The following is a 72,089-nucleotide window of genomic DNA, read 5'->3' on the forward strand; positions in this document are numbered from 1 at the left end:
CTATCTTTTAAGATTACAAAGGTCCTGGAACTCATTTCTGTCCATACTTTTGGTTTCTGCTGGGAGATAGAGAATAAATGGAAAATAGTTGCCCTCCATCTCTGCTACAATATTAGCCAGAGTCAATTTTATAAATTTTGTGACTTAAGACTGTAATACACTGGAGAGAATCTTTGAAATCTTTACCTAACTCCTTTGAATAAAGGGTGTAAACTGAGAGTTGACACCATAAAAAGCTATGGACTAGTGGCTAGATTCATAGGGAACTAGTGTACTGAGTACATTTATAAGTTCTCCCTGCCTTTTTTTGGTAATTCCTATTTTCTTCATCAGTGAAAGTGGTGAAATATCAGTGAAATAGGTAATTCCTATTTTCTTCATCATTTGTTAGTTAACTTGCTTCTGTAAAATAACTTGTTTTCCTACATTAGGAATTGAGCTGAGGATTAAATTTAAAAATTAAGTTTATGTAGTCACATAGTACAAGCTCCCCAAAATGCAGGCTATCATCATCATCATCATCATCATCATCATCACCATCATCAAGTATTAACATTAACCTGGTGTTATAAAGTATTTGAAGTGGCTTTCAGCAAAAGACACAAATACACAAATGCTATTAAAATAGAAATAATGATTTTTTAAGTATTACATTTTATTCTGAGATTTTAGGCAGCCTAGGCAAAAATTTATGCATAATTACTTATATAATAATTATTAACTGATAAAAGGAAACATACAAGTTATTCAAAAAGATGGATTTATTTTCTTGATATTGAAGTATAAATGCCATTTCTTATAAGATACAGTTTATCAACAACACTAAATCATGCAGTTGACAATGTAACTCATCAATTATTTTATAGTAAATCCAAGGCTTTCTTTGTTAATTTAATAAAAAATAAAGGGCATATCATTATGCTATCACTTAGTCAAAATATTTACAAGTGAATTGCTTAACTTCTAGTTGTAGAACCAAAAACTAGGATGTAAGTTAGATTTTCTAGAAAAAGTATCTCAAGTCAATAGCTCCCCAAACTGATTATATACCAAAATTATTCAAGAGACTTTAAAAAAATTCTGGGACCTTACCCCAGATCTACTGAAACTGAAACTGGTTTTCTTTGGGTAGGATTCAGGCATATATTAAAAAAAAATTAGTTCTGATGATCATCCAGATATAGGAATCACCACCTTAAGCTGTCTTCTTATCCACCACTTATTCTAAGTGATTAAAATAAATAGAAATTTCAATAAACATTATTTAAAAATTTTTTTAGTGTTTACTTTTGAGAGAGAGACATAGTGTGAGTGGTGGAATGACAGAGAGAGACAGAGACAGAATCCAAAGCAGGTTCCAGGCTCTGAGCTGTCAGCACAGAGCCCAACGTGGTGCTTGAACTCACGAACTGAGATCATGAGCTGAGTTGAAGTTGGATGCTTAACTGACAGCCACCCAGGCACACCAAAATAAAGAGAAATTTTAAATTATGAATCATTTCAAACAAAATATAAGACACCTATTACCATGAAATATAATAAAAATCAACATTTTTGATATACTTGCTTAGACTATTTTTAAAATTTTCTTTTAAGAAATAGGTGTTTTAAAAACAGCCTAACCCTGGAGTGCTGGGGTGGCTCAGTTGGTTAAGTGTCTGACTACAGTTCAGATCATGGTCTCATAGTTCGGGAGTTGGAGCCCCACATCAGGGTCTGTGCTGACAGCTCAGAGCCTGGAGCCTGCTTCAGCTTCTGTGTCTCACTTTCTCTCTGCCCTTCCCCTCTTGTGCTCTGTCTCTGTCTCTCTCTCTCAAAAATAAATAGACATTAAAAAAAAAAAACAGCTTAACCCTGATTCTATCCCTTCCTTTTCAGAAATAAACATGATTCTGAAGTTTGTATGCATTGTTTCACGCACATTTTTGTGATATTATTACACATGAAGATACTATAAATAATACATCATTATTTAGTATTAGTTTAGTATTGGGGTTTAAAAACATAAACATGGATATAGATATAGGTAGATACAGATAAACTTACTGTATATAAATTTTGCAAATTGGTTTTTTACTCAATATTGTTTTTAGATTTGTCCATAATAATGCAAGTAAATCCAGTTTATTCATGTTAATGGCTGAATGTTTTATTGATAATTAAACCATTTATTTATCCATTTGGCATTATTTCCCAAGAGATGAATAATTAACCTATTTCCATTTTTTTCAAAATTGCAAATAGTAACAACACAGACATCCTTCTATATGGTTAAACTTGGCTTCTTCAGTTAAGTTTCTTTCTGTCCTAAGAAACAGAAATTTGGGGGGCCTTACCCACCATCCCCTCATGTTCATACGCTCATATGATGTAGCGTATTCCTACAGCTTTGCACACACCAGAGGTTTCCTCTTCCAAGCTTCTGCATCTCTCTGCCTGGGGGCTTTTTTTGGTCCCTAGAGAAGCTCTGCAGTGCCATAAACTGGCTAATAGTGCCGAGAAATTTACATGCCCAGGAGTAACTTTCAATGAACATGAAATGGGAATTGGTAGAAAATACCTGGTAGGACATTTCTGAGATGTGTTCTAACAATTCTCTCAGAGGACTCCCACCCAGCAGGATGCTCCTCTCAGGGACCTTGAGAATCCTTTGTCTGCTAGTAAAGGCGACCCAAGCATTGTTGAGAAGATCAAGATGACTGTTCTTGGTAGGCCAGGGTTAAGAGGAGCAGATGCTGCTCTAGAACTCCATTCCTGATTTCAAAGAGATGACAGCAGTCTGTAACTGGAGGCCAAGTGGTGGCACTGAACTGTTAGAGGCAAGCAGGCATAATTACTGTAACAGGCAGTGAAGCTAAAGAGGCAACTAAGATGCTTAGACCCTCTGGGATTTGTTGGCAATGGCTAACACGTTGTTCCCAGGGGCAAGATAGATGGCCACACACGATGAGAGGATAGCTTAATTTATATAAGCTAAAAAATAAAAAAATAATAAATAAAAAGATGATGGGTAGAAAGTTAATGTCAGTCACTATAATGGAAAATTATGATCTTTCATATAGCATCTAACCTGATACTGATACCATGGGACCCAAAATGTCATCATGGTGTTGCTGATAGAATAGGGCTGATACAGAAACTAGGTGATAAATGGAATCCTGGCCCAAGTCCACTTCATGTTGGTCCACTGGGTCCATGGACACATCCTGTGATCATTTTCTTAGTCACCAAGTGCATTATAGGGACATAAGATTATATATATATCAGAACCCTCACATAATTCCCTCACTAATCTTTCTCCACTGCTATTAGTCAAGATGATAAACTAGAAAATAAATTAGAAGTAATATCACATCCTGTGTGTAATAGCAGAGCTTAATACAATCCTAAAAAAACATAAATGATGTAAGGGGTGATTTCCACAATTTCCTCATTTTCTTCATCAGTATGACTCCTGCAAAAACCCAATGAATCACTGTAGATTAAAATATACTGCCATGAACTTAATGAAGAATAGCCACAATCATAGCTGCTGTGCCAGAGATGGTATCCCTACTAGTGGATCAGTCCAGGCTCTGAAACTTTGTATAACACTAGTGATCTGGTAAATTGGTAATTTTTAAAGCCCATCAAAAAGGAGGATCAAAAGTAGTTTTCTTTCTTCTGGGAAAGACAACAATACATATTCATAGTCTTGACTAAGCATTACATTAACTATGTTGCTCATTCACAATGTAGTCCTAAGGGACCTTAGTCATCTTGACATTACATAGAATATCACACTGGTCCACTGCATTGATGACATGATGCTAATCGAACCTGTTTTCAATTTCCAGAGAAGAACCTGAGACACAGTTTCAAGTACTATTAGTTCCTTTGGGGAGTGTTCCTAGAAAGATCATAGTAGAAATGAGAAATGAGACAGAAGAGGAAAAGCAAACAATAAGCATTGTGGATAGAGTTTAATCTCTTTGGGAGATATTGCATTATAGCATCTCAGAATTATCTCACCCAATGAATGAAAGTGCTGGGGGCTTGTAAATAAACTCCCATCAGTCACCAGTCTGGGTTCAAATCCTAAACGTATTTTATCACAGATTGTTGCTGTCTCTGCCTGAAATTATGTCTTTGTGGATCTGGCAATGCCCAGCTCATTATGGACAGCTACAGTTGCATACAGTTGGTATCAGTATCTACTGGGGCCCAGTAATTTACCAGGAAAAGCTTTACAAAGAGTGACTAGTTCTGTGCACTAAGGCTTTCTTATTGAGGCTTTCTGGAAACTGAACAAAGCATCCTTATCTATCACAGATATGTCTAACATCTTAGGATGTCCTGGCATTATGGCCTGAGTGCCAAGGCAGTTTATACCATAGTTTGCACCTGCTGCAAAGTATTGTCCTGGGCTCTCCTCAAAACTAGGAGCCTTTCGAGTCAACTAAAAACTTGGTGAGAGCAGTGTTCTCAAGTATAAGATTTACTGTCTCCAAAATTCAAATAGGCTTACTAAGTATTATGCTTTTTCTTTCTTTCTTTCCTTTTTTAGTGGTCAGAGATAAAAATACAATGCCTAGTATTTAATTGTAGAAAGTGTGCACTAACATGCTTAAGACCACTGGCTCCCTAAAAGTAGTACTGCAAAACAAGCCCCTAAGTCTTTGTAGAGCTTATCTTTTGCCCCCTGGACTATGTGTCTTTGTAGGACATCCAAAGAACTGGCCACTTCTTGGTTACCAGGTATAGCAGACAGAGTTGGTATACTACACATATCTTTTTGGGTTACTGTTGACTCTTGTTGCATATACTCTTTGAATTCCAACTGTCATAATCTGCATGTTTTTGGCTATCTTATTTATCTGTGGTGGCTGCTTTACCCACATGCATGGCAAATCAGAAATGTCAGTGAATTATTACCCCCACCCCAGGACTACTCAATCAATGAGCAGCATTGAGATATAGCAAGGAGGCACTCAGCAAAATTTAAGAAGGTGCTCACTATCAGGTACCTACCCTGTATGATCCTGAGAGCTACTGCCTCTTTAGGTATAAAATGTACACCAGATTTCAAAGACTTGGCACAAAAAAGAGTGTAAAATATCTTATTATTTATATATTGATTACATTTTGAAATAATGGTATCTTGGATATATTAAGTTAAATAAAATATTAAATTTAATTTCACCCATTTCTTTTATATTTTAATATAGGTGTCATAATGTTTAAGAGTATATATATATATATATATATATATATATATATATATGACTTGTACTCCAATGTTTATAGCAGTGCTATCAACAATAGCCAAAGTATGGAAAGAGTCCAAATATCCATCAACTGATGAATGGATAAAAAAAAAATGTGGTTTATATATACAATGGAATACTACTTGGCAATGAGAAAGAATGAAATCTTGTCATTTGCAACAATGTGGATGGAGCTGGAGGGCATTATGCTAAGTGAAATAAGTCAGAGAAAGACAGATATCATATGTTTTCACTCATATGTGGATCTTGAGAAACTTAACAGAAGTCCATGGGGGAAGGAAGGAAAAAATAGTTTCAAAAAGAGAGGGAGGGAGGAAAACCACAAGAGACTCTTAAATACAGAGAACAAACTGAGGGTTGATGGGGGTGGGGGTTGGAGGGTAGGGAAAATGGGTGATGGGCATTGAGGAAGGCACTGGTTCGAATGAGCACTTGTTGTATGTAAGTGATGAATCATGGGAATCTACTCCTGAAGCCAAGAGCACATTGTATTCACTGTATGTTAGCTAACTTGACAATAGATTATATTAAAAAAAATAAATGAAAGTGTTAATTTTAGTTCCACAAAAATGAATGAATGAATAAATGGAATTGTACGATAAAAGAAAAAAAAAGATTGTATATATGACTCACACTTGTGGTCCAATAGTATTTCTGTTGAACAGTACTCAGATCAGGTATCGTCAAACTATGGCCCATTGGCTAACTGCTTATTTTTGTTAAAAAAATATTGGAAAACAACCATAACCATTAATTTCTATACTGTCTATGACTGTTTTCAGGCTACAATCACAGAGTTGAGTAGTTGATGGAGATTCTATGGCTTGCAAAACCTATTTACTCTTAGGTCTTAAAAGAAAATGTTTGCTGACCCCTGGTTTATGCCATTTAAAATTATTAATTTTATTTTTTTAATTTACATCCAAATTAGTTAGCATATAGTGCAACAATGATTTCAGGAGTAGATTCCTTAATGCCCCTTACCCACTTAGCCTATCCCCCCCCTCCCTCAACCCCTCCAGTAACCCTCTATTTGTTCTCCATATTTAAGAGTCTCTGATATTTTGTCCCCCTCCCTGTTTTTATATTATATAACATTTAAAATTAATATTATTATGAATAAAACAATTTTAAATCTGCACTTTTGCTATTTGTTTTGTTGTTGTTGTTCCATATGATCTGTGTTCCTTTTCTTTCCTTCTACTTACTTGCTCAGTTGAGTATAGTTTCAGTATTCCATTCTATCTCCACTATTGTCATATTGACAATGGCTCTGCTTTCCTCCCACCACAGTAGCTGTTCTTTGGTTGTTCTTTAACTTGCCACAATCTATCTTCAACTACTCTTATGCCACTATAAGTTAAGAACCCTAAAACAGTGAAGGTTTATTTCCTCTTTTTGATATTCTGTACTGTTGTCATACATTTTACTTCTCTATATATTATAAACTCCATAATAAATTGCTATTTTTGTGCTTTAATGATTATCTTTTAAGGAATATAGAAAAAAGTATTGTATATAAATTTATATTAACCATTTTCAGTGATTTTTATTGCTATGTGTAATTTTGAGTTTCCAATGACTATTATTCTTCAGGCTCAGTGCAAGTCTGATAGCAATGAATTCTATCAGATTTTGTTTGCCTAAAAAGAGTGTTTTACCTTCATTTTAATGAAGATAGTTTGTTGGAGATAGAATTTTGATTTGAAAGATTTTTACTTCCTTTCACTCCTTTAAAGGCATCATTGGATTATCCCTCAGCTTGCCTTGTTTCTGACATGAAGTCACGGTATTTCTTATGTTTAATATCCTACATTTTACTATGTTTTTTTCTCTGACTGCTTTTAAGACTTTTTTTAAGTTGTACCTTAGGTGGTTTTTTGGGAAGGGTTATCCTGCTTGTTGTTTTCTGAGCTTCTTAGATATGCCTCTGCCCCTTTTCTCAACTCCAATTGCACATATGTTAAATCAACAATCACTGACCTATAGGGTAAATATCTACTTTTTTTTATTCTTACAGCAGTTTCTGAATTTTAATTTATACACTTGAATTAGAAAGTCTGAGGTTAATTAATAGCTTTATCCTCCTCCCAATCAATACAAGAATCTTAGGATGCTTTAGCTCCATCACAGCCATAATGTATAATAATCCTATTTTTGGAATCTTAGACTACATTATCCACCAGGAATTTAGCTCTGAGTGACATCAGCAAGATGGCCAAATAAAATGTCCCTCACTCATATCTCTTTCTCAACAACAGTCTCTTAAATAAATGGTATTAGGAAAAGTGAATAATCACATACAGAAAAATGAAATTGGACCCCTCTCTTACATCACTTATATAAAAATTAACTTGAAATGGATTAATGACTTAAACATTAGACTTGAAACAAAAAAAAAACTCTTATAACTTAGAAGAAAACAGAGGGAAAGTTCCTTGGCGTTAGTCTTGGCAATGATTTTTGGATATGACACAAAAATCACAAGAAACAAAAGCAAAAACAAAGCTACATCAAACTGAAGGGCTTTTTAACAGCAAAAGGAACAATGAACAATACAGCATCCATTCTTGATAAAAAAATACCTCAACAAAGTAGGGATAGATAGAACATACATTGACATTATAAAGGCCATATATGAAAGATCCATAGCCCATAGCTAATATCATCATCAATGGGGAAAAGTTGAGCACTTTTCCTCTATGGCCAGGAACAACACAGAGATGTCCATTCTCACCATTGTTATTTAGCATAGTATTGGAAAACTTAGCCTCAGTAATCAGGCAACAAAGATAAATAAGAGGCATACAAATTGGCAAGGAAGAAGTCAAACTTTCACTATTTGCAGACAACATAATACACTATGTAGAAAACATGAAAGACTACACCAAAAAATTACTAGAACTCATACATGAATTCAACGAAGTCACGGTTATAAAATCAACATACAGAATTCTGTTGCATTTCTATATATCAATAATGAAGCAGCCAAAAGAGAAATCAAGGAACCTATCCCATTTACAATTACAGCAAAACCCATAAGATACCTAGGAATAAATCTAACCGAAGAAGGAAAGCATCTGTACTCTGAAATCTATAGAACACTTATGAAAAAAATTTAAGAAGATACAGAGAAAGGGAACAACAATCCATGCTCATGGCTTTGAAGAATAAACATTGATAAAATGTCTATACTGCCCAAAGAAAATTATACATTTAATGCAATCCCTATCAAAATACCAGCATTTTTCACAGAACTATAACAAACAATCCTAAAAATTGTATGGAATCACAAAAGACCCTGAATATCCAAAGCACTCCTGAAAAATAAAAGCAAACCTGGAGGCATCACAATTCCAGACTTCAAACTATATTACAAAGCTGTAGACATCAAGACAGTATGGTACTGGCACAAAAACAGACACATAGATCAGTGGAACAGAATAGAAAGCAAGAATTGGACCAATAACTCTATGGTCAACAAGTCTTTGACAGAGCAGGAAAGAATATCCAATGGAAGAAAGTGTATTCAACAAATGGTGTTAGGAAAACTGGACAGCAACATGCAGAAGAATGAAACTGGACCACTTTCTTGCATCATACACAAAAATAACTTCAAAATGGAAGAAAGACCTAAAAGTGAGACAGGAAACCATCAAATTTCTAAAGGAGAACATAGACAACAACCTCTTTGACCTCAGCTGCAGCAATTTCTTACTAGACACATTACTGGAGGCAAGGGAAACAAAAGCAAAAATGAACTATTAGGACTTCATCAAAATAAAAAGTTTCTACACAGAGAAGGAAATAGTTAACAAAACTAAAAGGAAACCTATGGAATAAACTTGTAAATGACATATCTGATAAAGGGTTAGTATCCAAAATCTATAAAGAACTTATCAAACTCAACACCCAAAAAACAAATAATCCAGTTAAGAAATGAGCAGAAGACATGAACAGGCACTTTTCCAAAGAAGACATCCAGATGACTAACAGACACATGAAAAGATGCTTAACATCACTCATAATCAGGGAAATATAAATCAAAACCACAATGAGATACCTCACCTGTCAGAATGGCTAAAATTAACAACACAAGAAATAACAAGTGTTGGCGAAGATGCAGAGAAAGAGGAACCTTCTTGCACTGTTGGTGGGAATGAAAACTGGTGCAACCACTCTGGAAAACTTTTGTTTCCTCAAAAAGTTAAAAATAGAACTACTCTACAATCCATTGCACATTGCACTACTTGGTATTTACCCAAAGGATACAAAAATACAGATTCAAAGGGATACATGTACCCTAATATTTATAGTAGCATTATCACCAATAGCCAAACTATAGAAAGAGCCCAAATGTACATTGATGAATGGATAAAGAAGTTGTGGTATATGTATGTGTATGTGTGTGTGTGTGTGTGTGTGTGTGTGTGTGTGTGCATATATATATGTGTGTGTGCATATATATATGTGTGTGTGTGTGTGTGTGTGTGTGTGTGCATATATATATATATATATGTGTGTGTGCATATATATATATATATATATATATATATATATATTTTATATATATTATCCAAAATACATAAGAAACTCAAATAACTCAGTAGCAAAAAAAAAATCAATTAAAAATGGCCAAAGAACCCAAATAGACATTTTTCTCACAAAAAGACATACAAGTGGCCAATAGATACATAAGATGGTCAACATCACATAAAAAGATGGTCAACATCACTAATCATCAGAGAAATGCAAATCAGTACTGTAATGAGGTATCACCCCATATCTGTTAGAATGGTTATTATGAAAAATGACAAGAGATAAGAAATACTGATGAGAATGTGTAGTAAAGGAACTCTTACCAAAATGATGCAGATGTTAGAGTTGAAGTGAGGGCACACCTGGAGCCAATATTGGAAAGAAGGAGAAGGAAGAGGTCAAGGGAGTATGGGCAGAGCATTGGCAGTGTCTTGGACAGAAGGGAATGTTTGTTGTACTTCTTTTCTTTAGTCATCATGATTGCTGAATCTGAACTTTATATGGCATTTAGGGAAAGTCTCCATTATTTTTTTTTTCTTTTTGAAGTGTCCTGCTACCATTTTCTTTAATCTGTCTCAGTATTTCTATTAGGTACCTTTTATTTTACCTTAATTTATTCTTCATCTCTCTTAACATTTTGCAATTTCTACCTTTTATGTATCTGTGCATATTTTGCATAAGATCTTCAGGTTTGTTTTTGATTTTAGTAATTTTTTGATGTAGCCAATCTACTTTGTAATATGCCCATTAAGTTTTTAATTTCAGTAACTATATATTCTTTCTTTTTAAAAAAAATTTAAATGTTTATTTATCTGAGAGAGAGAGAGAGCACAAGTGGGGGCAGAGAACAAGGGAGACACAGATTCTGAAGCAGGCTCCATGCTCTGAGCTGTCAGCACAGAGCCCGATGTGGGGCTTGAACCCACAACTGTGAGATCATGACCTAAGCCAAAGTCAGACACTTAACTCACTGAGCCGCCCAGGTTCCCCAATTATTTCTTGACGTTAGTGGTTCTTTTGCCTTTTTGATAGTGTCATTCTTGCCTTACAGTTTCTGTTCTTTTTGTTTTCATGTTAAGCATATTAATTTTTATACATTTTTTTCAGATTTTTTTGGAATCTCAAACTTGACGATTATGTGTATTTAATCTTTCTAATAAGGGACCGTTTCTTTGTGTTTAAAAAACAACTTCTATTGTAAAGTCATCAGCATTAGGCATTGTGTGTGTATATGTGTGTCTGCATGTGTGTGTGTGTGTGTGTGTGTGAGAGAGAGAGAGAGAGAGAGAGAGAGAGAGAGACCTAAATGGGCTTTAGTCATGGAAGTATTTCTCCAAAAGAGTTTTGAATTTGCATTTGCTTATGGAAGGTTCCTGGCATCAGTTTTTTTTCCTGCATATTTCTTGGTTTCTTAATTCTTGGATCCCTTGCCAAAATGTGCAAATAAAGCCCAATTTGCTCATGGCTCATGGTATCAATTTTCTATGGTGGTATAATTTTTTAGTTCTTGACCCATATCTTCAGGTAGAAGCAAGGTTCCCTGTCATTTTCCTGGCCCAATATGGTGTGTGTGTGTGTGTGTGTGTGTGTGTGTGTGTGTGTGTGTTTCCAGTATCTCTTTTCACAGAGGAAGAAGCCATTGATGGCTCTAAGTTATTGGGGTCTCATTTCTACTTTCCTACTCAAATATGCTCAAAGCTTCATTTATTGTTTTCTAAGTTTCTAAAATTGTTTTTTATTTTGAGAGAGAGAGAGTGCAAGCAGGGGAAGGGCAAAGAGAGAGGGACAAGGATCTGAAGCAACCTCTGTTCTGACAGCAGAGGGCCTGACGCAGGGCTTGAACTGATGAACTGTGAGATCATGACCTGAGCCAAAGTTGGAAACTTAACCAACTGAGCCACCCAGGTACCACAAAACTTCATTTCTTTTTGTGCTATTATATTTTGAATGCAAGCTTCTAGCTACTAGAGCTCATTTCCAGATCACTACAATATCTTCTAAGACACGTGGGTGCTGGATTTCAGGTCCATTTTTACTTCAGCATCTGAGTATTTGTCTTTCTTTACTGTGAGTACATCATTGTATTTTCTTCCTTTAATGCCATAAGAAAATTCATTTATTTTCTTAGGTTAATAATGTGGAATGCAGTGAAGTTCCCAAATATCATGGGAAGATTAAGAAGTACTCTGGAATAACTTAGTGCATCATGCAGCTAGGATGGGCTCATTTTGAAAGGAAATGGCAACTGGCAATCCAAAGTATTTTGTCTCAAAGAATGGGAGTGCTGTTTTGTTGTGTTACTAATCAAAAAATATCCCTAGACTTAGGTAAGGAGGTATGTAAAATCTTTACTATTATCTTTTACCTAATCTTCTTGGACTTATGTTTTCATGATGTTAAGCAAACATGCACAATAATCACACATGGTACTCTTTACTCCCAAGAATATATATAAATTTTTATTTGATTTGACTTTCCAAAAATTTGAGTATAGCTACTTGGAAATATCAGGAGGTCTGTTTTCCTGTATAAAACTTGGTACTGGTATCTATAAGTAGTTGGTTTATTGGGTCCAAATTAATACAGGCATATGCTTTTAAAGGAATATAAAATATTGTCCCAGAGTCTTTTGTTTTCCTCACTAAATGTGATATTGGTTATATTAGTAGGAAATACTATCTCAAATCCTGAGTGTTCAAATTTAAACACTGAGAAGAATACTGACTTTTGTTGAATGCTTACATGAGTGTTCCAGGCTAACATTTATTATCTCATTTTATTCTTATCTCAACTATGCATTTAAGTATTATTGCTAATTTTATAAGATGAGGAAGCTGAGGTTTAGATAAGTTCATAAATTTATCTAAAGTGACATAACTAATAATGATTGTGTATGACTCTAACCCATTTGTTCTTTGCACTATGACGCTGACTGTGAAGCAAGAAATTTTTAAAAAGTTGTAAAGACAAACTATCAATCGGGTTGAATTTGCAGTTCAAAAATTACTTTTTTCAAATCAGAACATGTTTTGATACAGGGAATGAGAAGCTTACAACTATTGGAAGTGCTAGAAGAGCAAGCTCTGGGTCAGAACCCCAAGAACAACTCCCAGAGGAATAACCTAGAACTGGCCCAGCAGGAGAAGCACAATTTAGAAAGATAAGAAACCAGGAAGCCACCTCTTATAAGCTCCCGGACCACACTTTTTAGGTGTGATTCACTTTAGGGCACTGCATTCACACTTGTTCACTTCAGTAGATCTTTCCTCAACAAACAATTACTATCCTTCACCCTGACATTTGACACACAGACATCTGCTAACACTACTACAGCAAACCTCAGTATTCCCAGGACTGTGCTTGCCCACAGTTAATAGAATGGTAAAATAGTGGCCTTTGCCTCACTTACACTTTCCAAATCTTTCACAGATGTATCTGCTGGCACCGACTTAAAGCACTTCTGGAACCCTAGCTGCAAGGGAGTCTAGGAAATGTGCTTTTTAACTTTGTGGCCTCTTCAGCAGAAAAAGACACACTAGAAGAAGGATGGACTAAATATTGAGTACCAATTCACTGTATTCCCTTTTCTGGGAAAATCATGGAAAGATTCATGAGGATATTCCTTCAGAGATCTGGATCTAGAGACATTGGGAAAGTGAATCCACCTATGACAACAAGGAAAATATCCTAGGAAAGAGTTTGAAAAAATTATCTTCCTAAGAAATACATCATAGAGAATTTCACTGGGGTGCCTGTGTGATGTATCTACCCAGAACTACACCAGAAATACACATTTCAAACTACATTTTTCTCCGTGATTTGTGATCCTTAAAATGTTTATTATTTTTGTGAGTTGAAGTCAAATTTACTTGATAATAGTTTTTCTAATTAAAAATAAAATACACTAAGCCTCTATAAATAAGTGGCAATATTATTGTTAATAATATGAGTTAGTCTATGTATAATACCTGCAGAGAAAATACAAAAATTTTGTAAGAATCATAGTCAAAAAATGATTTTATTTCCACTGTTTAACTTACAATAACATTCTCCCATATATTATGTTACCAAAATTTTATTCTCTTCAGGATTTCTACATCATTTCACTATATCCCATATTATTAGCCTAAGGAAATAAATGCATGTTCCTATAGGAGCAACTGAATTCTTTGCAGATATTTTCATGAGATCAAACCAAAATGGGAGGTAGGTTGTGAAGTTGTGTTAAGCCTGCTGCCTGATTCTCATTAGACTCATTCTACATTCTTTTAAGTCCTAGGCACATGTTCTTTAGTTATTTTCATGACTGCTGTAATGGAATTACCATTTCAAGTTTGTAGGATTTGCAGGAGAAACATGATAGGAATAGCAGAAAGGAATGGCTCACTCATAAACAATCTACCAAAATTTTGAATTGATTAGGTTTGAGTGGCTAAAAGAAGAGAGTGGGGAAATGTAGTCTTAGTTTTCTTTTCCTCCAGTTTCCTGTTGCATTATGTGGCTTCTTGAATGTTGCGTAATATAAATCATCTTATAAGCAGAAGACGAGTTTTAGCTTGCAAACTCAGCAGATTTACTTAATTTCATTTTTCCAGTTGGATATCTGCACCAATTCAGGCCAAGAGAGTATCTCATGTCACCTAATGCAACAAATAGGTCCTGGAGCATTTGCGGCAATATCCACAATGTTGGCAGACTAATGTTTCCTTTCCTCTGCCAAGCACCATCAACATTATTTTTGGGTGGATCTGAATCTGAACAGTCCAGAGTTTCCATTACATAGTCCTAATTGTTAAAAAGGGGACCTGCTATAATTCTTGAAAACTAGTCTGTTTAGTCGTAGTCGTTACCATAACATCAGATTGAAATATTGCTTCTCTCTGTTGGTTTGGCCACAGCATAGCAGCCAGCCTAGTAGCGTCAAGGCATTAGGAAGGCAAAGCAACCCACAGTCAACAGTATGAATGGAACAATTCACACTGTTGTACATAGATATAGAGGTTAAACCCAAACACATGAAAAAGTGATGCTGGAAGCACTTGGGAACAGCTGGGCCAGATGAATAACTCAATTGGATGCCATGAGGAACAAATTAAACAACTGACTGGAGACCAGGCTGCTCCTGTGACAGACACTTTAATCAGGAAGTCAAAAGCTGATTGACAAGATGAAAAGCTGGGTGACATGAAAAATGGAAACAGAAGGAACAACACAAGAAAAGGGCACCCCGGGTCAGCATGCTGACAAAAATAATCAAGTACGACAGGCCATAATCCAATCTTCGAATGTTTGGCATGGTGCTAGTTATGAGAATCTGCAGCCAAGAGGAAAGAAAACTATTATTAAGCAAAGAAATTATCTGGCTTTCTAGAACTCACTATTACATGTTCACTAGAGGATTTTCTTTTTCCTTTTTTTTGAACCAGTGTAATAGCTTTTGTTGAGTGTCAAAAGATCAATTAAAAGTACTAATATATCTGGATATAAGGCCCGAAAAGACAATTTATAACAGTGTTTTAAATTCATACTTAAATAGGTAATATACACATCAATTGCCTCAAATCACAAAGTATAGGACTTTCTCATGCTCTTCTATTCAAGACACAGAGGAAGAAGAGGTAGCAATTATTGAGAGGAGGTTTTTGTGGCCCACTTAATAACTCTTATACTGGATTCTTACTGCTGAATTACTGTTGGAATCTGCAGACCAGCTTCATGCCAGATAAGACATTTATCTGTGCTGCTTGAATTATTTCTGCTATGTCTCAGAATACCACCAAAGATACATTTGGAGATAAACTATCTGAAGATCGGGATAAGGATGGATTTTTTAAGAAAGACAGACAATATAAGAGTTTGTCATTCCTGGGATAAATATGTGCATTCAGGTTATGTGGCTTCGGCTCATGTAGTACTTTTATTTCAATAGCATGTAGTTGAGCGGAAGAAGGCCCAGAAGTATAAGCATGTTTGTGGAGTGCAGACAGTATAACATCCTGCCTTTTCAATAAACCCATCGGCCCTTTGGAAAAGCAGAAAATTTGCAGTAACAGCTAAAGACCAGTCGACACTGTCTCCTTTGTATTCCAACACTGGAGTTAAACCTCCATCTCAAGAGAAAAGGAGATATTTTAATTCATTGTCTTAGTCCACTGGTTTTCAAGCTGTGTTTCAAATCTCTGCGGGTTTTTGAAAGAAAAAGTATGGTCATGAAGGACATGTTTCATTTGTATCTACTCCATTACCTTGAGGCCCCACAGGCTTAGGAGTTCTGGGGCATAAAAAACACAGTGGAAAGGTTTTTTGGACTCAAAACTTTGTAAAAAAAGAAAAATATCACTTTGATGGTGCTACTCTTAGGTGAAGTCACTGTTATTTGACTACATTCAGCTCAAACTGGGGGACCAAGCTGGCATACTTCACATGGATAATGTAACTTATAGAAAGTCAAACCTAATGTCTTATATATGGAATTCTAGATGTGTCAGGGTCATCGTTGATGACCTTCCATTTTATAGACTATTCTTGAGTGTGTCATTGCAAATCTTAAAACTTGAATCATACTTCTGCCATGTAGGTAAATTCACTTGAGTCACAGATCTCTAAGAGCCTAAGCGACATCTTCCCACTGCCTTTATGGACATGTGTCTAAGCTGTCAAATAAATACCTGAGAAGGCCTTTAATTTTGCTATGAGCTCAGGGCTGACCTTTGAGGGTTACTAATGTAAAGGTATCTTAAAGGATAACACAAAAATTTTAGTTAAGTCCTCAAAGCTTAAAGTCACACAACATCAAGCATGGCAGGGGAAAGTGTATTTAGTGAATTTCTATTCTGGTTCACGTCGATCTTTTTTGAAGGTCTTACTTATGCTCCACCTATCTTCCAAAAAAGGGAGCTGCATATATTAATCTAAAATAACCTGGGCTGACTTTGCTTCCTATACCTGCTTTTTGCTTCCATCATGCTCCCACCTGCCTCTAAACTCCTAACTCTGTGGTCTCAGTGTTCCCCTACCTGCAGATGTCAGAACCCGGGCATTATATGTGCTTTCCCCAGACGTTGTATTTTCCCCAGGTCTTTGGCTTCATTGTTTGGCTTCAACTCTTGTCATCTCCGCACTCCAGGTCTTTCCTGATCCTGATCTTGTGGAACTAAATCGCTGCCCCCAGCTACTCGGTCTTTCCTGGCCTCATGGAGGGTTGGGGGCAGGTGGAGAAATGTGGAAGACTTAGATAATCGCTCATGGAAATACTTATTATTATTATTATTATTATTATTAAGCATTTTCATCAAAGACCCCATGATAAAATAGGATACAATGTTTAAAGTAGACTCAGTGCTAAAAATGTGAAGCATTCAGAGAAGATAAAACTTGACATGTAATGTATTGTAAGATAGAGCATGTAAAAATAAGTTTAAGTATTTAATTTATTTGACCTAGCATAGATGATTTGGGTGATGTGAAATATTTGTTTAATGGTAATTGCAGTGAGATCTTTGGCTTTTCCCTTGCCATCAATCTTTGCAATTTACCAGCAACCAAGATTTATCAGTTATTCTTCTTATGAAATGTGTTTCATATTTAGCCTCCATTTTATTTCTAGTAACACTATTCTAAGACTCAGATTTTATATGGTATGTGAAAGAAAGGCTGGATCAGAGACGTAAAATACTAAAAAGACTATAGTACCTTCTACACTATGAATTTTAAAATAAAACAACACAAAAAAATTAAAAATATATGTGTAAGAAAGTCTGACAAAGTTTTGGGGTTTTACTCGGTACCTATTTCATAGCCCTTTTTAAAATCATCAGATATTGAATATCACAATTTTCTAATTTTTGTTCAATGCCTTCATTTTTTAGGGTCTTAAACATATCTTTGGGGATTAATTGGATAATCCGTTGCTGGATGGGGATTATAGTAATTTACCTCTTCACAAACTCTGAAGTTATATGTATAATGCAAAATATAATACAATATACTATAACACAAAAGTTATACATAGCTGAGATTTTAATTTTCTAACCCCTCATATTTTTGTAACTTCTAGGTTTACAAGTATCAACAGCTGAGTGTTTGTAAATCCACAGCAGGAAGAAAGGAAGAAAACTGTCATTCAGTAACTAGGAACAGTGCTAGGAACTTTAACTCATTGTCTCATTGATTCCTACAAATCTGATGAACAGATATTTTAAATAATCTAAATAATCTGCACAAGGTCACATAATAAGTAAATGGTAAAGCCAAAATTCAAAACTAGATCTATTCATTTCTCCAGATCAGTCTAGAATATGACATAGAGAATAGCAGAGATAGGATATTTAAGGCTTGGTTATTGACAAGAATTAAGGAAGTGGGGAAAAAAGAATAAACATTAATTTGGGAAATCTTATACTGAGTCTGATATCAGAGCCCAGCAGTAACAATGCCATGGAGTTGGAGCCAGAGTCAAGAAGTAGAGATCAGGGACTAAGGTCATGTTCATACTCTTAATGAAAATTAAGTATTCACTCATTCAGTACATTTTAGTCTGGAGGATTTAGTTTTAATGGCCACAGATTCCTGCCATTCCAGAGTGCACATCCCTTTGCACTGTGACTGCCATTCTTCTGATTGAGAGATAGATCTGCTTCTTTACCTCCTTAAATCTGTACCAACCCTGTGAATCTCTAATCTATGGAATATGACAGAAGTGACATTGTACAAGTTCCAGATCCTGGACCTCATGATGTCTTAAAGTTTCTACACTTGCCCTCCTGGAATGAGGTCCTGAGATTTCATTTAAGAGAACCAGCCTGGCCTACTGTAAGATTAGAGACCACACAAAAAAGAACAAAGATTTCCCAACCATAGTTAGTACCAATCATCAGATATATCAGTGCAGGCCATTTTGAACCTCCAGCTCAGATAAAACTCTAGTGTGAACAAACACACGAAACGAGCAGAGGAACATTCCAGCAACCCACAGAACTATATGGGAAGTAAGAAATCATTGTTTAAGCCACTAGGTTTTAGAGTGGTTACACAGGAAAAGTTAACTAAAACAGAAATTAATATGTAGAGGTGGGATGCTATCATATCAAAAATCTAAAACATGTGACATTGGCTTTGGTAAGGGAGAAGATTGGTGTGTAGGAATGCAGTGAGGAGATCATTAGTAGGTGCTAGCTTAATAAGGAAATGGCTAGTGGAGGGTGGAGACAGGACCATCCTTATTATATATATGGTGTCTAAACAATTGGCAAAATGTTGCCTGCTATACTGGAAAGATAGGAAATTTTTATAATGAACTCATGGATCTGGCTAGGAGATTTCCAGGCAAAATGTTGCAAGTACGAACTGGCTTTTTTTTTAGATAGCTGTGTATAATAAAATGCAGTAGAAAGAGATTTGAAAAGTACTGTTCAGTTTGGAAGTAGAATTTAGATAAAATATAGAAGACCCAGGATGTACTAGGTTGGAAGAGATTATCAGAGAATTAAAATGTGGGTGAAAAACTAATTCCAGGCTACCTCAGAATAATCTGAAGTGATGTCTCATAGACTTCTCACTTGAACAAAAGATCTTCTATGAATTTGAGCATATCACCTAAATTTGGCACATTTCTATAATTAGAGAAAAGGCTGCTTGTCTTGGTAGGAATAGTGAGCCTGGCTGTGGTCTAACAGTAGATTTTAAGCTGATCCATAGAAATACCATGAAGAATTTTAAAGGAGCTGCATCAGGTTGGTAAAAGGGAAGGAGATGGTTTAAGCCTCTGGGCCATCATCTTCCTACAGGCACAGAGCAGACTGAAAGAGCTACTTAGATCAGGCATGGGCTATTTTTTATGGAAAGAAAAGAACTTCTCACAGGGTTGAGCAAACAGTCCAGGGTGTAGAGACAAAATGAAGTAGAGAATCACTCCAAAGTAGAGGAAATAGGCCCTAATCAGGGAATAATCCTTGTCCTTGGATATTTGCCTGTTTGGATCACACAGCTGCTGCAGACCAGGGACTGCTATGTGCTTTCTTTTTTTAAAAAAGGCATATTGGGGCGCCTGGGTGGCGCAGTCGGTTAAGCGTCCGACTTCGGCCAGGTCACGATCTCGCGGTCCGTAAGTTCGAGCCCCGCGTCAGGCTCTGGGCTGATGGCTTCGAGCCTGGAGCCTGTTTCCGATTCTGTGTCTCCCTCTCTCTCTGCCCCTCCCCTGTTCATGCTCTGTCTCTCTCTCTCCCAAAAATAAATAAACGTTGAAAAAAAAAATTTTAAAAAGGCATATTAACTGTGGCTATCTCTTCTTTGTTTCACCTTTGTATCATAGATATTTGGGTGGGAGAGGGCAGTTTTGGTTCATGGGTCTCTGGAAAGCTGAGGGCTCTACAGAGAAATCCCATTTGTAGGTGGACCAGAAGTGAATAATAAGCTAGATAATTTCAAGCCTGATACAATATCTGGGATAAAACTTTTGCAGGTACTTTTCCAAGCTTATTTTACATGTGGGAGCCTAGGGAGAAATTTGTGGCCAGAGAGCGGAAGGTGGCAAATTGTTTCACAGAAAAAAATGCCATGCATCCCAATATGCATGCCCCTTTGCTGGCCTTTTCATCCAGAGATAGGTTATATTTCTCTATTCCTTTCAATCTGGACTTTTCTGGTGACTTGCTTTGACCAATATAAAGTGTCAGAAGTGGCAAGGTGTGAGCTCTAAAGCTTGTGCCTCAAAAGGGCCTGGAAGCTTCTATTTTTGCTCTGCTGAAACCCTGAGATCTCCACAGAAAGAAGCCAATCTAGTCAGCCTCCAGCACCAACTACCAGATGTCTCTGTGTGGCCATCCTGGACCTTATAGCCCAGATGAAAGCGTGAATAAGTGAGCTCACGTGAAACCAGCTGAGATGCTGCCCAGCATCCTACAGGATTGTGAAAATAATATTTTGTTTGCCTTCTTCAGCAATTAGATTTGGGGATAGTGTATTATTAAGTAGCAATAATTAACTGAAACCCATTATTATGAAGCAGAAACCATGGTGACTAAAGTAGATATGGTCTTCACCTCATGGGAGGTGGGCTGTATAGTGGAGAGAATAGCAGTAGATAAAGAAACAAAAATGCAATGACAAATGAGATCAGTGCTGTGAAGAGAAAGAACAAGGTGCTGTGAGGGGCTCAGGAATCCCACAGAGCCAGGTTGGACCCCCTAAAGGTGCTGTTGGAATTACTTGGCCATACTAGGGCAGAGGTCTAAAGAAGATTCACTGATGATGATCATCAGTAACCAAGGGGACCAAGCATGTGTGGTTGGTATTTGTAGTCTGGTGCCAGGGCCTAGGCCCAGCTACACGTTACTAAGAGAAAATAAATCTAAACCTTTTAGCACAGGGTCTAGAATATAATAAGCACTTCGTATTAGCTTTTATTATTACTGTGTTTTTATATTATTGGAAGGTATGGAAATGTACAATTAAAAACCAGTTTAAGAACAGAAACACAACTCTATTTTTGGAGAAGGTTAGTAAAAATAATTACTATTAAATGCTTCTAAATCCAAAATAAGACTTTCAATGGGAGAAAAAGTAGAATATAGTCATACAATTCATTATGTGAAGCCCCCAAGGCCAGATAGGTGTCAGAATTTAAAAAGTTTAGGATTTTAATAATTTTTTTAAGTTTATTTATTTTTGAGAGAGACAGAGACAGCATGAGCAAGGAAGGGCAGAGAGAGGGAGAGAGAGAATCACAAGCAGGCTCCATGCTGCCAGCACAGAGCTTGATGTGGGGCTCGATCTCATGAAACAATGAGATCATGACCTGAGCCGAAACCAAAAGTCCAACACTTAATGTGAGATCATGACCTGAGCTGAAACCAAGAGTCTGATGCCTATCCAACTGAGCTTCCCAGGCACCCACAAAAGTTTAGGATTTTAGAAAGGTAGTTTGGTATATGTACCATAGTTTAAGCAACACCTCCAACAGTGTCTGTGATGTCACCCCATCATTAAAGTTCAGCAGCAAAATGTGTGAATAATCACAATAAATGAGACAAAAATTGGAAGTAGCTTTATGCCTGTTCAGTTATCAGATTTATAAAAAATTAAAAATGTGGATCTCCAGAAGATTCTGGACTTCAGAATTATGAATAGAATTGTGGACTTAGAGAAACATGGTGCACATGATTGGTCATTGACATCTTAATGAGCTCAATGGATCCCTGCTTGTCCAATGCAGCTGCAGAAATCTGTCTCAGCTTTACAAGTTGACAGAAATAAATCACACACTATATTTTCCATACTATGGTTTGTTTCACTGGCTCTGTGTTGGTACAGCTGGAGTGTAGCAGATTCAGGTCCTTGTGAACGCATGTGTAACCCTTGTTTCCCTGAACCATGCCAGCAGTTTGAATGAATACCCGTGAGTATGAAGGATAATAATTTTCTCTGAGTCTTCACCTATTATTGCATTGTTATTCCTGGATTTCTACCTTCTCCTTCCTCATCTCCATGTGCTCTCCCACCTTGGGGGTGCCAATGGCTCACAGTATACCTTGAAAATGTGTTATGTGATTGACTGCTGGCAAAGGCCCTGCTGGTGCCATGCCTCCTGGGTGTCATCATTTCTGTATGTCACTAAGTCATTCCTTAAGTCACTGCTGTTTTCATTCCCAACCATTTCTTCAGGTGCAGCCACTGCCACTGGTGCTGAGCAGGGTTCGAGGTAGAGTTGAGTTCCACTGTTCATCTCATTCCTTAGGTGTTTTAGTCTAAATAAAGTCTCTCTCTCTCTGTTTCTCTCTCTCTCTATCTCTCTATATATGTGTATGTACACACACACACATTCACACAGCCACACTTCTCTTAGGTTGCCATATTTTGAGTATACTCTCTTCTGTAGAAAATTGAATATATTCCCCAGGAATTGAGCCAGAGGATATTTACATGTCAACACCCACTATTATAGGGTCATCCCCTCATTCAATAAATATTTATTGAATGCCTAAGGGTGTCAGGCATTAGTCTAGGCAATGAGGGCCAGTGGACCAGATAGACCAAATTTCTGTCATGGACTTTACATTCTAGTCTCTGTCGATACTGTTTCTTCTGATGGACAGTCAGTCGGGTCACAGGCTGAGCCATATGACCAGAGGGCTTTTAGTTTATAGAAAGCTGACTTTTTGAAATGTGCCTTAACCCCAAAAGGCTGGGAAGAGACTTGGCCTTACCCTCTTTGCTCAAAGTAGTAATTTTGTGAGCTAAAGCCTGGTTGTTAGACCTAAATATTCTCTTTTATCCCAACAGGAGGCCTCATCACAAAAATCAGTTCTGTGGTCCTGCTCTGATATCCCAGAGTCTCTGTGTCTCCAAATAATTCTTGCCATTCAGAATATGAGTTCTGTTCAACAAAATGACAGGAAGAGAACTCAAGTATGGCCCAGTTGAGAAATAGCTGGTCTTTACCCTCTCTTCTCTTGGCCATTGTAATAGCCTTTGAGGTTGGTTTCCCATCTCCAGTGAGTCCTGCTGCCACCGCCACTTTCCTGTCTAACATTTTCAGGGGCTCTCTACTACCTAGAATGCCTACTCTTTAGCTTGGTATACCAGTGATCACAACCTTTCCCACCCCATGACAGGTATAGAAGATGAGTATATTTTCAGAGTGCATTTTGACAAATGGAAGAGACCATTCTTGGCTAGAGGTAATGGCCCCGGGATCTCTGACCACCCAGACTCTGCTGGCCGACCGAAGGAGGGTTTAAGAGACCAATATCTCTGCACATCTGTAACCCATCTACTTACCACACAAGGAGTAAAAAAAAACTGATATGCAATAGTCTTTACAATGAAGCACAAACCACATTTTGCTATCATCTTTTAAATTGCTCTATACCAACTGGTTCCAAAGAAATTTAAGTGACTTTTCTAATTCCATGCCCTTTCCCTTTCACCTTGAATGTCCTTTGCTAATTAGTTCTCCACATTCAATCCTCTTTCAGTCTTCCATGATTCTGCTATTCTCTCTTCCTGAAATGTCCAACTTTCTATGGAAGCTCCTGCTCATACATACTATAGGTCCCATTTCAAATGTCACTGAGGACATTCCCATCTCCTCCAGGCAAGTTTAGGTTGTTCTCTCCTCCGACTGTCAGAGCACCAATATATGTATTGCCATACTAACTACATTATTGCCTGCATTAATTGGGAGCAGAGGCTGTGTTTTCTATAATGTTGTACCCTTCCCTGGGCTCACCATAGTCCCTGCTAGCTCATAGCTCAATATGGTTTTTGCTTAATGGATGAATGATTACATCAATAAATGCTGAGCTGGAGAAATTGTTCATGCATTGGATTTGCATGAGACTTTGGATAAGATTTGGAATCTTATTGCTTCTTCTTATGCGTATGCTGAGATGACAACATTTGTCTTCTCTGAAATATAATACCTTAAAACTCAAAATATCAAGCTATTGGAGCTTTGTTGGTATTATGTCCATGGTCACCCTGCCATTAAACTTTGGCTGCCCTAGAAATGTATATTGAATCTATAAATTTAGACCTAGAAATCTTATCAACAGAATTTTGGCACATATTATGTTGTCAACTTCTCTCTAATAGCTGCTTATCTATTATAATAATCTAACCATACTAGAACTAAGAACAAAGTTGTGGAAACCACTCATTTTACAAGACTGTGAATGATTTTCTATATTTGTGTTAGGTAAAGAATCTTGTTATGAAAAGAGTGCCACCTAAGTGCTAACTTGAGGATGCTCTTCAGTCAAAAAGTTTGAGGAAATATGAGCTCAGCATCATGTGATAGTTGGCCCACCAACAATTTTACATTGTATAGTCCTTAAAATAGGCAAAAGTACCACAAATTATTAGAAGACCTTTGCATTGCATTTGTACTAGCCATTCCCCTCCCTGAACCCCCCAACTTCAGGTGGGTAATACAATTCTCATTTCATCAGAATTTCTGGCTTTTCCTCTTTCAAATGTTTTAGGAATTTGCCATTGCAGAGTTTATTGTAGCCCATAGCCTGTAGTCTATGGGTATGTGACAACATATGAATGCCCAGGAATGCTATATGTGAATTAGGCTGCCATGTTTGCATTTCTAAACAGGATGACTTTTAAAAAATCATTTAATCATACATGAAAAACTATCAGTAATGAGGGTCAAGGTATTTGATCTCTCTTCTCTGATATTCCTGGAGTGACACAAAAGGTTGAATTTTTCTCTGACTGTTATATCCAGGCATTCAAATAATTTCAGAGGTCAAACTAATAAAAGAACATGAAAAATCTGCATCATTTTTAATCTACAAGGAGACATTTTAATTATAATTATGGGTGGTATTTTTGGCCTGATAAATGTGTTTCTTATAAGGCTATGTACATTTATGAATACTGCATATTTTATATGGAGTATGTCTGTCTATCTATCTATCTATCTATCTATCTATCTATCTATCATCTAATCTATCTTTTCATCCATCCATCTATCCATTTTTCCTTCCATGTACATCTACAACACACACACACACATACATACATACACACATGTGTATATATTCAAAATATTACTAGAAGTAACTTTATTGTCATTTAGGCTGTGGATGCCTGGATGTTCTCTACAGGCATTTTTGTGTTTTTTTTTGAAGAAAGGAGATATGATGCCCCTGTATCAAAGGGATATTTAAGAGATGGATAGTAAACATACAAAACCTTTATTTCATTGGGAGGTGCCATCTTTTAAAAGTATCATCACTTAGGGGTGCCCAGGTGGCTCAGTAGGTTAAATGTCCAACTTCAGCTCAGGTCACGATCTTGGGGTTCATGAGTTCGAGCCCCTGCGTTGGGCTTGGTGCTGACAGCTAAGAACCTGGAGCCTGATTCAGATTCTGTGTCTCCCTCTCTCTTTGCCCCTCCCCCACCTGCACTCTGTTTCTGTCTCTGTCTCTCTCTCTCAAAAATAAACAAAACCTTAAAAAATTTTTAAAAAGTATCGTCACTCAAACATGTAGAAATGCAAACTTTTTATATAAAGATAGTGCAATGCTTCCTAGCAGTATATTACTCCTTTTGCCTAAGCTAACCTATTCCATTCAACATCCTATATATCTATAACTGATTGCTTGAATTAGTTTATTTTGAAATTAAATAAGAATTCCTATTTTGTACATATAGGTCATGTGGATGACAAATTGAAATTATACCAGTTAGTGATCTAACATGTACTTTTAAATACTCTCTGGGAGCACCAGTTCAAATTCTAGAAGCCCTTTTGAGAAACATAAATTGAATACCATGTTTATTCTGCAAAGGTCTTTCAGATGAAGCCTTAAAAACTGAAGTCTCCCTGAAATTTCTCTGAGGGCATGTCTGCATTAGCATTTCAATAATTCAACCTTCTGGTGGTTCCTTTGAAATTTCTTTAATCTCTGGCATTGAAACACCTAAAATGTATATCATGGGATTGTGAATCTTTGCACAGGAGTGTTGCTATTACACTGGGCAGATCTGAGGCAAGACTGGGGACCATTCCTGGCAATGATGACTACCAGTTTGCTATAAAAATTATCAGTTAAAGGCCACTTATAAGTGGGAAGCAACTTCATTTTTTCCCACAGGGAAACAAGAAATAGCTAATTACATATCTTTACTAAAAATACATTTAAAAATTGGGCAAGTAAGGCGCACCTGGGTGGCTCAGTTGATTAAGTGTCTGACTCTTGATCTTGGTTTAGGTCATGATCCTCACAGCTCGTGAGTTTGAGCCCTGCATCGGGCTCCACGCTGACAGTGCAGAGTCTGCTTGGGATTCTCTCTCTCCTTGCTCTCTGCCACTTCCCCACTTGTGTTCTCTCTCTCCTTTCTCTCTCAAAATAAATAAGTAAACCTTAAAAAATAGGCAAATAGTTGGTGTTTATTTTTAAAAAGTACAAAATGTGTAGCTAAGTAAAGAGAGGAAAAAGTTACTTAGTAATGTCATAACCTAGTAATAGTGACTATTAAAATTTTGTATATACCTTTTCCGGCTTTTTTATTTGGTATACGTAAGAAAAATATATAAATAAATTTGAATTTAAGTTAAGAAGGAAGAATATGCAAATATCATATCCTTATGTAACTTCAGTGTCCCTTGGATGTCACCAGTTTGTGCATTCCAGGAAGATCACCTCAAGAGTTTGTATTCCTAGGTGCACATGATCAACCATCCCATCTTCTAAATAGAGGATCTCTGTTATATTTCTTAAACAACATTTTCTCCCTTCTTCTTGAGACGGATCTGGTATTCAGGAAGTCTAAGAAAACCTACTGAATGCCTAGAGACCACATGGAGAGAGGTCCTGGAGATTGAGATGCCATCTGGGATGTCCCCAACCTCACCAAGCTCTGGGATGAATGCAGAGAACCGTTCAGCTGTGTCCCACTCAAATTCTTGATCTACAGAATCATGAGAAAGAATAAATTATGCTTGTCCACAACAGATAACTGAATCAAATATGAAACCCTGAAGCAAGATTAGGCTTGGTCTCATATTTTAGAAATTACCTTTTATGCATAAAACAGAAAAGACCACAACCAAACAAAATACTACTTCCATAACATCAAAGTGTGTCTCTTGTTCATATAACATAAATGTCAAAGTAAACAGTTCAATGGCTAGTGTGAAAGTTTTATTGTCACCAGACCTCAAAGTTGCTTCTTTCTGCTTCACTTTCTTAGCATATGGTTTTTATTCTGAATCACCTCATGACCTAATAAAGCTGCTAGAGCTCCAGCTATCAGCCACATTCCAGCTATCAGAAGGAATGATGAAGAAAGGGCAAAAGAGGCATACTGCTTGGTTCAGTCAGCTCCCTTTAAGGAGTCTTTCTGAAAGACTTATACAACACTACCATGTGGCCAGAATTTAGACACATGGTCATACCTCAGTGAAAAGGAGGCTGAGATATTTAGCCATTTGGTTAGGCACAACACCATTCCAAGAAAAATGGGTTTCATACTAAAGCAAAAGGAGATAATAGATATTGATTGGTAAGATAACAAGCCATCTCTGAAGCCAGCCTTGTCCTCCCAGTGCAGAAAGGCATCACAGATACCTGATTTAGAGTAAGTTCTATACAGTCTCATACTTTATAGAAGCTATGATTTTCCTTAGCATTCAGGTTCTACATTTAGATGATGGATTCATTCTACTTCTCTTTTGTTGGTTTTCTCTCAGAAGCTCCATTTTTCTCCTTGCAACATGGCTTCCATCAAGGCCCTCTGTTCATCAGACATGTCAATAGATTCAGTGTTCATCAATGGGTGGTTTATCTCCTTTCTCATGAGGTTCTGGAACTTAAAATTGGGGGATTACCCTTTCCCACAGTGGAATCTAAAAGCCTACATAGTACAGATGACCTTCAAGAAGTGTTGCCTAACTTCTAAATAGTACATACAGGTTGGAACGTGACCCTAATTATCTGAAACCTTGTGTTTTGTGCAATAATTAATAGAGAGATAGTAGCAATGAAGAGAATATGATAGAAAGTGCAATAATAAAGGGAAAATAGAAATAATGAAGGATAAGGAAAAAGAGAGAGAGGGAGAGAAGGAGAAGTGGGAGTGGGGGGAAACAGGAAGGCAGAGAGGCTCTGCTACTTAGTTTCTTGCATTTACCAACATCTTCTCTCCCCCCCACACACTGTCCCAGGACATTTGCACTTCCTATTTCCTGTGCTGGTATACCCTTGCCCACAAACCCCTTTATTAAGCTAGTTTCTGCAATCCTTTCTGTTTTAGCTGCAACGTCATTTCTTCAGAGACATTTTTCTTTAACCAATTTATCTCAAGTAGGTGTATCCTGAAGAACTCTGTCTTATTCGTCTCATTTCTTTTCCTTCATAGCACTTGTCATCATTTCTAATTCTGTACTCATTTATTTGGTCATGTGTTTAACATCTTCTTTCTCTCTGGACTATCAGCCTCATGAGACAGGTACCTCACTGTCTTTGCATCCCAAACACATGGTACAATATGGGCGTACCATAGATGCCCAGTGGCTATTTGCTGAATGAATAAAAAAAGAGGGGAATTCAGAGAAACCAAACTGTGAAGTGAGAAAGTGAGAGAGACTCATCTCATTGTGGGAAAAGCATTAGCTCAGAATTCTCTCTACTGCCCTTTCTTTCCCAGACATTTGGTCAAATCTTCACAGGACATGCAGAGGTAGGGCATAGTAAAAAGTCTCAAGGCCAGGTTTCCTGGAAGACAAGAGTTTTCTCACCCTGACTCAAGACAGATCTGTCCCTATGCCAGAATATAAGTAATGAGACCAAGGATTTTTAACATGAGAGCAGTTTTCCAGTTCTGGTGAATTTCCTGAAACAATACAAAAACAACAAATTTATCATCCAAACTGGTCAGAAACATATTTTAGATAAGAGTGATTTGTCAACTATTCTGCATTGGCATGGTGGAGGTTGGATGTTCTTCTGTCTTGAGATACATGAGTTATTTGAGGAATACCTGCCCACCCACTCAGCACGAGGTAGAATAAGTACCTTCTCAAACTGTACCAGTGTATAAAATAATCAAAACTGCCTGCGTGGTTGGGCATCTGCTGTAGGAAGTATAAGAAACAGGTTAATTAGAAAGGAATGGAGTAGTTCTGGGTGGGGGGTTTGGGGGGATGGAACAGGAAGTCAGAGATAATCTCAGGACCTGAAAAAAGGTCAGCAATGAAGTTACTACTTACTATGATTCACTGGTCCTCTGCTGGTCAATTCCTGTGACACCCACTGTGTGACAGCTTCCTTCTCAGGGTCCCTTCCTCTTGTCTTTCTCCCCAGACCTGCAAATACAGTCCTTTAGAAACTGTAACTTGAAAGTGATTAGAGCATTCAGGATAATGGACCTGAATGTTAGTTTGGATTGATAGCTGTTGGACTTAGTTTGTTCTTCCGATGCTGACGTGAGTTAATTCACTGTTTTCTGTCCACACATCCATTTTCTTGTCACCACATGATGGAGAACATTCTACACACTGCTGCCAGATTAACCTTCCCCAAACACTTCTTTGATCATGTCTCTCACTTTGTTCCAAAAACCTTAAATGGCCCTCTGTTATCACTTAGGGCTCAAATGCTTTAGTCTGGTCTTCAAGGCCTGCCACCATCTGACCCTATTGTGAATTGTTCCTGCTGTTGAATCCTGTTCTGTAAATAGGAAAGATTAAGGAAACAGACTCCTCAAAAGTTATCAATTTTCTAACTGGGCCTTCAATGATTTGGTGTAAAAATCATAATTCATGTCAATAACTGATCCTGTTAAACTTGCTACATATTAAATGTTCCATGCATTTAGAGCATCAATAATATTTCAGCTATAGGAATTATGCAGAAATACCTTCTATCTTGGCAAGTACATGCAGTAGTAAATCCCCTGGGCAGTTGAGACTACTTGGAAAATTTAGACATAGTACCATATCCAGAATAATATAGTGATCTCTCACCACACTGAATATGATCATCAGCAGCAATGATTTAGAAAATGAACATGATTTATATTTTTATTTTTGAGCAGTAAATCTTTTTTAAAATTTATGGAGGGATTTAGATTTATATAGTAGACTCTAGTTTCCATCATGTGGTAGTAATCTTAATGGCCACTTTCAAATTCCATTCATCTTTACACTAGCCACAAAGTATTTGGAGACTAAAATAAAGATTTAGATGGCGATTTTGCTAAAATGCCCAAAGTTTGAGTTCTAGCCTGCAAAATCAAACCCAGATGGTAGGAATTTTTGAGGTAGTAAAATTCACCTTTCAGGAGGCACGCACAATAATATTTCATTTAGCAGATCCGTCACATTAAGACATTGATGCCCTATCCTATTCTCTTAAATATAAAACTATAGATAGATTTTACAAATATGAAAATATAATGACTGCTTTGAAATATCTTGATTAGATCCACTCAAATTTATTGCAGGCATACTTTATTTTATTGTGCTTTGCCTTACTGCTCTCTGCAGATACTATGTATTTTACAAATTGAAGGTTTGTGGCCACCCTGTGTCAATTAAGTCTATGGGTATGGTTTTCCCAACATTTGCTTACTTACTGTCTCTGTGTCATATTCCAGTAATTCTAGCAATATTTCAAACTTTTTCACTATTCCATTTGTTACTGTGATCTGTGATCAGTGATCTTTGATGTTACTGTTGTAATTGCTTTGGAGCATCACGAACTGTGCCTATATGACAACAAACTTGATCAATAAATGTCATGTGTGTCCTGACTGCTCCACTGATCGGCCATTCCCCTGTCTCTCTCCCTCTCTTCAGACCTCCCCATTCCCTGCAACATAAAAATATTGAAATTAGTTCAGTTAATAACCCTACAGTGTCCTCTAAGTATTCACATGAAAGGAAGAGTCAGTGGATGCAGCAAACTTCATTATTGTCTTATTTTAGGAAATTGCCACAGCCACCCCACCCTTCAGCAACCACCACCCTGACCAGTCAGCAGCCATCAACATCCCAGAAAGACCCTCCACCAACAAAAGGATTATGACTCCCTAAAGGCTCAAAAAAATTAGCATTTTTTACCCGTAAGGTATTTTTTAAGAAAAAATTTTAGTTTATTTATTTATTTTTGAAAGAGAGAGAGCACAAGCAGGGGAGGGGCAGAAAGAGAGGGAGACACAGAATCTGAAGCAGGCTCCAGGCTCTGAGCTGTCAGCACAGTCTGACACGGGCTTGAACCCACGAACTGCGAGATCATGACCTGAGCCGAAGTCACACATTCAACCGACTGAGCCACTCAAGTTCCCCACCAATGAAGTATTTTTAATTAAGGTGTATAGGTTGTGGGTTTTTGGGTTTTTTTTACATATGCTGTTGCATACTTAATAAATTACAGTATAGTATAAACATGACTTTTTAAAAAAAATTTTTTCTTAACGTTTATTTATTATTGAGAGACAGAGAGAGACTGAGCGTGAGCAGGGGAGGAGCAGAGAGAGGGAGACACAGAATCTGAAGCAGGCTCCAGGCTCTGAGCTGTCAGCACAGAGCCCGACACGGGGCTTGAACTCAGAAACCGATAGATCATGACCTGAGCCGAAGTCAGACGCTCAACCGACTGAGCCACCCAGGCGCCCCTAAACATGACTTTTATATGCACTGGGACACCAAAAATGTCTTTTGACTCATTTTATTGCGATATTTGCTTTATTTTGGTGGTCTGGGACAGAACCTGTAATATCTTTGAAGTATGCTTGTATTACAGCCCTTTGTCTATCTCAACTTTCTTCCAGCAGAGTGTTTGAGATTATGAGTTCTGCTGTCATGGTACTTGGGTTCAAATTTCCAGCTTTCAGTTTTCATGATGTGTTAGAATGTGGTGTCTCAGTTTTCTCATCTATAAGATGGGGATGACAACAGGGGTGCTGTGAGGATTAAATGAATTAATGCATGTAAATTACCTCACACATAGAAGATCAACAATGTCAGCTCTTACTATTGAGTAAATTTCTTGTCTTTAGGAAGCATATAAAGTTGTGGTAGGGGTTGGGGATGTGTGTAAACTCAGATGCTTTCAGAGGCCAGACAGGTAATGAACTGTGTGAGTGACTTGGTGGTAGAGATTAGTGGAGTCTGCAGAAAACTATAAAGCATGTACCCCACTTAAAGTCTTAGAAACAAATAATTAAGAAAGCACAACTGTGTGTTAACCAGCCAAGACACATCTGTGGGCTAGGCTGGACCACGCCTGTGGACTGTCCACCAGTTTTGACCCCTGGGTAGCAAGAAGAGTGCCAAACCACAAGTCAGGAGGTACAGGTGTGGCCCTTCTCTGCCAAATTCCAGCTGTGTAAGCCTGGCCTGGCTCCTCACCTGGCTTGGCCTCCGTTTCCCTATTTGCAAAATGAGAAAACAGAGGCTCTTTTTATGTCAAATATTCTACTTAAATGGAGAAAATGGGGAATAACGATTTTTAAAACCCACTCATGTTTTTAAAAAAGGCATGTAAATAAAAAAGGGCCATTTACCATGCTTGAGAAATCTGAACAATATGTAGTGGTTCCTGAGGGTAGTATCCTAGTAGAAGCTGAAAGCGTTGCCTGGAGGAGAATTTGACCCCAAGTTCCAAATGCAGAAAGAGGCACAGGTTGAATGGGGGAGAGGAAAGCAACCTAGATCAGGGGGCCAGGCAGAGGCTGAGAGGCCAGCTCTGCACAGGAGACAGTGAGGCAGTGTGTTTTGTTGAAGTAGGGGTCTGGGTAATAGCAAATGATACTGTCTAGGGTGGGACTGTGGGAGGGTTTCAGAACCTGGTGATGTTAAGTGGCCTGGGCATGCTGGAGTTAACCTTTGGGCTACGGTCAGGTGGAGAAAAACCCGAGCAACGTGAGCAAGCCAGTATTTCAGTCTCTAGACATTCCTTTCTGTGTCCTGTTCTTATCGGGAAAACTGAATTCTTACTTGCTTTGATATTGTTCAGTTTTTCTTGGCCCCTGACCTTGCTGCCTAGTTTCGTTTAGGGTAAGTTGCTCTTTCTAAAGGTGGATGCCATCAATCTAGAGCTCCGATCCCATCTGCTCTACTTAACAATGTTACTGACGCCCCACCCACTGCGAGATGGGGTCTATGTTCACTTGCCTCGTATCTGGGTGGGGGCTTGTGACTGCCCCAACCCATAAAATGAGGTAGAAATGAGGCTAGGGGATATCTGAGGCTGTTCTGGAAAGGATGCAACCTTCACCTGTCTTTCTCCCTTGAGACACTTGGCCTTGGAGCCCAACTGCTATGCTGGGGAGACCAGGTGGAGAGATCTTATGGAAACAGAGATCCATGTCCAAGAAGTCCCAGCTGTTCCATTTCAGAAAGTCTCCCCAGGCTGCAGACCCATCAGTGAAGAAGCCTGTGCAAGGACCCCTTCCCTAGTTACTGTCTTACTGCAACCTCAGGAGAGATCCAAGCCAGAACTGACCAGTTAAGCCACTTTCATATTCCTGACCCACAGCAACTGTGAGAGATAAAAACTGATTGTTGTTGATTCAAGTCCTTAAGTGTTGGGGTAATTTGTCACCTAGCAATAGACCAATATGTTAATGCATTGCTGAATCTCCTTCCACTTAGATTTTGATCTTCATGTTTCTAGGCCCAATTAGTAAGCTAAACTGAATTTACCATGGCCTTTTCTCAAGAGTTCAATTTTTCACATTTCAGTCCTTGAATTTCATTCCTGATTCCAGCTAATTCATCTGTTTCTGTTTAATTTAATTTTTTTTCAACGTTTATTTATTTTTGGGACAGAGAGAGACACAGCATGAATGGGGGAGGGGCAGAGAGAGAGGGAGACACAGAATCGGAAACAGGCTCCAGGCTCTGAGCCATCAGCCCAGAGCCCGACTCGGGGCTCGAACTCACGGACCGCGAGATCGTGACCTGGCTGAAGTCGGACGCTTAACCGACTGCGCCACCCAGACGCCCCTCTGTTTAATTTAAAGACATTTCAAACAAATATGCCTACAAAGACCATGCAACAAATGCAAACAAGGGAAGTAGACTCAGGTAGAGAGACAAGGGAGCAAAAAGAATTGTAGTAAATTAGAGAGCCTATGCCACATTCAGTATCCAACTATGAGAGATAGATACAGGGGGACTGTGGCCTAATGATGCCAGATTATCAGTTTTTTTTTTTCAAAAGAAGCCAGACATCTATATTTTTGTAAGAGATCTTTTGATAAAAATAATTAAAGTTCTGCTCAAATTTGAACAATACCATGTTAATTAAACAAAATATATACACTGGCTGAACTTTGCCATGAGTTGACAAATTGCAACCTTTAATTTAATGGTTTTTAGCCACTGTACATGCTGGGAAGGCTTCAAACTCAGGATGAAGAGATTCCAAATTTCTTAGCTATGATAAAACTTCTGAAAAAGGTGACAGAATCAAAACAACACTTGAGGGAAGATAATTGTTACTAGCAGTTGAATGGGATTCAGTTCTCAGTCCACTGAAGTAATTGGGTAAGGCCATGTGATCATGGAGTGAGCCTTTGTGGCCAATATAAGGTAAGCAGATCCTTCCCTCTGGGCCAAGCATGGGCACCATGATCCTTTAGGGAGACTCAAAAGGATGTTGCCCTTAGAGTGAAATCCCATTGGCAGCCACCTGCTGCCCCATTAGATGTTTCTCAACTATCTCAGTGCTTCTCGGGAGCCTCATACACTCACAAAGCCCCCAGAAGGCATTCTCTTTCCATATCTCCTGGAAAATATCTACCAATTTTGATAGATTCTGATTCTCCACTCTCTGAGCCTCTCTTTTCCTTTGGTCAGTTCAGCTCTTTTTGAAAACAAAGCCTCTTATGTCTACCCTGGGGCACACAGAACTACAGACTGAGCAACCATCTGGGATAGGAGTGGAGGTCTGGAAGAGTGGCAGCAATACTTAATATTATTGAGTTTAAATCTCAATAAATTATCTCAGTAAATTACGCAATCAGAAAGATGAGCTCCTTGTCAATAAATACACACAACACCCAGCCTACAGACAAATGCATGCAGAGTTCACTCATACAACCCAATACCCATAAACTACCTCCATAAAGCAATGGAAAAGAGGAACTGAGATTAATGAAGTTCTTTCAGCCTAGCCCACATAGGCTGACATTAATCTGCATGGATATAACCCACAGCATTCATTGTACTAGAGTACACATTTTAGAAAAATGATTTTGCTTTTTTCTTATACCTGATAACCTGGAAAATATAGTCATCTGTACTCTGTCCTGCAGGCATTAGTGCAAATCAGTAAAGAGGTTCCATTGACGGCTCTTTTTCGGACTCTAACCACAATTGAACTCTCTGCTTTCCATCACCCGCTCACCCCGTTGTGTACAAAGAAGCAGATATGCAATATAGCAGGAGCCCCAAGAAAAGGTCTGGCTGTTCTGTCAAAACTATTTAGTTCAATATTGTTCTCAATGTGGCACCATAGCCCTGGACATGACACCCAGCACGTCCAAACAGACATGATTATATATGAGACAGAAAGGCACTTACATCACTGCGGGTTGTTATGCTTTAAAGGGCTTTTTCCCCCCTCTTCAAATTAAAAGTTTTCAAAAATGAAATAAAAATAAACCTTTGAAGAAACCAGATTGAGACTGAATTTGGAAGGCCCTCCTGCCTAGTGTATACTAAAGAAACATTTTCTGGGTTTGTCCCTGATGATTTTCCTTGTAGTTGAGAAACACAATCCACTGGGAGCTTTTGTGGCAGAACAAGAATTTTATGAACACGAACTTTACAAAGACTTCCCTAGGAGATTTAAGGTCTGGAAATCAATAGATCAATCAGCAGCTTTTATCAATCTATAATGGTTCTCTCTCTTTGGATGTTTGGATGAAAATGGGATCAACGTAAATTGAACACGGAATCACTTATTCTTACAAGTTAAATTTGTCAAACTGTAAGGCACATAAATGACATGAAATATAATCATTTTTGAATTTGGGACCCTTCAGGGTGCATGTTGATTGAAGAAAAAAGAACCAGATGTTTCTTCAGCAGGACTCATAGAGGCAATCTAAATATTCTTCAATCCCTGACACTTCTGACCATTTCCCAAGGAAACCAATTCATTAGCTAATTATTGGGTATACTTATCGTGTAATATATAATTGGCCCAGGGCAAATAGCCTTCAAAGAGGGCTGGCTGAGTCTATAGAATCAGTTTTTTGCCAAATTCTTCCCAAGAAAATAGGGGAGGATTAATGAGACCTACCTCATCTTACTTCCACTTTATTTTTAATGATAAAGGCCTGAGTGCCTGGAACCTTTCCTTCTTTATGAAGTTAGCTTGGCAGGTAGTTCATGGGCAGAAGAATTAGGAGGAAACAGGAAAATTATGTTGGGAAATAAGAGTTACTTACCCAGTTCTTCCTGAAAAAAAATATGGAGTTGTATTTATATTTCCATTTTTGAGATGTACAAAGGTAGCTTGAGCATAACATCTTTCATTCTAAAGTTTTCTTTTTTTTTTATTTAAAAAAAAATTTTTTTTCAACGTTTATTTATTTTTTGGGGGACAGAGAGAGACAGAGCATGAACGGGGGGGGGGGCAGAGAGAGAGGGAGACACAGAATCGGAAACAGGCTCCCGGCTCTGAGCCGTCAGCCCAGAGCCCGACGCGGGGCTCGAACTCACGGACCACGAGATCGTGACCTGGCTGAAGTCGGACGCTTAACCGACTGCGCCACCCAGGCGCCCCTAAAGTTTTCTTTTTAATCAAAACCAGAACCAGTCCTGAACATTCCCTCATATTTTGCTAGCTTACCATCATCCCAGTATAACAATAACAACAATCAATACATGTTGAGCATTTCCTATGTGCTTAACACATATTATCTCATTTAATCTTACAACAAATACCAATCATGCTCAGTATTGCTGTCTGTCATTATCCCTATTTTGTAGGTGAGAGAGTGGAGACACTGAGAAGTTAAGTCCCATATAAGGTTGCCAGATAAATTATAAGATGCCCAGTTAAATTTGAATTTCAGATAAACAATGGATACATTTTTAAGTATAAGTATGTCCCAGGAAATATACCAAATATACTACTATTGTTTATCTGAAATTCAAATTTAACTGAGCATCCAGAATTTTTATTTACTAAATTTGGCTAGTGCCTGGCAGAGCCAAGCAGATTTTTCTGATTCCCAAGCTAAAACTCTTAACCACTACACTAAACTGCCTCTTTCCATAAAAATAAAGTTTGAAAACTCCAAATTTAGCAAAGACTATTACTTATTTAGACAGACAAACTAGCAGTGAAAGTGGGACAAATTAAGCTACTTTATAGAAGTGGTGTGACAGGCATTCCTTTTGTCTTTGCAGTCCTGGAACAAGATGTGGGGAAGCAGGAATCAGCTGAATAGTCAAAGAGCAGGGCAAGGAGATGCTTGCCTCCCTGCTAAGAGGGATTGAGTACTTGGCATGAAGTCAACACGGTGATAGGACTACTGTGGCCGTCAGCACTTCCAGAGGAGTATCAAATGCAGGTTTGCTTTGAATCGAATGGTGAGTCCTGGGACCTCTTTTCCTGTCTCTACCTGTCTCTACCTGGAACAGTGCTTTCCATTTAATACCCTCGAATTTAGCTTCTGAGACACTACACAGAGGATTATGGCGACAGAGTTAAGAGTAAAGGCTCCCAGGTCTGACTGCTTGCTTTGATTTCCTAGCTCTCCCATTTCTGTGTGCCTCGATTTCCTTCTGCAAAAAAGTGAAAAATAGTAGCTATCTCTGTAGATTTTGTGAGTTTGCATGAGTAAATATGTGTGATCATTATAATAATAATAATCAGCAGTGTGTATTTTCTACATGCCAATCATTCGTCTAAGTGAATGGCATGGTCCTTAAGTAAATCCTTAAGCGAATTATTTCATCCTTACAACCACATTAGGAAATTGGTTTTATTATGATCACCTCCCTCTTTATGAATTAAGAAACTGAGGTATAGATTAAGTAACTTACCCAAGGTCATATAGTCAGCAAAAAAAGAAGGTTTGGAATTCACGGTCTGGATTCTACGTCAGTGTTCTCAACCCTTTTACTATATACATGGAATGCAAAAAGACCAGTGTCTGGCCCAGAGCTAGCCTACACTGCCTGTTAGCTGATACTATGAACTGTCAAGAGAGGTTTGGGCATTACTCTGATTATCCACTTGGGCCATAATACAGGTTAATACCTACCAACAAGTTCCCCCATGCTCTTCTTCATCCAAGGAAATTCCCAAGCTTCTGGGTGGTACCCTAGATTTCTCTGACTCTCTCAACCCCACATCCAGCCAGTTACCAGCTCCTACAGAAACCACAGATTCTGGAAGATTCTCTTCCCCAGCCCCATTGCCTCAACCTCTGTTCTAGCCTGAATCCCTTCTCTCTGGCACTTGTACAATGTATGCTTGAAGAATCTCCATTTCTAGTTGAACTATCCCAATCTTTCCTATACTCTATCACCAGGGACAGCTTTCTAAATTAGAAATCTGACTATATGCTCTCCTGCCTAAATCCTGTGATTCTCCAATGGGTGGAAGAAAACACTCAAGCTCCTTAGCCCCATAATGCAAATTCCATAACCTGCACACTCATCTCTAGCTATTTCCCATATGGATCCCATATCTTTCATTTCTACACTACTTTTTAATTTCCCTTAATATGGCATGGTTCCTCATTATTTCATGCCTTTATGATGCTATTTCTTCCTCTTGGAATGTCTTTCCCTTTTGTTCTGCTTGTTAAACCCCTATTCATCCATTCAGACACTAGCCAAGATCCATGCAGTCTGAGAAGCCTTCTCTGACATCCTCCGTTTCACTTGGAGGATGTGAGTTTCCTTGCTTCTTTTCCCATTAGTCATGAGTATCTTCAGGGCAAGGCCTTTATTTATCTTGGTATCTCCAGCTCTGAGCAGACAAGTTTGTTAAATAAAAAGTGAATGTTTTATTGACACAGGCTCAATAGCTATCTGTCCACAAAACAGAGCTAAATATAACAACACTCCATAGCAAGAAATGGAAGGGAGCTAGAAAATCACAAGATTAAACTATTGTCTTTCAATAAATAACACCCAGGAGGATAAGATCCTGCATCCTTTTCCTATGGTTAAAGAATGATCAAACTACCTAAAAATTGGTAAAGTCCTAGCACCAGAAATGCAGGACCTAAAACCGATATATCAAAGCACATAAATATTTGTAAGACTTCTGCAAAAAGTCAGAAACAGCTGGTTAATTCTGAGCCTTAAAAGCACAACTGTAAATATTTTTCACAAAGGAACTATATACAGGAGAAAGAATTCAGCCAACACTTGTTGATGAGTGAGGTCACTAACTAGCTTGGCTACTCTCTTTTGAGAGACATTTTAGTGTTTTGGGGGTATGGTCAATAAAAAGGGAACTTGACTAAGATCAGAAAGCTGGACAAGCACAGTTTCTTAAAGATGTTTCCCCTTTCTTTTTGGTGCCAACTATTTAGAGATGCATTGTAATTAAGTTATAATTGCTTATTTCCCCTGTCTAAACAAGGCAGGTGGTTCCTTAATATTGCATGTTAACTCTAATTCAATTTATTGCCTTACAAGTAAAATTTGGCCCTAATATTAAAATGGCAGGTAAAAATTTACTGTTGATCACTAATTTAAAAAATATATATATTGGCTTAATATTGTTAAAAATTAAATTTCAGAGTTATATGAAGTTTTCATTCTTAAATCCTAGCCTAGGTAACTGAAGCAAGTTTATAAAGAAAAGTGCATGAGAAATAGAGCTAGGGGTTAAAAATCTAATTTCAGTCTCTCATCTGGCTACAAATATGATTCCTTCTTACCTTCTCTTTATCCTACCTGTGGACCCTGTACACTTGAGGCTTTGAGGAATAGTTTTGTCCCATGTAGAAACCTCACTGTCAGTTCCTTTAACACTCTCCTGCTTGGATTCAGCCTGTTTCCACCTTGGTAACCTGCACAAGTTCACTGAGAAGGGAACCGAACCATAGGTGAATTGGGAACATTTTGCTTTGGGTAAACAAAGGGTACCGGGTATGAGGACTTTATAACTCCTTAAACTTTCCAGAGTTATTCATTTTTGTGATGGAATTTGAGGAAAAAGTCACAAATACCTTTCAAAATTGTACGGACACTTAGAAATGATGGGAAAAGATAGTACCAGACTAGTACGCGCTTGGGAAGTCCTATTATTAGGACAATGAGGAAGGCACTTACTGTTGGCTAGAATACTTAGCCTGATGTTTCCTCAGTGGCAGTGGTGGGTGGGGTAGGTAGAGAAGGAAGAGAATTAGCCGTAGGAAGGCTGACATAAGGGGCTCAAAAACTGTTCTTGAAGAAGTCAAATGGACTCAGGTCAGAAGATGTGGATGATACACTTTTGCTCTTTCTTTGATTGATGAACCAAAGGCTAACCTGGCCAGATAACTCACTATTCTGTAACATGGGTAGGTCATATGGTTCCTTGGATTGCTCTTCTTTGGTTCTTTTAATGGATCCAGATTACACATTAATTGCCATGTAAAGAAATAGGCTTTTCCTGAACTGTCTTCTCCCACCGCAAATCCTGATCCTTTACTTTTTCAGCACTTTTGCAAATTTGTAATTTCATGTGTCAGCCCACTTATTGTTTGTATTCTCTCGTGAAACTGTAAGCTCCATGAAAACAGAGATCCCTGAATATGTAAAACATAGTCTCATCTAAGGCATATAGTAGAAAGTCAATAAATGTTTGATGATGAGATACCTAAATTTGTCATTTCATCAAAAGTGGTTAGGAAGCCATGGTTTTAATCTAACAGAGCCCAGTTGCTGGTACCTAGAATTGAGTGCTCCATAAATGTTGAATGGTAACTAGAGTCTACTGGAGATGCTACATGAGGCACATTACAGATACAAACCTGCCTTCAGCATGTTAATGATCTAAAAAGACCCTGTACAAACTAATTTCACATGAATGTGTGCTTAGTGAGTAAATTAAATCCATTGTGCTTCTGGATTGTTTGAAGAAAGTGTGAAAGCTCGATCTCATTGATCTCCAGGATCTCTAAATCCCTTATGACTGGGGCTGCTGCCACGAATTACTCTTTTCGCAAGAGTTTCTCATGTTTTTCAATGTGAGTGTGTGAAAAGGTCTGAGCATCAAACAAAGCCCAACTTCACAATGTCTTGTAGTTTAAAAAAAATTAAGCCTATTCTATTACAACCAGGAATGGGAAGCAGCTATTAAATCATTCCCTTAAGGTATTTTTATTTTGTTGACTCATGAGAGTTGGCTCTGGCTCCTCCAAAGCATTCTGAAGCCATATTTGGAGAACTTTAAGTTGGTGAATTTACTTATGTGCAGAAAATATTGAGATATTTTTTACATTCTTTGCTAAATCATTTTGGTTTTCTTAAACAATTGGTATTCCTCCTACTTTTTCTTGCATTTATTCATATAACTAAATAAAGACTTAGCTGCATTTGTCAGTGAACTGAAACCAACATCATGCTTGTCTTCTAAAAAATCATAACTTTCCATCCCAACTCTGATCTCCTAATGAGACATTTTAAGAACAAATAATGGCCCCAGTCATGTTATTTAAAGATGTTGGAATTCCCACAAGAAAACTGTTACATAAATAAAAAGTGATGTCATTTATATTAACAATTAATAACACCATGACAATAAAGATGAATATTCATTTCTGGAACACAAAAACCCTAACAGGTTTCAAAACTTGGATATTTCCAAGTCATATTGAGTAATACCTATACAAACTTGTTAACATATTAAATTAGCCTGGAAATTTTGTAAGCAGGAAAGAAAAATCTGCCCTTCTGAGCTTTCTGCTATTTCCTGCCTCTCGTCAGACTGGAAATGTTTGAGGACTGCCTTTCTCCTGGTATTTCAACGTGCTGGCTTCTGGTCCCAGATGGAACCAAGAAAAGCAGAGGAGTGTGAAAAATAAAAATATTTTCAGTGTTGTTAACCCAACCTTTTAAAGCCTTAAAGAGATTTCCTTTGGATTGGTGAAAGAAATGATTAGAATTTAGGGGTGCTGCTTTCCTCCCCAGGCCAGATAACACATGTTCTCATGTTTCTAATGTCATAAAATATACTTTAAACTAACTAAAAGCCAGATTGTCTACAGGTTCAGCTGAGCAATTTGGCTTTTAAAAAAATTATTACTTTTGAAGCTAGGATTCTCCTGTACGTGGAAGTTTCTAAAAATGTCTATTCCTGCTATGTTTTTAATGACTTCTCCCATTGGAAACCCAAGAATGAGCTCTCCCCGTGGCCTGTGAAGACCCATGCTTGTCCAACATCATGTAGCAGGCTTGTTTCACAACAGAAAAAAGCCATGGGGACAATAGTTCCAGCTAAACTGTAAGAAAATTACAAGGAGAATTGAGCTAGTTCTTTACCACAAAATAGATTAAGGGCAAAATATTCAGATATTTTTTCTTTAAAAAAATAATTGGGGTGCCTGGGTGGCTCAGTTGGTTAAGCACCTGACTCTTGATTTCGGCTCAGGTCATGATCTCACAGTTCATGGGATTGAGCCCTGGTCAGGTTCTGCAGTGACAGTGCTAAGCCTGCTTGGGATTCTCTTTCTTTGCCCTCCCCCACATGTGTGCATGCATGTGTGTGTGCCCCACCCCCATCACAAATAAATAAACTTAAAAAAACAAACAAAAATAATTTTAAAAATCTCAATTTCCTCCAGAGTTTTTATAACAACTCAGACACAGCAGCTCTGTTTATTTGCTTGTTTTCTTGTTAGTTTTTACTTTCTTGAACTGGCTGGATAACTACCTTGATACTTCTTATTTTATCTGGGTAAATAAAATAATATCATCAAGTACCAGAGGTTATTAAGGATTTTTTGGCAGATGAGGGATCTAAACTTTATCAAGTTCTTCCTGAACTCCATGCATTGCCATAGTCACATATATGTGTTAGATCATTTAATTTGGAATAACTTCTGATTTTACAAAAATTACTGCTGACACTCACAAGCCAAGGAATATAGGTGGCTTCTAGAACCTAGAAACCTCCAGAAGGATTGCTAACATTTTTGCTTTAACCCAGTGAGACTGATGTTGGACTTCTGATGTCCAGAACTGTGAAATAATAAATTTGTATTGTTTTAAGCCAATGAATTTGTGGTAATTCGTTGTCACAGAAATAGGAAAGAAATATGAACACTTATTAAACACTTACTATGTAACATATGTAACATATACTGAATTAATCACTTTATATATTAAGCCATTTAATTTTAATAGCAATTTTTTTTACAGGTGAGGAAGCAGACAATGGGGGATATTAAGAATCATAGGGCTAATAATAGCTAGTGATACTGAGACTCAGTGAGGGTTTTCCTAATATTTGCATCCCCTGTACTTCATGAAATGCCAAGATCAGAACTTTCTAATCATTATCTTCTTTAAAAAAAGTAAACTCTGTGAGATCAGCATTATTCCCATTTATAGATGGGAAAATTGCAGCATAAAAGATGAGGTAACTCACTAAAGGTCGTGGAACTAAAAGTCAGAGCCAAGATTTGAATCAGACTGCCCATCCTAAATTCATATGCATAGCTACTACAAGGGATTGAGAGCAAGGCAAACTTCAAAATGCCATTACCTAGTTGTGTGTCCTTGGGCAAGTTGTTTTTCAGTTCAGAAAGCTTCTGGTATTTTATCCATGGAATAAAGATAACGATTCTCTTTTCATAAGAATTTTGAGAGAATGGCATGTAAAACGTTTTACATTATGTCTGACACATAGTAAGTGCTCAGTAAATGGCAGCTGTTTTATTGCCAATTATACAACCTTTTCCCTCTGCTATGCCATCCACAAAAATTCATGCTCCACTTTCTAGAGAGTTTTGTTACAGAGAGAAGACAGTTGTCCACCCAGTAACTATTCTTCTCAGCCCCACTTGTTTCTAAGTATGGCCATGTGCGAATTATTTCCAAAGCAATGTGAATGGAAGTTATTTCTATCAGGCCAAAGACTTTAAATGCAATCAGGATTTATCCATTTCCTTTTTCCCCCCACTGTTGACTGTAGAGGACTCTGAGATGCTGATGGATAGAGGAGCCACAAGATAGAAAGAGTACATACCTGAATCATCATATGGAGGAGAGCTTCATGGCTGTTACAGATGCAAAAAATAAACCCTTCTTTTGTATGCCTATGGAAATTTTAGATTTGTTTGTTAACACAGTTGATGTTAGACTAAGTAATAAGCACATATGCATTCTTTGTTCTTTCTTTAACACTTTGCCTCTCCTGAGAAGCGCTGTACTCAAACTTTCCCCTTTTGGGTATCATCTGGCTATCATTTAGTGTTGATACAATTATGTTATAGAATCCACATTTCACATTGGAATTGCATCAGTGGTTCCAATGTTATTCTTTATAGTGATTTTCTTCTGTTCCAGAGTACAATCAAGGAGCATGTATTGCATTTATTTGTCACGACTTCTTAGTCTCCTTAAATTAAGAATGACTCCTCAGCTTTTCTCATCTTTCTTGACCTAATATTTTTGAAGAGTACAGTCCAGCTACTTCTTAGAATATTTCTCTCCATTTAGGCTTGTTTGTTGCTTTCTCATGGTTAGATTCATATAATGTGTTTTAGTCAGGAATACCACAATAATGACGTGCTGGTCTTCTCTGTGTTGGGAGGCACATGCTGTTGGATTGTTTCAATGCTGATGATGTTAAGTTTGATCATCTGATTAAGCTAGAGTCTGCTAGGTTCTCAACTGTAACGTTATCCTTTTTCCAGGTGATGTCATCTTAAAAAATAAATATTCCAAATAAATATTGAAAAACCACAAACAAAATCATAGAGAGTTTAACATTCCAAATACAAATATTAAATGTAATAGGTATGAAATAATTTACATTAGGACACTCACATATCAGCTGGAGAATTAAGTCCAACTTTGAAATTCATAAATATAAGATAAACATGCCATTGGAGATTCTAACACTGAAGCTAATATTTCTCAGTAATTTTCATAGACTCCCAAATTAAAAAAAGAGAAATAAGCCTATTTCTTTTATAGTATTTGCCTTTGCTTAGGCTCCCTAGAAAGCAGAATTTGAGGGAAGAATTAAGTGCCAATACTTTATTTAGAGCTACAAACCCAAAGAGATGAAAATGAGAAAGAGGAAAAGAGGCAGACAAGGACAGGAAGTAATGAAATGTGCTACATGACAGCTCAGCCTATGCTTCATGATGAGCCTCAATGATCTAGAAGTTCACTTAGGGGATATGTCTTCTCAATAGGACACATGACAAAATGTGGACAAAGTGCTGACAAAATCTCAGAGCAGTTCATGGATGAGATAAAGAACAGACAATACTTATCAGTCAGAGTTCACCCATGATGCATTAATGTCTGGGTTGTAATATCATCTGGCCCAGGGGACACAGACTCTACATAATTCAGACTTGATGGGCTAGCCAGAAACTCTGGCCATGAGGCTGGTTGGCTTGACTGAGAGACACAGAAGAGAGGGATACAGACAGACAGACAGGCACTCTCAGCAAAAGTGACTGGCTGGCCCCAGGCAGTAAGACCACATGGACAGAACATACTGGCTAGGCCAGATTTAAATTAGAAGGGAAGCATATCTCTTTTTTTATTTTTTATTTTTTTATTAAATATAGTTGACACACAAAGTTACATTGGTCTCAGGTATACAGCATAGTAATTCAACTTCTCTGTATGTAATGCTATGCTCAGCACAAGTGTAGCTGCTATCTGTCACCATACAACACTATTATAATATCATTGACTATGTCCCCACTGCTGGGTCTTGAATTCCCGTGACTTATTCATTTCATAATGGGAAGCCTGTATTTCCCACTTCAGAAGGGACACATATCTTGTCTGATACAGTATGTTTCTTCTCTGAGTTTTCTTAATTTTTTAGCAATGCATGGCTGGTATTTTAAAGTGATAAAAGCATCTTTGTTCTGAACTTCTAAACTAGACAATTGACCCAAATGGACCTATCAGATATCGTGGCACTCAGTGAAGATTTGACTGTTTATATCATGATTCAGCAAAGATAAAGAACAATGCATAAACTGAGCATATGATTTTTTTTCCTTTAAACATTTTAAAGGACAGTGTGGGGGAAGTGCCAAGAGATAGCTCTTTTCTTCCAGTGACAAAAGAGAATCATTGTGGAGAATTGTAATGTCCTAATTAAGGTTCACAATAATTTGTACAAATACAAGAGGTCAAAGAAGAAAAAAATAATAGAATAGGTCAAGCAATTGGTAATGGGTTAAAGAAATGTTCACTTTTAATAAAGTGGAAATGGCTGAATTGGATACAGTAGTTCAAGATGAAAGATTTAGTTAGTTAGCTTGTTGTATGAGAAATAAGCATGGGTATTTTAGAATACATTTCTCCAAGAATGTTTTCATGGCAGAGAACTGAGTTAGATGAGATGAAAGGCCTCCACCATCAAATGGAGTCTTGAAACATTTAGAGAATGGAAGAAACAATGCAGAGACACACTGCTTTGATCTAAGTGTCCAGAATGTAACTCGTGTGTTTTGTAACATTTCCAGGTCAATGCCTGCTATTTAAGACATTATATAATGGGAGGGAGAGAAAGATGTGTGAGTGATGGAAAGACACATATATGCAGATATTAAATTCATTCCTTTTTCAGGGAACTAGTCTCAAAATATCGATTTCACGTCCTCCATGAAGAGAATCAATTAATTAAATCAGCAGTAAAGAATGAATGAAATGATCTTCTTTTCTTGAGGAGAATGGTTGGATTAAGCAGTTAAGTAAAAAAGAAAGCATATGGACTACTTTGGCTTGCATTTCAGTAACTTCTGGAGCAAAAACAAAGGTCCACTTGTTTAAGATCTCAAACAAAATAATTCTAAATATGACATTTAAAAATAAACACAATAAAAATTCAGTCCTCAACCAAATATCCATAAAAGACAAACAATTAGAGCAATTCTTTTACTGCTGTTAATATAACTATTAATTACATTTCTATCATGATGAGTCTTACTTAGCTAGAGTTTTTTTTTTTTTGTAAGAGAAAAACAGTAGCTTTTTTTTTTTAGTGACAATGAAGAGGAAAGAATAGATACAAATTTTAAGGTTGTAATTAATTATTTTCAAAAATACCTAGGATTATGAATTATCTGAAAGAAACATCTGTTATAAGACCTTGAACATTATGTAACTGTATATCTATAAATATTATTTCAATAATCACTTTGCTTATGTTGCCAGTTATTTGTGTTGAACCATAGCTCAGAAATAGAAAAGTCACTCAGTCAGAGTGACATCATGGGGCTTCCATATTCTCTCTCAATGACTTCCAGATCAAATTTTCTCAGTGTATAAGTGAAAAGATGATGTTTCCAACAGTCAGCCCTGCAGACTCAACCTGGGGTCTGAAAATCCAGCTGTGTTCACTTTACTTCGTATACCGTCCCTGTAATGAACATGTACATGGCTGACAACTGTGTTGATGGTGCGTGAGGTTGAATATAATCTAGCTTGTCTCTTCTGTGAAGGATTTTCTGGCTCGGCTAGCCTAAGAAGAATAAAGAAAAATGAGTATTTGGGGTCATTGTTTTTATGTTTGTATATTTTGGGAGGGATTAGGAACGTGAGGGTATAGGACTTGAAAACACGAAGCACAAAATTATTGGATATGAAAATGCTACTTTTATAGCAACACTTTGAATTTTTCTTCACATAATCTATTCTCTATGAAGGGATGGTAATTGAGGCTCTATGCACCTCACCAAAGAACAGCCCACACACTTGTCACTGCTGTGATAAAGAGATGATTTCTGTGGGCAGCAAAATATTTAAGAGTTTAATTCTCATCTGATGTCACAAAATGCAAGTAATTCAAAATCATCCATGTGCTAGAACAAGTTTTATATCATTTGAAATTCATCCTCTTTAGAGATTTCACTTGCCAATATTGTAATCATATAACTCTCACCTGCCCTGAGCCTTCTGTAATCAAGTCCATTGTCTCTCCAGAATCTTTTTTACAGGTATATTCACCCTTTTCCCACTTCCTTTCTCTCACCACAAAATCTGCCTGTTACCTTTCTCTTACTTGCTCCATCACACCAAGGCAGTCAAGAGTGTTATAAATATGAAGAACTTTGAAAATCGAGTTTTAAGGAGCTTACATGTAAGCCTGATGCACAAATATAAGAGTCAGGGATGCATAAATCTATGTAAGGATGTGCACTGATAGATCATAAGTGCCAAGAGATCCAAGGATAGGTGGGAAGATGAGAAGGTGGGAAGGAGATTAGAGCCGTGATTCCAGTGACAGTCCATAGAAGTTAGTCTGGAAGGAGCTCAAACAGACATTCCCACTAATTGTAACTCCCCATACCTCTGGACACCTTTACGCTTTCAGGTCTCAGCTCTAATGCCCAGAAAGACAGGTGCTCCTTAGCTCTGTAATTCTCCATCGTTTGGCTGTTTACTTCCTTCCCTGTCACTGAGCACAATATGTAATTATCTTCTCTATTAATTTAATTTGTACAGGCATTCCTACTAGATTGCAAGATCCTTGAGATTGGGGATTACAAAACAGGATCATCATAAATATTACAAAAGAAGGAATCGAATGGAGTATTGCATAGAGGCAAGATGAGAGCACTTGAATGGTGGCCAGAATAAACAGGGCATTTTGATGAAGGGAAAAAACATATCCTATAACCAGAAGCTGAGATTTGTGTCATAAAGTTACATGTAGCCCTGATCTTAGCACCGGTACAACAGGAGCTAGTTTGAGCTTCCCCAGTGACAGGGGAGCAAGTGTTTGAGCAGATTTCCTCTCAAGGTTTGCAATGCTAGGAAGAACTGGCAGTCAGTTATTTGGTGATGATCAAGACAGTACAAACATTTTTATTTTAGCACAAACATATTTTAAACTGGACATGTCATCCACGCTTAGAGAGTGAGAGTGAGGGTCTGAAAACTGGTGCCCGTTATGTGATTTACTGATAGATGGAATGTTCTAATCAATGGAGCACTCAGCACAGGAGAGCCTCTAGGAGAGAAGGGAATTGGCGACTGTATGCCATTTGTGCTCTGACGGTCACAGGCTCTTCTTCAAAACACTCGATTTACTCAACCTCCAAGGAAACTGGGGCACTAACCATTTGAATAATTAAAGTCCATTAAAAAAATAGGCTTATAAAACCCCTTTGTGACATTTTGTCTTTACCACACTTAAAATATAATGCAGTGGATACAGTATGGAGTTTGGTGACTGAAAGTGAAGTCTGGATCCTGGCTCTGAGACCTTATGCAATTATTTCATTTCTCATGAGATAGTTTCTCCATCTCCTTGTAACTCAAGGTTAACAGCAATTGGGTTGTTGTAAAAATAAAACAGATGTGAAAGTATTTTTCCAACTCTAAAATTATAAACACATTTTAATAATTGTTTTATATATTAACACAGAAATTGATGTTTCTTCATAGAGCTTATGTCAGTTGACCATCTTTTCTTATACTGTGGTCTGTAAAGATGTAGGTTCTGAAGCTGGGCTACCAAGGTTTGAAACCTTAACTTTTCAGTGCCTCAAACTTTTCATCTCTAGAATGGGTGTAAAGATAGGGTCTACTGCGTATTATTGTCTTGAATACAAAATGAGGTAATCCGCATAAAACACATAGCACAGTGTCTGAGACATACATAGGAGGAGCTCAATACACATTACGGATTATTTTTACTCTGTGTTCACCTTGGGATGGCCCTTGAGATTTTTCTTAATCAAGTCCCGGTGCATTTATACAACATTACCACTAGATGGCAGATACACCATTTTTATTGCTCAGAGTGGTTCCCAGCAGCACTTCGCCCTTTGCCTCCTCCTGGCATTCAAGGACCTCGGGGAACCTCAGAAATAGCACACTGAGTGAAGTAATAACATCCCTCTTTAGGAATAAGTCATTTATAAGTAATGTCTGTTAGGAAGTTTTTGTGTTGTAATCATTCAGGGTAAGAATCAAAAGAAAAAAGAAATATATATATAATCCCCATAGTATATACTTTCTCCTCTAAAAATATCCCAAAGGAAGGCAGGTAAAAGAGCATTTCTTGAGAATTTACAGTATACATTAGATGTTAGAACTGGTTTGTGGATTTGAGGAAGAACAAGAGATAATGAGCTAGACAATACGGTGTTCCTGTCCTCATGTAACTCACAGTCTAAGAAGAAACATAATGATACGATAGGATAGGATAGGATAGGATAGGATAGGATAGGATAGGATAGGATGTAATATACACATAATGATATATCATATTTAATAATGTTATGTGATACAGTGATATCAGTGTAGTACCTCATCGTTGACCCTGGTTCCCAACTATTAATCCATTGCTTGGGAGAGCTCAATCAAGTAAGAGACTCAAGATAGTATCCACAAAAAGGAAACATTGAAATTAAGTCTTGAGAGTGATGAAGGGGATAGAAAATGAAAAGAGGAAAATGGCCTTCCAGCTCCCATCTTCCCCAAATGCACATATAAAAAAGTTGTGAAAGGGCATGGTGCATTTTGGGGACACAGAACATGCAGGGCCATGAGTGTTATGTAAGGACTAGTAGACAGTCTTACGAGGAAGGTCACAAGATCCAAATGAGTTTTAAAAAGTAACTTTCACCAAAAGGCTAAACTGTATGGAGGCATGAGGCTTGGATAAATGCTAGTCCATTTCACTGTAACCATGTCTTTATTTCCTCCCCCCACCCCCCATCCGCAGTTTTGGAAATGAGTGTTGCTAACACTAAATAGGTTTTTGCCAAATACTCTGATTTCAACCCAGAGATAAACCTCCACTAGCTGGTTAGGCCACAGATTAAGTTGGCCTCAAGAGTCCTTTGGAACCTTAGGGTAAGTTAGGTGGGATGACTTTTCATGCTTCTTGTCCTTGTCATCCATTCACATAGAGCCTTGGGAGCCATGGTCAGTATTTTGGAATTTATTCTAAGAGCAGTGAGAACCTACTGCAGATTTCTAATGAGGGTGGGGGGTGATGAAAAGGACCTGGGCTGAAATGAGGCCAGTGGATTAGAGGGTACCCAGAATGAATGCCACAGCCTGGATGACAGACAACAGTGGCTTCAGCTAACACCAGTAGAACTGGAGAGAATGGACAAATGTGTGATATGTTTAGTAGGTGAAATACCAGATTTGGCAACCTTAGTGCTGTGAGTCTTCCAAAAGGCCCTCTACTGAACATTTAATTTCAGCTTGTCTCTCTATTGCTAAATTCTTTACATCAGAGCTGTAGCAGAAAAGGACAAACCTCAAATCTGCAAACACAGACATATTTTTATCGGCTCCTGATGTGGGTCTTCATTTCATAATTTGGTTGCCTTAGAATATTGCCAAAGTTGTAGCTTTTCTACTGCATTAGTGAGGAAGGGCTAGGGTCTGTGGGGGTAACTGGTGAAATTTCAGCGCTGAAGCTCACATAAATCTGTTTGTACTTAGGGGCCGCACTCGACGTGAGTGAGCGAGAGGGGCAGCTCCACACGGTCACTCAGAAAACCAGCCTGACCGAGGCCCAGCCATCTTGTAGCTCCTCCCCTGGAACACAAGGCTTCCTGAGTGGCCATTACAGGAAGAGAATTGAGAATCCCATGTGCAGCTTTCCATGCTGCGGCTCAGAAGTGACATGTCATTTCCACACACGTTTCATTCGATTAGTTGCAATGGCCCCACCTAACTGCAAGGGGGCAAATGGAATAGCTAGGGGGTATTGCAGTTTCTGCCACACACACAATGACCACTTTTCACATACAGGCACTGAAAAAATTATTCCTCGGAGATAATGCACCTGGATGAGGAGGAGAGCGTAACTAACCCATAGTGAGAGGGGGATCACTGGGTTGTCAACTAGGCTCATTCACTGAACAAGGAACGTTTTCCTTCAGATAAACAAGATTTAAAATTGGGCTTCAACATTACAAACAGTTCAGTCAGGGACCTTCAGGTTTGTAGAGAATGAGCACGTTCAAAAATGGGAAATCCGAGGTCGGCTCTGCTGCCTGGTGGTCAGGAGGGCGGTGGGCTTGCCTTTTCAGGGTATATGAGATCGGTGGCTTCCTTGTTCTTCTACCCCTGGATCTTCACTGAAACAGAATCTTTTCTAATTGAGCTGTCAACCCCTCAGTCAGATTGGCAGCTAGAGCTCCTTCTCAAGGCTGGGCTGTTGAGTGGAAAAGGATTTAAACTGACATTAACACCAACCTGAGCTGTGCATGAGGTACATTTCTTTATCCCCCACCACCTCCCGCATCCCCATTACCTCCCCCACCCCCCACCTCCCTAACGCCCCCACTCCTCTCCTCTCCCTTCAGATTCCCCAATAGAGCCCTGCCTTCCGCTCCTTGAGTCATTCATTACCTGCTACATACCCACACTAGTGGAAAGACATTTTTCTCATCCTCCCTCATTTAGTTCTAAACGAAAAGCAATACAAATGGAGTCAAAGGGTCTTTCTTCCTGTGTGACTTGTTTCTACCCCAAAAGAAAGTCTTTTAAGGCCAGCAGGGTACCATTCACAGGGGCCTCGGCTTGGGAGGCTACTGTTCTGTTCTCTTTGCCCATCCCTTCCCTTAGACAGAGAATTTCCTCATATTACTACCTCTAGGAGCTCTTAAATTACAAATTATAGAAAAGGTGATTGTTTTTGAGATCAAATCTACATAACTAGGAATTAATAAGATAATTTTCGAATGATTTGTGTGTATATACGTATATGTGTATATTAGATTCCCCTTCACTTCAAAATGCTATTGCTTGTCATATAGGAAAATGCCAAAAAGTATAGTCTATAAAAATATTTCAGTCTGTGTGGTCACAGTTTAAGTGACTATGACAAGTTGCTTCTATGATTTATTTTTTCCCTTTGTAAAGTGGAATTTCCCCAAATGTAAATGACCAATACTAAGCATTGCCTAGATCATTGAGTTGTTTCAGAATAAAGTAATGTATGTGGAAGCCCTTTAAAAATCTTTTAACCACCATACAAGCATAAGATATTCCTATCATTAATGCTTCTTTTGTTGTTGTTGAAAAGATGAGTGATAGAAGGGACTTCCAAAAATAATTTTCCCTGTCAGGAAACGATGCTACACATGGTCCCCTGAAAATATTAATGGGAAGACAATAAACAATCACTACTGAGGAAGATTTTCAAAGTAACCAGTGTTGCTTTGCAAGCATAGGAATATGGAGAACTACAATCATCCCTGCCTCCTTCACAACTCTTTTTGAATTAGTTCATGCTCTTCACTTCCAAAGTCCCTTCAAAATACTGCTGTCTTGGTGGCTCAGTCGGTTAAGCCTCTGCCTCTTGGTTTTGGCTCAGGTCATGATCTCACAGTTTTGTGAGTCCAAGCCCCATGTGGGGGCCTGTGCTGGCAGCGTGCAGCGTGCTTGGGATTCTCTCTGTCCCTCACTTCCTGCCCCTCCCCCACTCATGCTGTCTCTGCCTCTTTCAAAATAAATAAACAAACAAAAAACAAATAAAGTCCCTTCAAAATAAATGATAACAAATCTTTCCAGTTTGGAATGAGGTAGGGGCACCCTGTTTTGTATATGGTTATGGTATTGCTGATGGAGCAGAATCAGAGTCTATTTCAATATAACTGATGACCAGAGAGCTTTAGGGGGCCACCTGCTCCCTGGATTAGGAGACACTTTATCTAGAAATACAGTGCTCATCATCCTTGAAATATAAACTATCTATTTATATCTCAAATAATGATGGGTTGAAGTGTTATTATGAAAGGAAAGACACAGATTTCCTATAAATGTGTTTTTCTTGTGATAATATGTGAAATTACATTCCATGTTAAATTGCTTGAGGCAAGGAAGGTTTAATATGTATCTAAATAATTAAGCTAATTGTGTAAAAATATATTTGCAGAATTCACCAAATGTGTTAATACATTTCACATCATGTTTACCCATTTTACATGACTAAAGTTTGCTTTGCGAAATGTTCTCCAAAATACTGAGAGGCCTCAGAGTCTCCACAATTGTTATCAACATTCAGTGCTCTCTGGTGAGGAAAAAGAGGTGTGAAGAGTCACATCTTGAGAAATGGTATGCTGTCTTTTCCTTTCCTCCATTCTACACGTTTCTCTCTCTTCTTCTCTACCGAATTTGGAATTCATACTCTTAAGTGTGTACTTTGGGGTATTCATGCCATATTTCTAAAAGGCATCGTAAAAACAAAAAGACACATTCTCAAGGTCGATGTTCCCATCTCAATTAATTTTGCAGGACCAAGAGTCTGCAGTTTGCCAACAGACTCCCATTCCAATGTGTGGGCTGAGCTGATGTCACATGACCTTTTCAATCTTTCCCACGTGTAAATTGCACAGAATGCTGGGTGTGGAGCAAGACTGCTGCCATGGAAAGAAGAAGAAGAAAAATTTTTACTGCTTCTCATCACTTCTTAGAATGAATATATATTATATTTTGGTGTATAAAAGAGTGATGTGGGTCAGGCCATGTTTTGGCATGTGAACATCTTGTTAATGCCAAATGACTCAGTTTTTTGACTGGATGTGTGTTCCTGTTGCTCAGTTAAGAAGTGCTGGTGTGCTGTCAGCACAATTTATAAGATGAATAAGTAGGACTGCATCTCCGGGATGCCGCTCCCACTCTCCCTCTGGGAGTACTCCTCAACCTCATTGAATTTCTGCTCAATGTTAACTCCTGCCTTGCCTTTCCCCTCTGACTTCCTCTTCCGTATGGCTTATGGGTCTGACATCTACTTGCATCACAGTATCTTGAAAACCTGTGGCACGGATTTCATCTTCCCCACTAAATGAGGCTACCTGTGGTCTATGCTTTCTTCATTTTGGGTAACTCTTATTTTTCTAGACCAAAACATCCAGATGAGCACAGAGCAGGATCTCTAGGGGCACACCTCCAGGGGCACAAGACACCTCAGGGACTATGCCAGAAACTCGCGCTCCAAAGGCCTGCACACAAGTTGTCACATAATCTTTATATTCGAGACCCAGGGTGGAGGATTGTCTCCAAATGTACGTTTCTTCTTGTTTGTTTAAATTTGTTTTCAACAGTTTTCACCTTCAACTTCACTTCTATGGCAGTAAGTTAGCTGCCTAGGGAATGGCATTAATTTTATAGTGGCTCAGAGGCCATTTCCAGAGCTGATGCGATGGACCTAACACTGCACCTGACTCAACAGTAGGAGTGTGTGAAAATGCAGAATCATTGACCCAGTACCCTGGGTTTAGACACTCCATCATTCACCTACCACTATCTGCTTCTCCTTGCTGCCATTCACTAGTCTCTTCCACACTCCTCGAGTATCCTGGGTCTGGGCTTCTTCAGTCTTTTCATGACATAATAAATATTACTGGGGTGTCTGGGTGGCTCAGGCAGTTAAGCATCTGACTCTTGATTTCATCTCAGGTCATGATCTCCTGGTTCATGAGTTCAAGCCTTGCATAGGGCTCTGTGCTGGTAGTTCAGAGCCTGCTTTGGATCCTCTCTCTCTCCCTCTTTTTCTCTGCCTCTCTCTCTCTCTTAATTAATTAATTAAAAACTTAAAAAGTAATAAATATTATTTACCATTTAGGAAACTGTTGAGAATTGACAGCCTACAATGATTAGTAGACCACCACCTCCACCATTGTCATCATCACCATCACTACCAATAGCTCAGTCCCTATATGTGTCTCTTATGCTAGAGAATAAAATTCACTTGGTTATAATTCTTTGGCTCACCATCAGCACTCTCCTTAGAACCGTACTATACAATACAGTAGCCACAAGTCACATGTGGCTACTGAGAACTTGAAATGTAGCTAGTTCAAACTGAGGTGTGCCATAAGAATAAAATACATGCTGAAAAAAGCATGGGAAGTAGCTCATTAATAATCTTTACAGTGATTACATGTTAAAATGACAGTGTTTTTAATATAGCAGATTGCATGGAATATATAAAATTAATTTCTCCTGTTTCTTTCTACTTTTTAAAATACCTACTAGAAAATACAAACTTATGTATGTTGCTCATGTTTGTGGCTCATAATATAGTTCTATTGGACAGAGCCGCCCTAGGTTATAATTCTTCTGGCTTTCCCTTCAGGAATCTCAAACCTAGACAGAGCGAGAGACACTCCTGCTTTCGATTATGGATTTGAGGGTCTAGGTTGCCCAGGGCAGCTGGGTCCAGCCTGCCCTGCCAAGAGGGAGTAACAGGAGAAAAACTGATGGGCGTGCAAGTTACAAGTCAGTTACTAAGAGCCTAAGTGGAGCCCTCAGGAAAGAGTTATTGCCTCTTAAATAGCACCTTACTCTCTGGGAGTGAATGAAAGGAGGAGCTCTTTCTGTTAAAGTCATTTAAGATCCTTTGCTGAAAGGAACCATATGCTACACAATGAAATATATTCCAGGCAAGATGCACATGTTTTGCACAATAAACACGTATGCAAATCTTGCAAAGATTTTTAAGGGGGGAAATGGGCTGATATTATTCGTATCTGTATCATTTAACACATCCTCGTTCTTCTAATCAGAAGTCAAATCCTGATCATGGCCTTCCTCCTCTGCCTCCACCCTGACAGGGAATGTTTTTTATACAAAAGCAATTGAAGAGTTTTGTTTTTGGTCTTGAGGAATTTGTTTCTGGTGGCTGCAATTTAAGGCTTCCTAAATCATAAGTTCCTAACAGACTGGCAAATATCCCGTGGGCCTGGCAGCATCTGCAAATGCCTCCTTCCTCCCTGGGACAATCTGGGTGGGAACAGCACTGAGCCAAAAATCCCAAGACCTGAAGCTGCGGCCTGCCCTTTTCAAGTCTAAGATTCACAAAGCATTTTCTCTTTAGGACTGTTCTCAGACTCAAAATATTTCGAACACAGAGCTGCAATCCATAATTGGAGCTGGTATCGAAAGGAAATTAGAATGCTTCCTGAATCACATCCATGCAAGTTTTCTCTCTGCCTAAATGAGTCTCCCATTGCAGGTGATAGAGTACGAGAGGCCTTGTGGGGTCCCAATAAAGTTATGCTAGCTGGTAAATAAACATGAAAATTCAGAAATCAGTGTAGTCCTGGGAAATTCCAGTCAGGGAGTAAAAGGTCTCACTGAGCATGGTGCTATCCCTTTAATTGTCCCCTGCTCTGTCTGTTGCTTCCCATCATACATTCTTCTGAAAAGCCATATTGCTACAAATACACATTTAGAATTTGATTACAGAGTCTCATCCATTTACATGTACAAGATAGAGCCTACTGTGACAGATTAATGCTCCTAAAGTTTGTACAGGAAGGTTAAATAAAGTGTTACTTTTACGACACCGAATATCTTTATGATGCTTTTGCTAAATCAGAGACCACTTGGTGATGCTGCAGATGTGCCAGATACTTCTCGGGGTCTGGCAGAGTGCCACTGAGGCTTTACCCATCTATCACGCTCCTTACCTTTCTGCACAGGCCATCCTCTCTGCTGTGTGCAATGCAATATTCTCCAGGCGGCTTTCCTTTCTATAGTTTAGTCAAAGTGAAACAATTCAAGTCCTGTCATATCGAGACATTGCAATGTTACTAGAAAGAGTGAAACTTGAAATTTCACACACAATTCTGCTCTTTCTGACACAGACAAAACACATACACTCACACACACATACGCACGCACACACACACACACACACACACACACACACAGTCCTGGGGATTGTAAGGCCGTAGTTAAAACTCCTGCCACATTTTATCTTCTTTGCCTTCTGCCCTGATTTTTTCATATCCATCCACTTTAGTTGCCTTGCTTTTTCTTCCACGACGAAGTCTAGAATATCCTATGATGATCTTTGGTCACACTGAATTTTCTACTTTCTTTTCAATATCTATGCAGTGTCATCTTAATAGGGAAGACTGTTTGTTTGTTTTTCTTAATGTTATTATGTATACTGAAAAACTCATGTAAAGGCATGTCTTGGCTGAGCCATAATTTGGCCAGAATTACATGTCCCTAATGCTTGCTGTTGCAATGGGAGACAGAGAGAGGAGCTAAAGAGAACCCCTTCAGGTATCCTATGTAGGTTTGAAAAGAGTCACAAAAGCCTCTTAGGGCCTTGGCCTACTCCAATGGTGAAATGGTATAAATTTCAAGCCATACTGGATGGTTTAAAATCAAACAGGGTGTGTAAGAGAAGGTCAGATGGACTGAGTTGGCAACTCTGTATTTTGCATCTGAACAATTAAAGGACCTTAAGTGTCTCAACGAAAGGTTATAGCAATGCAAGGAGTGTTCTTTTTCTGCAGGAGATGAATCTTCCTAGTGAAGAAAAAACTTGCTGCTTTGCTAGCACAAAAAAGAAGCAGGGACTTTGGGTATTCCATTGGTTAACAAAACATTGCCCTCCCCCATTTGGCTGACGTATAAAGTACACTTACTTACAGCCATCACTGAACCAGCTTTTTCAACTCCTTCTCAGTCCCCAAGGAATTTCCTATGAAATCAGGGAAAGTGTCGCAACTCAGATGAAGTCTGAGGAGGGAAATTCAGTCTTCTGGCCAAATATTGCCTGTTGCAATCTACCCCTCCCCACTGGTGCTCCATAACTCAACCAGGATCACAGCAGAAGTAGAAACACATCAAATCCTTATTACCTACTGGTCTCTCGCTGATGGAGTCACTCATAAAAAAATATTTTAAAATACCAAAAAATTCAGATCATAGTGATTAGCTTCTTTGGTGCTCTTAGGTCACATTCATAGAGACTAGTAATGTGGAAATAATTGATTATGATTGATTGAATGTCAAAAATGTTGATTCCTTCTTTTTAATTAAAATAAACATGGATCCATTTAACCAAAGCTTTTGGGCCATGAGGTGATGAATATGAGGATGCTTTGCAAACAGTAAATTATGATACAAAATTCCATCTAGAATGGAATACTACACTGCCCTTAGAAAGAACATATACATACAAAAAAAAAGAAATATTTTTTTAATGCTCATTTGTTTTTGAGAGACAGAGCTCAAATGGGAGAGGGGAAGAGGCAGAGGGGGACAGAGGTTCTGAAGCAGACCCTGTGCTGACATCAGCAAGGCCGATGCTGGGCTTGACCTCACCACCTATGAGAGCATGACCTGAGCTGAAGCTGGACACTCAGCTGACTGAGCCACCCAGGTGCCCCTGAAAAAAATCAGAAATCTTATGTAATTAAGTAGCAAAGCCAATTATCAATACCATGTGTATAAATATAATTCAATATGGGGGAAGAAGTACTGTGTATATATATATATATATATATATATATATATATATATATACACATATATATATGTATATAGTGCGTGTGTGTATATGTGTGTGTGTGTGTTATGTTTCCATAAAAAGTTTTGAAAGCTGGAGACTAGTAGGATGTGGGCCTTGATGGGGGAAGTCCTTAAATTATACATTTCTACATTGTTTGAATATTTTCTCAATTTTTAAAATATTTTTTTAATTTGGAATACATTACATTTGTTATTTAAAATACTTTTAGGGGTGCCTGGGTGGCTCAGGTGGTTGAACATCCCACTCTTGATTTCATCTCAGGTCATTATTCCAGGGTCATGGGATAGAGCCCTGCATCAGGCTCTACTGTGAGTGTGGGGCCTGCTTGGGATTCTCTCTCTCTTCTTCTGCCCCTCACTTGCTCTCTCTCCCTAAAATAAATAAAATGAAACAAAATACTTTTAAATGTATGTAAAGAACTAAAGTTAGATATTCTCTGAAATCAAGTGATGCATAATAATATGCAAAAGTTTATGTCATTCAGGGCACCTGGGTGGCTCAGTCGGTTGAGTGTCCGACTTCAGCTCAGGTCATGATCTCTCAGCCTGTGGGTTCGAACCCCATGTTGGGCTCTGTGCTGACAGCTCAGAGCCTAGAGTCTGCTTCCAATTCTGTGTCTCCCTCTCTCTCTCTGCCCCTCCCCCACTCATGCTCTGTCTCTCTCTCTCTCTGTCAAAAATAAATAAACATTAAGAAAAAAGTTTGTCATTCAATCATTAGTTTCAAAATACACTTTCGACCACTTGGAGACTGAGAGAGTTAGAGACAAAATACACTTTAGACCATGTAGAGTGGCATGCTACTAGGTCCAAGACTAACACACACACACAATCATTCAATTCACTTTGGGCTCTTATTTTGTTCACTATAAAAAAACAAAACATCATGGGTAAAAAAAGATGGACCATTGAGACAGCTTTCTTGTGATGAAATCTCAGTCCTTTCTTGCTGTGGGACCTTAAGTGGGTTAGTTAACATCTCCGTACCTCAAATTTATCATCTTGAGTATGGAAATAATAATAGTACCTACTTCCTTGGGCTGTTACTAGAATTAAATGAGTTAATATTTGCAAAACTCTTGGAACACATGGGAAGTTCTGCATCAGTGTTCATTAGACAAAATTAATCTATGAAAGGTATTTGGTCTCAGGAAACATATTCTCATAAGTAGAAGGATAGGACATATAACAAAATATAGATCAAAGGCATGTTAATCACCAAAAAGAGTGTGATAGAGGCTTTAGATAGGTACTCTTTTTTTTCATTTTTAAAAATGTTTCTATATTTTTGAGAGACAGAGAGAGAGAGAGAGCATGAACAGGGAAGGGACAGAGAGAGAGAGAGAGAGAGAGGGAGACACAGAATCTGAAACAGGCTCCAGGCTCTGAGGTGTTAGCATGGAGTCTGGTGTGGGGCTCAAACTCGGGAATGGCAAGATCATGACCTCAGCCAAAGTCCGATGCTTAACCAACCAGCCACCCAGAGCCACCCAGGAGCCTCTAGATAAGTACTCTTACTCTCCGTGTTCCCCTCCTTATGTTTGTCCTAAAGATAGAAAGGCTAAAAAAGGCTTTACCGGACTCCTATTCAGCTAGAATTGTGGATTCAAATTAAGTTTTACCAAATTGGGTGCATTCATGAGATTTGGATGCCAACGTGGGAAAGAAGCTATATTTCTGCTGCTGCCAAGCAAGCTTCAACAGTTTGGTGGTGGCTGGACTTTGCATTTGAATGTGTAGTCATCAGGTTGGTGAATGTAAGAGGTTAGTATAGGGCCAGTTTCCTCCCTGCTAAATTTAACTAAGACAGTGTTACAATTTTACAACCAATACAAGAGTGGCTGCCTCCTGATCTTCCAAATATATTCCAGTATTGAAATACCTGGGGTAAATCTATGTCTTGCTGGAACTACTAAGGCAGTTTCTGTCTCATGGGCTGAACTCTGATACAAGGAGAGAAAACAACCACTGTCCTTAGTCCAGGGAGAGATCAAGGCATTCTGGTAGAATTTAGAGAGGGAGTACATTCCTGCAGGGGGTGTGGAATAAGCAAAGCCCGGGACTCAAGGATGTATGTGGTATGATTGCAGGACATCTGGCCAGAGCCGAAGAGGTGGTAAAAATTAAAGTTGAAAAAGAAGGTTCGAACAAGATTTTGGAGAGCATTGAATACTAAAGCTTTATAAAACATTTTTGCAGAGTTCAGTAATTCATATGTATGGAGGGGTGGGGAGATGCTTTCTGCAGGAATGTTACCCTGTGCAAACACTCCCTTGGGAATTTTAAGTTCAATTTAATAGGGATTTACTGAAAGAATACTGTGTGCATGGCACTAAAAGGGGCCACAGAGGTAAGAATTAAGACAGGCAAATGTGAGCAAATCTCATTCCAATAGTGGGACCTAGGGGAGCCAGATAACCTGGCTGTAGGAATATCTCCAGATCTTATGAGGCATCGTGCATTCTGGACAATGAGACAGAAGTATTTGCTACTTACAAGCAAAGTGAAATAAAAGTACACAGGTCGCCTGGATCTGTAACCTTTCCTCATCTTTGGGTAGGTAATTTAACCACTCAAAGGCTCACCTTCATTTTAGTACAAATGGAAGTAATACTGACAACATTATAGTGTTGGGAAGATTAATTGAAATTATATGTATAAAGCACTTTAAATTGAAAAATGTACAAAAATGTAAAGTACACAAATGTGTTTCCAAGTGGACAGACTTGCTATGTGCAAAGATTTTTCAAGAATTTCCTTTTCACAGGGTGTCAGAAGTATTTCAGCTAGCAGAAAGAAATATGCTAATTGGAAGTAGATGAATCATAATCTGTGTCTTTTTTGTGAGAGGTTAGGTGTGATCTGAACTATGTGTAGCTAACAAAAGCGAAGCATAATTAAAACAATTAGCTGGTGGTCCATTCAATGTGTCTCAAAAAGATGCCCTGTTTGTAAATTCTCAGCTTCTTCATTTGAACACCTAAGGTTCAGATCACATTTTCTTCACACAGTCAATTCTGGAATATTCCATGTGCCTTTTCCTTTTTAATTAATATTTCCTCACATTTTCTATTATCCTATCTCATTATTCCAGGTTTAATCTAAAATATTTTTCAGAATTAAAAGTAGAAGTGTCCCTAGTCTCATTCATGGTCCCTTACATCCTCATATAACATGCCTCTTCTCTGATTCTCACATTCCTTCTTAGGAGAATATACAGTGAGAAGCAAGAGCCACAGAAGGGGGCGGGCTGGGAGGAAGTGCCCCTACAGCAGGGGCCCAGAGGAAAGGAAAGAAAGAGAGGTACGGGACTTACTCCCCTGGCTCCCTGTCTGCAAGATTGTCTTGGGCTGTGTGTGCCTCTGTTGCAGAGGCTGACACTTCTTTCAGAATAGCCTTCTTTACAAGACTCTTTTTTTTTTCTGGACTCAGGTAATCTCTCCTGTCTCCTATTCTGGAGCCTAGAGGTGTGAGAAACTCTCCAGCTACCAAGCCTTGATGTCTGCTTTCTTCTGTGCTGTTCCTCTCCCTTTCCCCACCTTTGTCAATCATCCCTTTGTAAGTAAATTCCCCTTAAATTATCCTCATTTGAGTCTGCCACCTGTTTACTGGGGAGATGCTGACTGAGACACACCCCCTCCCCCCCGGGTACACTTTTCAATACTTACTTTAGTTGTAACCATGGTGTTTGATAGACATGGAACGACTTCATGGAAGGTGGATCTAGAGGCCACAAAAATATTGACCTAAAAGTTCTTCCCAGAGAGCAGAATCAGGGCCTAATCAAAGAAAAAAAAACACCCTCATCTTTAGGTCGGAGACCTTCAAATGTGTGCCCGGGAAAATTTTTAAATGCCTCCCATTCATTCACCCCTCTGAATGGAAGTGTTTTGTTTTTCTGACTCCCTTCCACCAGTGTAAACTGGGTTTGTGTGGAGGAGAAGAGGCTAGATTACTTACCTTTTTAGCTCGTGAATCTTTGGCCATACTGAGGCTTGACTGAGGTCACTCAGTATCAATCACCAAGGGGTCCCAGACCGGGTGCAGTGGCAAAGACTGCCAGTACCCATGAATATCTGTCTTTTCTTCCACTTCCTGACACACATTGAATTATACTTCCTAGACTTTTCTGCAGTTAGGTGGCTATGAATTCTGACCAATGGGATATGAAAGTGACAGGAAGACCTGACCCTTGAAGACTTCCCACACTCAAATCTTACTCTTTTTTTTTTTTCTATCTACCACCTGAATGGAGAAGACTACAAGGACCTATATCTCCATAAGAAATAAGAGACTAAAGTCCCAAAACACTACATCCCATCAACTGGTATTTAGACTGAAATGTGATTGAGAAATAAATGTTTACTGTGAAGCCAATGAATTTGGGAGGGTGTGTCTCTCAAAGCAGCTGTCATTACTGACCTTACACGTTAGAACATGTTCAGTTGCAAGTATCAGACAACCTAACCTAAACTGGATTAAGCCCAATGAAATACATGAACAGATGTGATGGCAATTTCAGAATAAGGCTACCATTTAGGGACTACCTGATGCAGAGCCTCCATCAAGTAGGCAGGGTTCTCTCTACCCCAGGTTGGTTGGTTCTATTCTCCTCTGGTACTGTTTTCTTTCTGAGCCAGGATCTCCTTCTCCATTGTATGATGGTGGTAGCAGATCCAGAAATCACAATTATCTCAGCTTCATTGTCATGCTAGCTCCACTTTCAGGACCTAAACTGGCACAACTTTGACTCAATCACTTTTGAAGGTCATAGGTAGTGAATAAGCTGAGGTACTAGATGCCATCAGGTCACCCAACAGGCAAATGTAGTGCCCCCTGCGGCCAAGTGATGTGGGTGTAGTGTGAAAGAAAAGATGATTCCTAAAGGAAAGTCAGGATATTTCTTTTCTGGGAAAGGTAAATGGACATTGTACGAGGCAAATGACCAAATCCCACTATATCCTTTTTATGCCCATTGTTCTCTTTTGTCTACCATTATTGTTGAACAACCAACAATATTTTTTCTTTTGTCTCTTCTTGCGACATTTGTTATACAATCCTGTTTTATACCCCTGATTACAGTTGACATGGGTTTGGAAAAAAAAAAAACAAAAAAACAAAACATAAATTTTGCAGAGATTAGGTTTAATGAAGAGAAGATTCTATCAATTTATAGAGGTCTTGAAAGATACCAGAAAATTGCCATCAGAACCTCCAAAAAGGTATCCTTTCTCTGAGTTAAATCTTCTTTCCCCCAAGCACAAACATTCAAGGTATATTTTTTTAAAGTAGTTCTTATTCATTTTTCTCATATTTTTAATCTGTTTAGCTTAATTGCTAGTCATGTAACAATATTGTTTGTTACTAGTTTCATTGCAAAATTAAGCTACACTGTGAGTTAAATAGACTTTTGTGAAATGGTCTAGGAACCTTACAACTATTTATAACACTAACTAGGAGGAAATGTGTTCTGTGTTTTAAAAAGTCTGTTTGTAAGTATTCTTTTAAATACAATTCATTTGTAAATGTTGTGTGTGGGGGGGGCGGGGAGGGGGGTTCTCTTTCATTTCTCTTTTGTTGTGTGACAAACCACCCAAATACTTTGTGGCACCAAACAATTTATTGTATCTCTCACGGTTCTGTAATCTGTCTGCTCAGTAGGATAGTTCTTCCTGCGGCATCTCTCATGTGGTTGCAGCTGGGACTGCCATCATCTGAGGGCTGGACTAAGCCAGATGTCTAAGATGGATCGCTCAAATGGCTGGTGGTTGACATTGGCTGTCATCTGGCAGCTGAGCAAGGGACACTGATAGGGCACCTTTACATGGCCATTCTTTGTAGCTTGGGCTTTTCAGATTGTATCAGGTGGGTTCCAAGAGGGAGACTCCAGTGTGAAAGCCCCAAGAGGCCCAAGTGAAAGCTGCATGGCTTCCTATGGCCTAGCGTCAGGAGTCCCATAGTGTCATTTCTACCACATTCTATTGGTCAAGAAAGTCACTCACCCAGGTTCTAGAGGATGGGGAGTAGAATTCACCTCTCAATGTGAAGAACAGCAAAGAGTTTGCAGCCATTTTTAATGTACCATAGAGCGTATCAGCATTTTCCCAGAAGTAGCATAAAGGAAGTGGTTACCAGTCAGATGGCTTGTGTTCATATCTAGGTTTTTATTCCCTGCTGGTCTTGGGTAAATTTCCTAACCCTTCTGTGCCTTGACATTGTACCTCTGCAAAATGGTGATAATATAAATACTTATCTTACAGAGTGGTTTGAGAATAATAAGTAATGCATTAAAAAGTGCTTGGTTTACTTCCTGGCAAATATTACCTAGTTTTATTATTATCATTATTAGAGCATGAGGATGATGTTGCAAGACAGGTATATGTGACAGTGTCATCTTTTCCATGAGGCTTACACAAGCATGTAAAGTATTGATTGACTGATTACTTGATTGATTGCTTAAGACTGTCAGCATAGCACGACACAATTTTTGGCTGCTTTTTTTCATTTTACATATTGGGCTTGAACTCTCTCAAATCCCTCCCATGATGGAGCTACTTTGATTGCTATCAGTTATGTCTTAAGTTGGTTACACAAATGCTTTCTACGTAGGCCAGAATGTCACTACCTTCCTTTTGATTAGTTACTGGTATGTCATTCAGGTATCTTTCTTTCCTGTCTTCTTTCAGGGAGCCCAAATTGTTTCACCAGGTAGGCCAGTGGATCTCTTCTACCACGGAATTTGGTTGATTGGTATGAAAGAAGCTATTTTTCAAAAGCAAAATAATTAATATGCTCTATTATGCATGATGTGTTCTAGATAACTGCTCTATAAGCTGAAAATAAAGATTTGTTTTCAAATGAGAAAGAAGAAAATAATGTTTATGGCATGTGAACTCTTTCAATATTTTTATTTTAAATAGAAGGTGGATTACTTTTCAATAATAAATGAATGATTAGGGTTAACTTCTTTATAACAAGACTTCTAGGCTGACTTTTTCATCTGTTCTTAAATGGGACATCCCATGAAAATTATCAGGCTATTAGAAATAAGCTAGATTTTCATTTTTGCCAAAAGAACTCTGAATAGCATTTATACAAACCAAAAAAAAATTGGCAGAACAGATTGTAGAAATTATAACTAAGCTAGAGGACATTTTCTATTTCTAGAAGAAAATGTTACTTGTATCCAAGGAGCATTGTTGTTTCGGATTTGGGCTCCCTTTCCAAAGAAGTCTGGAATTTTTTTTCATCTCGGCCTACAGAACAGAGTAGTTAGGTGCTGGGACAGCTTACAAGACTGCCTTTTTGGATCAAGTATAAAGGCACTTTGGGCCTTCTGGGACCTGAGCAGAGTACATTGCTCAGGTCATCTTGACCTCCAGGGATGACTAGTACTATTTCTCCCATAAAAGCTGTTTTCCCCAGACTCTCCAGTGACAAAATGTCAGAGCACATAGGGTCTAGAGACCTCATAGATGATCTTTACAATTGTTTTACAGTTGGGGAAACTCAAACCAAAAATGAGAAATTATTTATCTGTAGTCCATTTGTGGTAATGCGTAGGTATTCAGATTCCAATAGTATTCTCTTTTTAATAAACTAGGAAGCCCCTTAAGCAGTCTCCACCTTTGCCACAATGCAGAGGTTGTATTTTTAGTGGGACCTGTACTGTGACCCAGGGCATTAATAAAAGATGGCTGAAGAGACAGACAGAACTCAACTGGAATTTGTACATGAGTTCTAGGGACTTACTCATTTGAGCCAGCTCTTAGGTTGGTATTGCTCAGGGGTTAAAGTCACATTCAGAGTCCCTGTTCCTGCTAGTAATACTGAGTGAGCTTTCTGTTAGTGCCAGGGAAAACAAATAGTGCACGAGAAGGTCACAATCTATATACTTTTAAATAGGGGCCATCCCTGGGGTGCCTGGGTGGCTCAGTCAGTTAAGTGTCCAACTTCGGCTCAGGTCATAATCTCATGGTTCGTGGGTTCGAGCCCCACGTTGGGCTCTGTGCTAACAGCTCAGAGCCTGGAGCCTGCTATGGATTCTGTGTCTCCCTCTCTCTCTCCCCCTCCCCTACCTGTGCTCCCTCTCTCTCTCTCTCTCAAAAAATAAACATAAAAAAAAATTTTTTTTAAATAGGGGCCATCCCTCATTCATTCACTCAGGCATCCATGCATCCATTCACAGATATTCACTCATCACCTACTCTGTGCCAAATACCATGTATAGCACTAGGAAAGCAACACATACTATCCAGTCTTCACTGTGCATGGAAAGTAAAAAAAATGTTTCACCCCAGTCAAATTTCAAAATATAAATTTCTCCTCCTACTCTCTGGCTTGCCTTTTCACTCTCTCAACATTGTTGTTAGATGAAAAGTTCATAGTTTTAATAAAAATATGTTATCAATCCTTTGTTTTCTGCTTAGGGATTTTTAAAATTTTGCCCATTTAAAAATTGGGCAAAAGACATTTACAGGGACTTTGCAGATGAGATGTCAAATAGCCAATAAGCCCATGAAAAAGTGTTCAACATTACTAGCCGCCAGAGGAATGCAAATTAAAATTATAGTATGATACCACTATACTTTAACCAGGAGTGCAAAATATTAAAACTAAAATATCTAAAACTAAAATATTAAAGCTGACACTATCAAGTAAGGGTGAGAACATGAAATAACTGGAACTCTGATATGGCTGTTAGATGTCAGAATGATGGGGTCGTTGATTAGGAAGAGGCATGTGGACGTCTGCTAAGATGCTAGATATGTTCTCTATCTTGAATTGGTGGTGGATATGTATACATATGTAAAAAATTATTGATTTGTGTGATTAAGATTTGTACACTTTTCTGTATGTAAGCTATATCTTAATAAAAACAAAAGTAAGGGAAATGAACACATCTATTTGCAGTTGCTGTAGGACTCTTTCACAGACTCTTGCCGAGTTATTATATATGTCAGTACCTTTTAGCAAATCACCCATGGACAGATTTCCATTGGCATCCCTTTCTGGTGCTGACACCTGACTCCTACTTTTTTGTGAAGCCACTTGTATTCTCTTCATAAACCTAAACAAAGATCTTCCAAGTATCTTACTCCTAATTCAGAAACATGGTATTTGGAGTTTTACAATTTTATAATGAAAAACCATGTCAAGGAAACACCCTATGTTAAAACAGTTGCCCAGAATGTATAGTGGGTCTGAGTAAACTATAGAAGGTGACAGACAGCTCCTGTGGCAGCCGAAAGGAGACTTTCTCAGGATTGAGCCCTATTTGCTGAACTTACATCCCATTTTCTCCTACATTGAGTCAAACTGGTGCTAATGCTTAGTTCAGTGTTTCTTAGATTTTTGGAATTGTGACAGCAAATCATAATTTAGTTTGCATATGATTCTTACCAATTTTGTAGAAGTGTTATATTATGTTTCATTTTAAATTAATTATAACTGAATCAATTACATTTGAGGATTTCTGCATCTTTTGAAGCAATACATCTTATAAGGTGTTACAAAACAAGGGCTTTTACTCACAGCCTTTTCTCACCTTTAGGCGTGCTACAGATTCAAAGTACATATCTCGGCAGTAAAATTTAGATTTTGGCTCACTATCTAAAAAAAAAAATGTGTCCCATCCCACCAACTGACAGTGTTTCAAGCTATTAATAGCCTGATCCCTGTATACTTGGTTCTCTGATATTTTTAGAGTCTGCATTGGAGTGCATTAAATTGTTTTTCTCTCTTCTTAAAAAAGTAATTATTGAGACTAGATTCTGCCAACAACATTTTGCAAAATAAAATAATAGCTTGGAATTGTTTTGAACTACAATATTACTACTTTTGCATTGTTACTGTAAGAAGTATTTTTAGTGGTTCATTTCATGAAAACACAGCATTCTATGGTAGCCCATCATTACATTAGTTTATGTTTACTGTACTTTCCTTAAAATTGCCCTTGTAGGGGGTACAGAATGCATATTTTCTTTCAACAAGAGAATATAACGCACTGGAAAGTCAAATCAAGAGAAAACCACTTCGGGAAATGATTATAGTCAAAGGTATGAAATTACACCCACTTCACTAATTACTGCTAATCTAATTTTATTTTTAGCTCCTAAGACAACACCCTGAAAACTCACTTCTCCTAGATGACCTATATAGAGTTGTTTTACAATCCTGATGAAAGTAACCTAGTAATAGTGTCAAAGACAAAGAAGAATCCACCTTTGGAATAAGGGCCTTTAATCTGAATCCCCAGTTATAGCACATCACCCCTGCTGTTGTCCAGGGTGAAAATGTACCCTGTAAATCTATGCTGGGATGGGTAGTTTTCATAGGCCTATATGCCAGTTCCAGATCTGGTTCCAGAGTACAGTTGGGGCATGGAGAAAAGGATGTGAATGTTAAGAAGGGTAAAGCCCTATCCTTCCATGAGTCAGGACCCCTATCTGAGGTCTGACGGATGAGATTACTTTTGAGTTAGGCCTCAGATTGTTTAGGGTTCAGACAATTCAACTTAGCATTCCTGAGCCATGGCATAAACGGTCTAGGTCTTCAAAAGATTCTTGTCATAGAAAATTATTTCTCAGGACACTTGATAATAAAATCAGCTTTGTTGGTTCTTTTTTCTTCTTTGCACACCTATCTCTTGAAGTAATATCTGTAGCCCAGGCCCCTTCTAAGCTCCAGATAAATTATTTTGATAGCCTCTTGAACATCTCCATCTATAAGCTAAATATAAAATATCAAAAAAAATTAACAGATTATTCTGATTAATATAGCATACGACAAAAAGTTTGAACATTCTATTACAATCAATATTTTATTTCCTTTCTATGTATTTTATTTTTCTACCTCCTCATAAACACCTTTTGATCTGGATTTGAAAAATAAGGGGCACCTGGGTACCCCAGTCAGTTAAGCATCTGATTCTTGATTTGTGCTCACAGTTCGTGGGTCTGAGCCCCACGTCGGGCTCTGTGCTGACAGCATGGTGGAGCCTGCTTTGGATTATCTCCCTCCTTCTCTCTTGGTCCCTCTCTCTATCAAAATAAATAAACGTAAAAAAATTTTTTTAATTACTTCCAGTTCTTCAAATACTATGCTATTGCCTTTCCCTATGATAAGAACATACTTTCTCCATCACTGTTCTGTCATTTCTATTGTTTTCCTTAAAAATTCAGTTAAGGTCTAAACAACTTGCATGGATGTTTCTCCTTTCTCATCTTAATCTCAAAAGGATTAAGTGCTTCCTTCCAGGTTCTGATAGTAATTTAGGAAGCCCTGCCTTTAGTAACAGTAAATTTAATTATAATTGTGTTATGTATGAGTGTGTGTGTGTGTGTGTGTGTGCGTTTATATCTGTATTAGTATCCCTCTAGAACCACAATATCCAATGTGGTTGCCACTAGCCATATTAGATTATACAAATTTAAATTTTAATTGATTAAAATTAGGTAAAATTAGAAACATAATTTTTCAGTTATGTTATCCATTTGTGGATTGTGGCTATTCTTACTAATATTTCAGGAAGTTCTATTGGAGAACACTCCCATATAGAGTGGGCAATGTAGGCAGACAATATTTCCATATATATCACAGTGGTTGGTACCCAAGAGGCACTCAGTGAGTGATTGTTGATTGAATAAATAATAAATACAGTTTTTTAAATCTCTAGTACATACCAAGCAATCAATAAATATTTATTAATACAGGAATTCAATGAATTAATTGAAATATTGCTGCCATTTTAGGGGCACCTGGGTGGATCAGTCAGTTAAACATCCAACTTTTGATTTCAGCTCAGGTCATGATCTCATCATTTGTGAGCTCGAGTCCCATGTCAGGCTCTGCACTGAGAGCATAGACCCTGCTTAGAATTCTCTCTCTCTCTCTCTCTCTCCATCAATATAAGTAAATAAACATTTTAGAAAATAAAATAAAATAAAATAAATATTTCTGATTTTGAACTCCTTGATTTTTAATATTGTTTTCTGCTTTGATTCTTAGATTATCACTTCTTTTCTTGAATAGTGGTGTTTCTTAGTTAATGTTTCTGCATCAGTCTATAGTTTACATTTCTGCTATAATGATCTTTCTAAATGATGTTATTACACTTAATCAAAATTTCCCCTTGCTTAAAATCTTACAATAGGACTTCTACTTTGGGCTACATTGAAGTAACTAATACCATAATGCCTCTCATTGATTACATCTGGAACACCAAACAATATTTAGAACATGGCAGTTTGCAGAAAAAAACTTGAACACTTAGAAAGATTATGATCCTTGAGAGTAGGCAAAAAAGGTGATTAACTTTTGCTTGGATGTACATTCCAGAT

This window comes from Prionailurus viverrinus, chromosome B4 (assembly GCF_022837055.1).
Source record: "Prionailurus viverrinus isolate Anna chromosome B4, UM_Priviv_1.0, whole genome shotgun sequence".
Classification (NCBI taxonomy): Eukaryota; Metazoa; Chordata; class Mammalia; order Carnivora; family Felidae; genus Prionailurus; species Prionailurus viverrinus.